Source organism: Nansenia antarctica, assembly GCF_963989245.1.
Source record: "Nansenia antarctica genome assembly, chromosome: 7".
Lineage (NCBI taxonomy): Eukaryota > Metazoa > Chordata > Actinopteri > Argentiniformes > Microstomatidae > Nansenia > Nansenia antarctica.
The window spans coordinates 33,375,166-33,447,254 of record NC_137677.1 but is presented as its reverse complement, the minus strand read 5'-3'; the positions used below and the strand labels follow the sequence as shown (position 1 = coordinate 33,447,254).

The 72,089-nt window shown below is 45.1% G+C and overlaps 2 protein-coding genes across 2 annotated transcripts in view; one reads left to right on the top strand and one right to left on the bottom strand.

Moving 5' to 3' along the window:
* The window catches only part of insig2 (insulin induced gene 2), an 18,829-nt gene extending 11,090 nt beyond the window's left edge, over positions 1 to 7,739 (bottom strand). The window contains exons 1-2 of the mRNA XM_080535758.1: positions 7,614 to 7,739; positions 6,694 to 7,092 (exon numbers count right to left, since the gene is read on the bottom strand). Of these exons, the coding sequence (XP_080391884.1) occupies positions 6,694 to 6,985 (292 nt within the window). The 5' untranslated portion in view covers positions 6,986 to 7,092; positions 7,614 to 7,739. The remainder of the gene's footprint in view (positions 1 to 6,693; positions 7,093 to 7,613) is intronic.
* A 10,236-nt stretch (positions 7,740 to 17,975) lies between these two features.
* Positions 17,976 to 55,123, top strand: ccdc93 (CCC complex scaffolding subunit CCDC93). The gene is made up of 25 exons (XM_080535851.1): positions 17,976 to 18,083; positions 21,897 to 22,010; positions 23,015 to 23,109; positions 30,012 to 30,123; positions 30,648 to 30,746; positions 31,987 to 32,043; positions 32,180 to 32,280; positions 34,468 to 34,504; positions 36,439 to 36,537; positions 40,411 to 40,461; positions 40,827 to 40,913; positions 41,327 to 41,440; positions 41,917 to 41,979; positions 42,125 to 42,198; positions 44,322 to 44,403; positions 45,017 to 45,091; positions 45,537 to 45,717; positions 46,479 to 46,561; positions 48,124 to 48,161; positions 49,189 to 49,273; positions 49,699 to 49,812; positions 51,045 to 52,913; positions 53,062 to 53,151; positions 54,622 to 54,702; positions 55,102 to 55,123. Exons 1-22 carry the CDS (start codon positions 18,003 to 18,005, stop codon positions 51,099 to 51,101), a joined length of 1,899 nt encoding a protein of 632 aa, XP_080391977.1. The 5' UTR covers positions 17,976 to 18,002; the 3' UTR covers positions 51,102 to 52,913; positions 53,062 to 53,151; positions 54,622 to 54,702; positions 55,102 to 55,123.
* Positions 55,124 to 72,089: the final 16,966 nt, after the last annotated feature.

The following is a 72,089-nucleotide window of genomic DNA, read 5'->3' as shown; positions in this document are numbered from 1 at the left end:
GTTAGGGGTGGTAATGTAGGGTGTTAGTGGTGGTAATGTAGGGTGTTAGGGGTGGTAATGTAGGGTGTTAGGGGTGGTAATGTAGGGTGTTAGGGGTGGTAATGTAGGGTGTTAGAGGTGGTAATGTAGGATGTTAGGGGTGGTAATGTAGGGTGTTAGGGGTGGTAATGTAGGGTGTTAGGGGTGGTAATGTAGGGTGTTAGGGGGTGGTAATGTAGGGTGTTAGGGGTGGTAATGTAGGGTGTTAGTGGTGGTAATGTAGGGTGTTAGGGGTGGTAATGTAGGGTGTTAGGGGGTGGTAATGTAGGGTGTTAGGGGGTGGTAATGTAGGGTGTTAGGGATGGTAATGTAGGGTGTTAGGGGTGGTAATGTAGGGTGTTAGGGGTGGTAATGTAGGGTGTTAGGGGTGGTAATGTAGGGTGTTAGGGGTGGTAATGTAGGGTGTTAGGGGTGGTAATGTAGGGTGTTAGAGGTGGTAATGTAGGGTGTTAGGTAGGGATGCTCCGATCTGGATTTTTGGGGCCGATACCGATCACCGATTTTTTTCCTCAAGATCAACCGATACCGATACCGATTTTTTTTAAAATACATAACTGTAGGCCTACTGACTGGACAGCCTACATATTTTTTGCTTTTTAGACAAAAGTTTTGATCCATTAGGCACCAAGCAAACGCAGACCCATTTTTATGGCATAGTAAAGGTCTGGCCTATCACCCAGTTAGGGCCTGAAGCCCAAGTCAGTCGATATGGCTGTATAAAAGACATCATAAACGTGGCCTTCATGGTTTACATACTGTTATGTCCTCCTATGTTTTCTGTTCAGTTATCTGTCTTCCCCAGGAAAAAAAAAAAAAAAAAAAAGATCGGTTTTTGCGATCGGCCATTTTTGCCGATCACCGATCGAGTCATTTGGAGTGAAATCGGCCGATTTAAATCGGTGGCCGATAAATCGGAGCATCCCTAGTGTTAGGGGTGGTAATGTAGGGTGTTAGTGGTGGTAATGTAGGGTGTTAGGGGTGGTAATGTAGGGTGTTAGGGGTGGTAATGTAGGGTGTTAGAGGTGGTAATGTAGGGTGTTAGAGGGTGGTAATGTAGGGTGTTAGTGGTGGTAACGTAGGGTGTTAGAGGTGGTAATGTAGGGTGTTAGTGGTGGTAATGTAGGGTGTTAGGGGTGGTAATGTAGGGTGTTAGAGGTGGTAATGTAGGGTGTTAGTGGTGGTAATGTAGGGTGTTAGGGGTGGTAATGTAGGGTGTTAGGGGTGGTAATGTAGGGTGTTAGAGGTGGTAATGTAGGGTGTTAGGGGGTGGTAATGTAGGGTGTTAGGGGGTGGTAATGTAGGGTGTTATGGGTGGTAATGTAGGGTGTTAGGGGTGGTAATGTAGGGTGTTAGGGGTGGTAATGTAGGGTGTTAGGGGGTGGTAATGTAGGGTGTTAGGGGTGGTAATGTAGGGTGTTATGGGTGGTAATGTAGGGTGTTAGGGGTGGTAATGTAGGGTGTTAGTGGTGGTAATGTAGGGTGTTAGGGGGTGGTAATGTAGGGTGTTAGAGGTGGTAATGTAGGGTGTTAGGGGTGGTAATGTAGGGTGTTAGGGGTGGTAATGTAGGGTGTTAGGGGGTGGTAATGTAGGGTGTTAGGGGGTGGTAATGTAGGGTGTTATGGGTGGTAATGTAGGGTGTTAGGGGTGGTAATGTAGGGTGTTAGTGGTGGTAATGTAGGGTGTTAGGGGGTGGTAATGTAGGGTGTTAGAGGTGGTAATGTAGGGTGTTAGGGGTGGTAATGTAGGGTGTTAGAGGTGGTAATGTAGGGTGTTAGGGGTGGTAATGTAGGGTGTTAGGGGTGGTAATGTAGGGTGTTAGGGGTGGTAATGTAGGGTGTTAGGGGTGGTAATGTAGGGTGTTAGTGGTGGTAATGTAGGGTGTTAGGGGTGGTAATGTAGGGTGTTAGGGGTGGTAATGTAGGGTGTTAGGGGTGGTAATGTAGGGTGTTAGGGGTGGTAATGTAGGGTGTTAGGGGTGGTAATGTAGGGTGTTAGAGGTGGTAATGTAGGATGTTAGGGGTGGTAATGTAGGGTGTTAGGGGTGGTAATGTAGGGTGTTAGAGGTGGTAATGTAGGATGTTAGGGGTGGTAATGTAGGGTGTTAGGGGTGGTAATGTAGGGTGTTAGGGGTGGTAATGTAGGGTGTTAGGGGTGGTAATGTAGGGTGTTAGAGGTGGTAATGTAGGGTGTTAGGGGTGGTAATGTAGGGTGTTAGGGGTGGTAATGTAGGGTGTTAGGGGGTGGTAATGTAGGGTGTTAGGGGTGGTAATGTAGGGTGTTAGGGGTGGTAATGTAGGGTGTTAGAGGTGGTAATGTAGGGTGTTAGGGGTGGTAATGTAGGGTGTTAGGGGGTGGTAATGTAGGGTGTTAGGGGTGGTAATGTAGGGTGTTAGTGGTGGTAATGTAGGGTGTTAGGGGTGGTAATGTAGGGTGTTAGGGGGTGGTAATGTAGGGTGTTAGGGGGTGGTAATGTAGGGTGTTAGGGATGGTAATGTAGGGTGTTAGGGGTGGTAATGTAGGGTGTTAGGGGTGGTAATGTAGGGTGTTAGGGGTGGTAATGTAGGGTGTTAGGGGTGGTAATGTAGGGTGTTATGGGTGGTAATGTAGGGTGTTAGAGGTGGTAATGTAGGGTGTTAGGGGGTGGTAATGTAGGGTGTTAGTGGTGGTAATGTAGGGTGTTAGGGGTGGTAATGTAGGGTGTTAGAGGTGGTAATGTAGGGTGTTAGTGGTGGTAATCTAGGGTGTTAGTGGTGGTAATGTAGGGTGTTAGTGGGTGGTAATGTAGGGTGTTAGGGGTGGTAATGTAGGGTGTTAGGGGTGGTAATGTAGGGTGTTAGGGGGTAGAGAGGTCTGAGGAGGAGGAGCCCAGAGACAGGTCTTTAGTCTATGGAGGGAGACAGGCGGTGGCTCTGCCGTCCTGACAGTGGTGGAACACTTCTACATGCAGAGGAACTGCACTAGAAAAAGTGAATCTAAAAATAAAATGAAATATTATTATTTAAAAATATTATTTTAAGTAATATTTCCCCCATTTTATTGCTCTTTTGTTTTGTTTTTGAGAGCTGTTTTGTTGCAGTGCGAGCCTTCCCTTGAGGAGTCTAAAGAAGCAGGAAATAACGCTGCCTATAGCTTTACGCTACAAGGTACAGACACAGTTTATTATCTATTCGGTTGTTAAGTCGTGACGTGTTTCCGGGTTCAACGTTGGCTGAGGCACTCTCTTCGAAATGCCGCAGTGCTGTGTAGGGTTGGGTACCGAAAACCGGTACCGGTTACTTTACATTCGGTACCTACCGAACCGAATTGCAACAAAGATTTCGGTGCCTCGTTTCGGTTCCTCTCTCGCCCCCTGGTGTCCGAAACGGACGTTACATGCAACCGCATTCCACTCAGTGCATGTAATCCGAGACTGAATCGCTCTCAACAAGTGCGAGGCAACGCGCTTGCAAAACAGTTTTGTGATTGGTCTGAATTTAGCGGGAAATATGGATTTCAGGAAATCCCTCTCCTTTGCGTCTCTCCATCACTTTAACAACGTTTTATTGGCAGGGGGAAAGAATTGGAGTCGAATTTTTATTGACAACGGATTTACATGCTGGAAAAACATGCAGCTAAAATTCAGGGAACATTTGGACAATAAGAGACACACGGAAGCTGTGGTCGCATGGTCTAATTACAGGGCAATATGCGCGGTGCAAAAATAATCTAAAATCATCACGAACAGAACGGCGGAGGTATGGGAAAACAGGGCTCATGTCGGTGTCCTCAAAGGTAAAAGTTGGTTTTCTTTAACTCAGCTGATGCATTACCTTGCTGTTGGTTGTTTACCGAATGCTTCATCTGACTGTCACACTGTGATTTTACTTGTGTAAACAGTTAATTAGCCCGTTTTGTGCCTGTACTCTCATGTAGGCCTACTTCATATTGATGAGCTGATAACCTTTCAGTGTGTGTGTGTGTGTGTGTGTGTGTGTGTGTGTGTGTGTGTGTGTGTGTGTGTGTGTGTGTGTGTGTGACTGTCAGTCACAAGTTTATATTCTACGGATGTTGTTCAGTGCTGTATGCACGTTCCCGGTTCTGTGTGTACTCTTGTGTGCTTCATATTCAATGAGCTGATTATCTTTCACTGTGTGTGTGTGTGTGTGTGTGTGTGTGTGTCTTGGGCGGATCTGTCAGTCACATGTATATTATATGGTAACCTATGTTCAGTGCTGTAGTTCCCCATGTTCTGCTGCAGCTGTAGCATCAGGATATGTTGGTATTTGATCACCTTATATAAAACATCGCCGCTCTGCATTAATGGCGTGCACTCGGAAAATCGCGTCAGTGACCACTGATGTGAAAAATCCTGGATTTCTATCTAGATTTTTTTTTTAAATCAAAAGTACCGATTTAAGTACCGTTTCGGTACCGGTACCGTTTTTAAAGTACCGATTTGGCACCGGTATCGAATAAAACCAAACGGTACCCAACCCTAGTGCTGTGTCCCTTGTTGTATGAATAGATCCGAGTCTAAAAAACTATTGAACTGTCATTCTACCGCTTTAGTACACTGGTACGGGTTATTTTTTATTTGGACCCGGAAATTGCTAAACGCCATGCGTGACGTCAGACTTACAACCGAATAGGGCCGGTTTCAAAGATAAGGCTTAAGCCTAGTCCTGGACTAAATCACACTTATGTAATATCTCCATTGAAGATGCTTTTTAGTCTGGGACTAGTCTTACGCCTTGTCTGTGAAACCTTGTCTGTGAAACCTTGTCTGTGAAACCGGCCCATTGTGTTATAGGCTAGTACAAGGTAAGGACATGGTTTATTATATATAGGGCCGGTTTCAGAGACAAGGCTTAAGCCTAGTCCTGGACTAAATCACACTTTCAATGTAAAATCTCCATTGAAGATGTTTTTTAGTCTAGGATTAGGCTTAAGCCTTGTCTGTGAAACCGGCCCATAGTGTTATGTATAGGGTTTATTATCTATAGTGTTATGTATAGGGTTTATTATCTATAGGGTTGTGGTACAAGTTAAAGACAGTGTAGTCCTCTGTGGCTCAGTTGGTAGAGCATGGTGCTAACAACGCTTAGGTTGTGGGTTCGATTTACGCTGGGACCGTATAAAGGCAAGGCAAGGCAAGTTTATTTGTATAGGCCTAGCACATTTCATACAACAGGGGCAATTCAAAGTGCTTTACATACATTATTTAAAAATACAGCAAGAGGAGCATAGTAAGAAAATAGAAATGACAATGAATAAAAGCAAATATAAGAAGTAAATAGATATACTGAAATGTATGCACTCATTGCAATGTAAGTCGCTATGAATAAAAGTGTCATCTAAATGGCGTAAAATATCTATACATGGTTTATTATCTATGACCAGGGTTCCTACAAGTTTCAACAAGTCAAATTTAAGACCTTTTTAGGCCTTTTTTAGACCTTTTTGAATATAGTTTTAGACCTACTTGTGACACCATATGATAGCTTTTTGTCATCCTCGAGGTGATGAAATTAGGGATTTCACTGCCATACAGACAAAAAAGGAAGTGAATTGGTATTTTTGGGGTTCCAGCTTGATTAATTTCCGCGTAAATAGATCTAATTTTTAAGATCTAGCACCTCATTTTTAGACCGAATATCTGAAATTTGGGACCTTTTTAGGCCTTATGAGTAGGATTGCTGGATTTTAGACTTTAAGACTTTTTAAGACCAGCGCGGGAACCCTGTACAAATAATAAACTTGCTTTTGCCTCGTCAACAAAACCGCAATACCCAGGAGGCCGAGGGAGAGAGAGTCTAGTGTGCACTAACAACCAGAGGAAATCACTGCCGCCTGGAGGAAGAGGACAACAAGTCCCAGGGGCCGGGCGCCCGGGTCTGCTGTACTCTGGTCTGAACCCCTGAGACCAGCCCCTGCACCGCGCTCACACTCAGACAGGAGAGGAGACCCAGGGGCAAACTATTCAATAACGCTATTCAAGCCTGCCAGGCACAAACCCTCTGTGTGTGTGTCTGTGCGTGTGTGTGTGTGTGTGTGTGTGTGTGTGTGTGTGGTGTGTGTGTGTGTGTGTGTGTGTGTGGTGTGTGTGTGTGCGTGCGTGTGTATGTATGTGTGTGTAAGTAAGTAAGTAAGTAACATTTATTTATACAGCACCTTTCCCAGACCAAGGGTCTCAAAGTGCTTTACATAACAAGGAAGAAACACAATAAAACACAATACAAGAGTGAAAGCCACAGCAGGTTAAAACAGGCAAACAAGTGAAAATAAAAACAAGTAACAGACAACAGGTGTAACAACATCAACAGGACACAGAAAGACAGGCCCTTGGGGCTATCCAAAAGCCTGTCTATACAAGACAGTCTTTAGCTGTTTTTTAAAAACCTTGACCGAGCCAGCTGATCTAAGATCCAAGGGCAGAGCATTCCAAAGCCTGGGTGTGTGTGTGTGTGTGTGTATGTGCATGTGCATAGCCTATACAGTTGGTGTGAGTGAGTGTGCGTTCCTTTGTATAGCCCTAGTCTGTGTCATGAATGTATGTGTGTGTATGTGTGTGTGTGTGTGTGTGTGTGTGTGTGTGTGTGTGGTGTGTGTGGTGTGTGTGGTGTGTGTGTGTGTGTGTGTGTGTGTGACACATGACCTTGCGGCAGCACCCGTACCTGAAGCCGTCCCACAGCAGGGGGGCACCCACCAGGCGGAGGAGAGGATGCTGCTGATGACGTCGGGGGGGAAGAGGGTCACATTCCTCTGCACCTGCAGCAGGTTGAGCACCAGGGACAGGAACACCCCCACGGAGAACAGCATCGCCCCCCGGATCACCAGGTTGGTGGTCCTGTTGGTGATGACCGCGATGTACGGCCCTCGGGAGGGAGAGGGGGAGGGGGAGGGGGGGGTCGGACCAGACCCGGACCCAGACCCTAACTGCTGTTGGGAGGCTGTGGGGTCGGCCATAGCTGCCAGAGCTGGGGGGGCAATCGTGGTCGCCACACTGGAGGTAAATGAGGGGATCCTAGACTATCCTCCGGTGGTCTCACTGCCAGCTGACATCCCCAAATATCCTGAAATCGAGGCGTATTTTAAACATATTTGTACATATTCAAAACCGGCGACTTGCTACGTGGCTATAATTGTGCTGTACAGCTCAGATGTGTATGGTACATACAGACTACACGACCAGTCATTATACCCCACAGACAACAAGATGAATAGTTCTACCCGGAAATATAGGTTGCCAGCCAGTGGCAGAAGAGCTCATTGAAGCCTATGTTTAACCTCAGGCTGTTGAGGTTGTACATGTCAGTGTTACCTGAGGTCATTCATGTCCAGCCACGTCATCACAACAAACCAGCCTAGAGAACTTACGTCATAGGTGGCCTTCACTAACACAACTAACGCTGCTAGCTAACTAAACCAACGAGATGATCTACTCGAACATAACAGAGTGAGACAGGTCAGTTGACCCACAGTCACGATGATCACAACACAACAGCATTATGTTGATGCTAGCTGAGTTAGCCTAGCTAGCTTATGCAAACGTTAGCCACTAGCCATTTGCAATAAAAGAAATACAAAATCTTACCTCTCAAGCGTTAAAAGGGCTCTTTATACGAAGTGAATGACACAGTTGACGATGTGTGTTGTTTAAATCGTAACATATATTCAGCTAACGGCAGACAGTTGGCAGGAGGATGGGACCTTAGCGGGTAGCTTTGAAATTAGCCTTCTCGTTCACTGGTGTGTCGCATACTTCCGGGTCGGACAACCAATCAGCTTCGAGAGTCATGACGTAACCTCGGTTCACAGCAGCCGTGACGTAGGATAACACCAGGTAGAGCGGGTTTCTCTCGATAACAACGTGTATTATATAATATAATATAATCATCATCATAATCATAATAACCATAATCATAATATAATGTAATATAATATAATAATATATCATAATAATATAATAATAATAATAATATATCATAATAATATAATATAATAATGTATCATATATTACTAATATATATATATATATATATGATATATTATAATATAATAATATATCATATATTACTATATATATACATATATAGGGGAGCCCCCCCTCCCAAATTTCGTTGTTTGGTACCTGTACTATATCAATGACAATAAAGACCATTCATTCATTCATTCATTCATTCATTCATTCATTCATTCATTCATTCATTCATTCATTCATTCATTCATTCATTCATTCATTCATATGTAATCGACTCACCGCAATGATAGTAGCACACTTATGTAATTTATGAACAACATTAATCAACTAATGGTGAATTCAGTTCAATCTAATCAGTAGTAGTAGTAATTCTAACCAGATGGTGTATTTATTGTATTATAAAGCACAGTTGATGATAATAAATGGCTTTTTAATATAGGCCCCTGAATTATGGTATAAAAGCCATTACATTAAACCCAGTGCGCCACACTTGACAATCACAACAGAGAAGAGACAGCCTGAACAGCCAACATGTTGATCCTGAACCATCACCAGAGCTGTAAATAATCCCTGAGTCCATCACCAGTCTGTGTACCGTCGGCTCTGAATACTGAATACAGAATCAAGTGTAAATGTGACAGAAGATTAACTATGATGCACTGACTGCCTTCTCCGTGGCTTATAAAGCTTATTGGGCCAGCGTAGTGGATCAATGTGTTGGTGACTGAACAGAGCAGTGATGATGAGAAAACCCAGAGGAGACTGAATGAAAGATAACAAGAGAGAGAGGAGAGAATTGCCTTGCTTACTGTGAACGTAAGCTATACTTCAGAGGGATATATATATATATATATATATATATATATATATATATATATATATATATACAGTACAAGCTTGCTGCAATAGATTAGATTCAACTTTATTGTCATCGCAGAGTACTAGTACTATACAACGATATGCAGTTTAGCATCTAACCAAAGTATAGTGATGTAAGAACATGATATAAATAAAACATGACAGTGACAGTGATAGGTACGTGTGCAATATACAGTATGTGCAGAGGTAGTATTGTAAACATCAGTTTAGTTTAGAGGTATATTCAGTTATGAGCTGTGTACGACAGTACCCTTTAACCTGTCTACTACTGAACTCTTCCTATCGGGGGTATTTACATAACAGTCATGCTATCTGGAGTCCACTGTGCACTTCTGGGAAACTGGTAGCATTCATTTAAGTTTCAAGTTTATTGTTTATTGTTACATTTCGTTACACAAGTATAAGAGAGTAAAGTAAAATTATTTGACGCTGCAGCAAGAAGAGAGAAATAAAGAGAAATAAAGTGGTAGTAGTTATATAAAAGAAACAAATATGGCAGATAAGGCAAGATAAAAAATAAAATGTAAATAATAAACTGGCTACAGTTAGACAAGTGGGAGAAATAAGCCAAGTGACAATAGTTGTAAGAGACAAAAAAGGACAAGAGACAAATTGAGCAATACAATAGTGAAGTAATACAGATAATAGAAATAGCATAAGTATTGCACTTGGTGGCAGTGGATGGTAGAGGTAGTATTGAATAAAATGTGTGTTTAAGGGTAGGTATGACATGACAGCATGTTGACTATCATTTGAACTGCATGCCTCCACATCATGTCAAATCAGGTTTGTGACTCACCACCAAAACAGATTAAAAATTACTCTCCATAGGATTTTGTATACGCTGACTGTCACATAAAAGTATTATTTTCTGAGATGTAACACTTTCGGAGGAAAAAATACTTTCTTGACTGGGTCTCATTTGGGGATTTAAAAATTCTGATTTACAGTACATACTGTATAGGTCACAATGAGTGAAAGAACCGTAGGTTCTAGGTAGCTTTATTATGAATTAATTCAGAATCACTGTTGTCATGAGTTTTCTAAATTTACCATGGTGACTCGGCAAAGAACTGTCTGCTGCGCTACCCACAGCCCCTTGGGAGATGTTCTTAACCATAATAATTAGAGCGATAGAGGGAGTCTGGACTGGGGGTTTCAATTAGCTGTCAAGGGCTCTTAGGAGGCCCTCTGGCACTGAGGGAAAATGGCCGGGGACCCAATTCATCATCCTGCCTGGTCCGATGTGTGTGTGCCATTATCAGCTCTGTGTGTGTGTGTGTGTGTGTGTGTGTGTGTGTGAGTGTGTGTGTGTTTGTGTGAGTGTGTGTGTGTTTGTGTGTGTGAGTGCGCGCGCACGTGTGTGTGTGTGTGTGTGTGTGAGTGCGCGTGCATGTGCATGTGTGTGTGTGTGTGTGTGTGTGTGTGTGTCACAGTGTCAGAGCCCTGGTATAACTGTGACTGATGGGGAGGGGAGGTGGTAGATGGAGGAAGGGGCGGGTCACTCGTTGCAGTAATCCCGATTGGTGCATTACAGGTCTCTGCTCCCCCCTAATAGGCCCCCTGACCTTTCTGTTGTCTCTAATTAACCTCTAACCCCCGCCCTCCTTGCCTTATCCTCCAATCCCCAGACAGAGATAACAAGACAGGGAAACAGCTAATGGTGTAATAATTCACATTCTTTGTGTGGCAGCAAACACAGTACATGCAGGTTGCTTGGGTATTATTAGTGCTTGTCTGCTATCATACATTACACTCATAATATAAACAAAATTACAACATTTGTGACACTATGGTGAAAAGGTCCAGATGTCTGCAATTCTCAAGTCGTGCAAATGACCCAAAAAATATTATTTTGTATATACTATATTAGTAATGTAATAATGTAATCTATATTAGTTTTACATTACTCTGACTTACAGCCAGCCTACATAATTATTGTTCTACTGCCCCTTTTGTCATTGTCTTTTTAAACAATTTTTGCTTACCACACCAAGTCAATTTCCTGTTTGTGCAAATATACTTGGCAATAAAAAAAAAAAAATCTGATTCTGAAAGCTTTAAAGAAAAAAAAAGCGTTCTTCCGGTTTTTTTGCATATTACAAAAAAGTGTTGAAGAGCCTACTCGATATAACAAACCGTTTTAGGATCACAAAATACTTATAATTAGTGAATTGGATTCACTGTATCGTCTGCCGTAGGCTACTGGGTTAGTGTTACGTGGCTTGTAAACAAACGTATGTTTTAGGGACGTGTTCAAAAGCTGTGTGATCATCTAATTATGTGTAGTTATGTGTTTTTAGGATGTTGATGTTCTATCAGCATGTTGTGATGTGCTAAACATGCAGTTAGATGTTCATAGCCATGTTGTTTCTTAGCTCCAAGGACCCCAATTGAAATAAGCCAGTGGCTTTCTTGGGTTTTTATCCTTTTAGTTGACCTTGTATGTAATATGTACTTTCATGTACCTACTTCTGCAAATCTTCTAATAAAGTTTTCAATCAATCAATCAATCCTACCTAGCTACCGATGCGATGGTAGCAGACGCCATTCAGAGCGTTTTTCTCTGGTATTTGGTTTGAGGGCTACCAACGTCCCAATAAGCATATCTGCTTCAACTATATTCTCAGATTTCAATGTATAACACATCATTTGAAAGCTTACAATCTGCACTTTTATACGCTGGAAAAAGAAAAATGACATTGCCCTACTTGGGGACTTTTTCACCAGACCCTGTCACATTTTTTGTCACGCATGTGCAAAGGCCATACAGAACGGAGCATGCACTGTAATCAATTGAACATGAAGTGAAAATGTGTAAAACACATTACCGTATTTTAAATTCTTGTTCAACACACAGTAGTTTGGCTGCATGCATGTTGTAGCACGTCCCCACATCTGTCACATCTGTGTGTGTGTGTGTGTGTGTGTGTCTGTGTCTGTGTCCCTGTCTGTGTGTGTCTCTGTGTGAGTGTGTGCGTGTGTGTGTGTGTCCCTGTGTGTGTGTCTCTGTGTGTGTCTCTCTTTCTCTCTGTGTCCCTGTCTGTGTGTGTCTCTGTGTGAGTGTGTGCGTCTGTGTGTGTCCCTGTGTGTGTGTCTCTCTCTCTCACTCTCTGTGTCTCTGTGTGTGTGTGTGTGTGTGTGTGTCTGCACAGGCCAGATCAGGAAATCACTCATCAGGGTTTGACATGACATGCCCTCTGTCTGTGTGCCGGAGCCTGACATGCTGTGAATCTGCATTAACATCTGTAGCCCTGCTCCTCACTGAGGCCCAGACGCCTGGGCAGTATGAATGAATGAATGAATGAATGAATGAATGAATGAATGAATGAATGAATGAATGAATGAATGAATGAATGAATGAATGAATGAATGAATGAATGAATGAATGAATGAATGAATGAATGAATGAATGAATGAATGGTCTTTATTGTCATTGCTATAGTACAGGTACCAAACAACGAAATTTGGGAGGGGTGGCTCCCCTGGTGCTAGGAAAGAAAAAAAAAACTAAAAAAACAAGAAGGGAAAGGAGCTGGTTTACATAAATAAAGGCTATGTACACCAGGGACGTGCCGTCCATATAAGCAGGGTAAGCAGTGCTTACCCAACGAAAAAAGAAAAAAGGACCGTGAAAATATTAAAATAAAAGTGCATGTAACCGTTTGTTTGTTTTCATTAAAAGAGTCGTATTTTAGGTCCCAGCGCAGCAGGAGTCATTCATTTTGACGTTGCATTTTTAGCGCCACCTGTAGGAGTAAAGCACTTCCTACTCTGCTGTGCATATAAGCACTCCTCTCTCTGCTTTCCCTCGTGTACATTCGAATGCGTGAAAATGTCTTTTTTATTTTTTTACGATGCCTCAGCCAGCTGTTTAATGTGGCCAGGGTAAGCATGCTTTCAGCCAATCAGAGTAGTTCTTTCATTCCGATAAGAGCTACTGATTGGCTATCATTTTCAAGTTCACAAGTTAACAAGTTCACACTACTTTCTCTCGCCCGGCAGAATAGTTTATGCTAGCTCAAACGATCTAATCAATAAGGATAATGATGAGGAGAGTGTTTCTGAACAGAACTACGGCCCAGGTGTGTATAATATACATTATTGTGTTATATACACAATATATATATTGTGTTTGTATAATAGTTATTGTAATAGTGTGTGTGTGTGCGTGTGGGCGCGCATTTGTGTGTGTGTGAATGCTTAGTTGGTGGATGGTTTGTTATTTGCTCGTGTGTGCTTGGGGGGGTGGGGGAGGATGTGTGTGTGTGTGTCCGTGACATTGGTTCTGAACCAAAAGTGTTTGAGAGAGATAGAGAGGGAGGGTTTGTGATGTGATGTCAAGTGCCTGTGTGACAAAGTGTGAAAAGAAAGTGTGTTGTGACTCGTGAGTTTAGTATGGAGGTTGGAAACGGTGTGTGTCTGTGTTGTGCGTGTGTGTGTTAACTGCGTTTGCGATGTTGAAACTGGACTTGTAGATTTCAGCAGGCTGGCTACTTGAAAAGATCTTGGTTCAAAAAAGATTGAACAATGAGCACCCCTGATATAGTCGAAACTGGCAACTGTTTTTTTTGTTTTTGGTAATCTGATCACAAAGTGACCCTACAGTTTATTAGCGGGTTCTAGGGCATCAAAATTGCATTTCCTTGAAACTGCGTTCACTGATAGCGTGTATGTGTAATTACGTGTATTTCTATATTTTATGCTTACCCAATCTAAAAGCTCACGGCACGTGCCTGATGTACACTATCCACTATACTATACTGTACAGATAAAACGACTAGGGTTGTCATATTGCACATAGTGTTATTGCACATTCATTTAAAGTGTCGCAGTTTGCAGGCTTGAAATGTACACATTTGTGCCTCAGCACTACACCTGATTTTTCAATCCAGCAGCTGCCATCAATCCGTCCAGACTGTCCAGGGCCCAGAACCTAGGTCTTTGCTGTGTTTAGGGCCTGGATGGCCCTGGGGTAGAAGCTGAGCTTCAGTCTGTTTGTCCTTGCGGCCATGGTCCTGTACTGCCTTTTCGAGGGCAGCCGGGCAAAGTGTTCGTACCCAGGGTGGGATGGGTCTCTGGAGATCTTGGAGGCCTTCCTGAGGCAGCGTGTGTTGTACAGCTCTTCCAGAGAGGGGAGGGGGGCGCCGGTGATCTTCTGGGCCGTTCTCACGACTCTCTGTAGCGCATTTCTCTCTGCGGCTGTGCAGCTGGAGAACCAGTTGCAGATGCAGTAGCCCTCCTCACTGAGGCCCAGACGTCTGACATATAGACACAGCCCAGGAACAACCAGAGGAGCTGGGAAACATGCTGACGCTCCCTCCCTCGCAAGGCACACTGACATTTATGGCAACAATAAAAAATAAAAAATAATAATGAAAACAATGAAATACAGACGGTGACATTGTGTTAATGCTTAATGACCCAGAGTCACATTACCTGTAATTACTTACTCGCTACATGACATTTGCTGGAACCTGAGTGCGCCCACACGGACACACATACACACATGCACGCATGCACGCACACACACACGCAAACACACACACACGCACACATACACACACACGCACGCATGCACACATACACACACACACGCACGCACGCACACACACGCACACACACACACACACACACACACACACACACACACACACACCACTTTCTTTAGCACCAATCTATCAGCCACACAGGAGAGAAAGCAGCTCATCTTTGTGAGCTGTGGACACAGAGGGTGGTTCTGTGTGATTCACAGTCTCCTAGTTCATCATTGTCTATGAATATTCTGGTGACTGGGAGGGAGAAAATGCTAATGTCTCCTAGCTGGCAGCACAGCGGCTACAATACCAGCGTGTGTGTGGCATATTGAACGATAATGACAAAGCAGCCTATATCCCTTGTGAGCAGGCCTGCGGAACGATGATTACAGATTGGCTAGTGTATCCCCCCTCCCGCCCTCCCTCCCTCCCCACAAGGGAGGGTAATTCTAATGCTAATCACAGTTTGCCCATTGAAATGTATCTGTCTTGCAAGACAAGCAGAGGAAGTCGAACTGAATAAACCAGTTAAGCCGTACAATTGTGTATTAACTACAGTAGCCTTACTGTGTTTATTTGGCGCCCCCCGAAAAAACATTGGAATTCTTAAGCCTCCGCTAACCTCTTGCACCATCTGCTGGTTCCAGAACACTACACGCCTTGGGGTTTTGTGAGGAACAACACATTCTTTGGGTACAGTAAGTCTTCCCTGGTTCACCACAGCACTGGACCCATAACCCAGTGTTTGTACAGAAAGGAGCTGATGTAGAGGTTGAAATTGTTCCATCAGGATATTCATCCACACCTATGTACAGTACAATGCACCAATCATCACACCACAGGCACCACCACTCTCTCTCTCCCTCCCTCTCTCTCTCTATTTATCTCTCTTTCTTTCTCTCTCTTCCTCTCTCTCTCTCTCCCTCTCTCTCTCTCTCTCTCTCTCTCTCTCTCTCTCTCTCTCTCTCTCTCTCTCAGTCAGTATGAAATGCACTGCTGCTAAACGGGGATTCATCATGATCCAATCCATTACTAACCATGAGACAGACAGACTACTCCTACAGTAGTGCAGCTCGCCAGTAAATATCACTCATTTTCTAAGCTGCTTTGTTTTCATTCCGAGGAGCGAAACAAGAAGGGGGCCTCACCACCACACCACCTCACCACCACACCACCTCACCACCACACCACCTCGGCCTCGGAGCCGAGCGCAGCGATGCTCAGCTGCACACTCAATCTAGGTTAATGGAGGGGAGGCGGGCCGCGGGAGGGCGACTCTGGCCGTACAGCCGCTCCGATTGGCCGGCTCCCTGCGTCTAGCGCGGCGGCGGCGCTGACTGTCAGAGTTAATCAGGGAGCGTCTCTTTAACGTCGGCCCGGGCTATCAGCGAGGTGAGCCCATTTGCTATTCAGGACGAAACAGATGATAAATCATTTGTACATAATTAGTGCTCAGCAAGGTTACAACTGACACGTATTTTCATCTTAATTAGGGAGGAAATTTGTTCCATTAATTTAATTTGGTACACATGAGCGCGCTAGCACCTAACTAAGTTAATTCTACACCTGTCAGGGTGGGGGGGCGGGGATGGAGGATGGAGTTGGGCCTTGGATGAGGAGAGAGAGGGAGAGAGACTCTCCTCTATCTGGCTGGATTATTCCATATGTAGGCCATGATAGCAATGGGGACCGTTGAAAGAGAGTAAGTGCATCTAAAAGCTGTGGGTTTTGGGCACTGGAAAAACTATTATTGCCCTGTAATCCCAACCCAGTATTAACAGTGTAATAATCCATTACGTGAAGGAAGAAAATGTTTATTGAAATGATTAGATCCAGCATCCTCTGTAGATCAGCTATCTTGAGTGCACATAGGCACAATGTGGCACGATTCACCATAGAACAAACATGTAACACTATCATCACACTTTTGCGCATTACAGAGGGCAGAGCAGTACTACTATGAGATGGCTATGGTCCGTAGACCCTCTGTTCAGTGGTTCAGTGGAGGACAGCTATTGAGGGAGAACCACTGTCTGTAATCGTTTCAGCCGGATGGACTCAGCCTCGTCCAAGGACTGGGTCTCTGTTCATAGTCGAGGAGGCTGAGGAGGGGAGAGGGTATGAAGCTGTAGTAATAGCCTGAGAGAGAGAAAGAGAGAGAGGGACAGAGAGAGAGAGAAAGAGAGAGAGAGATAAATAGAGAGAGAGAGAGAGCAGAGAGAGATAGCAGAGAGAGAGGGCAGATAGAGAGAGCAGAAAGAGAGATAAATAGAGAGAGAGATAGCAGAGAAAGAGAGACAGAGAGGGCAGAGAGAGAGAGAGAGAGACAGAGAGGGCAGATAGAGAGAGGGAGAGCAGATAGAGAGAGAGCAGAGAGAGAGAGAGACAGACAGAGAGAGAGACAGAGAGGAGCAGATAGAGAGAGGGACAGAGAGAGAGAGATAGCAGATAGAGAGAGCAGAGAGAGAGAGAGAGATAGCAGATAGAGAGAGAGAGACAGAGAGAGCAGATAGAGAGAGAGCAGAGAGAGAGAGAGATAGCAGATAGAGAGAGAGAGAGAGAGAGAGAGAGAGAGAGAGAGAGAGAGAGAGAGAGAGAGAGACAGAGAGAGAGAGACAGAGAGGGCAGATAGAGAGAGTGAATGACTGATTTAGGAACTATGGGTTTGTTTCTAATGGAATTCTCCGGAGCCTCCTGGGCACTCAAGCTGACAACTATTACCTGCACTGATGCATAGTCCATAATGGGCTCCCCCTCTTTAATGGAGTGTCTAACACGTGAAATACAGAGATGTCAGGTGCCAGAGCCTGCACCCTCTCACCAAAGTGAAGGTCTAACACACTCTCTAATAGCTTTTCTTTTGGACAGTGCCGCAATGTGCAGCATTGCGCAACAAATACTGTTTATTGTTACTGTGAATGTGCTACAGGCATGCACGCACGCACACACACACACGCGCGCACACACTCACGCACGCACGCACGCACACACACACACACACACACACACACACACACACACACACACACACACACACACACACACACACACACACACACACACACACACACGCACACACACACACACGCAGGTCTTGATGTTAATTTGCACATTCACAACTAAGGGTAATTAATCAGGAATTGTATTCCTCTCACTCTTCAATGATGAAGATCAATGACCAATGAAGACACCGATGGTGACTATGAGATAAAAAAAAAAGATTTGCTTGAATCAGACGTCACCTACACCTCCTGAGTCAACATTCTTTTAATCAACCAATCAGAGCTGTGAAGACTGTCGTCAGTGGCGTTACACCCCCATCTACCGGACAGAAGCAGAACTGCAACACGAAGAACCGCTGCAGGAGGATGTTCTCAAACAACGCAGACAGTAATTGTGTAAACTCATAGATTGTGGTTCTTTGACTGTAAGCATGCATTCGTACGACAAAACAAAAGCGGTTGCGTATCTTGCATGTCTCGTTTTTTTGTTTTGTTATTGTTGTTAATTGTTAACGTGATTGTCAGACGAGTGGTGGTCACTGGTCATACGCCTCTCGTCACGTGACACAGCTCAGCAGTCCAACATGGCGGCCAGTGTGTTCCAGAGAGTCAGAACGGGCTCGAGGATAGGCGCTCAGTACGACCAGGAGGGCCACGTCATCCAGGTAACGACACCTCTACACTTTAACCAACTCTTAGGGCTTACACACCGGCAGTTCCGAACGTTGGCGCTGTCTGGCGAACGATACACTGGTATGAACGCGGGCTCGTTCGCCAGACAGCGCCAACGTTCGGAACTGCCGGTGTGTAAGCCCTAAGAGTAGCCTGGCTCTCTCCAAACACGGTGCTGTTCAGTGTCACTGCAACGACTCATGTTGGAAGGTGAACATGGGTGGGTGGTGTAGCTGTCAGGCTAGCAGGCTAACTGTCAGGCTAACTGTCAGGCTCACTGTCAGGCTCACTGTCAGGCTCACTGTCAGGCTCACTGTCAGGCTCACTGTCAGGCTCACTGTCAGGCTCACTATCAGGCTCACTGTCAGGCTCACTATCAGGCTCACTGTCAGGCTCACTGTCAGGCTCACTGTCAGGCTCACTGTCAGGCTAACTGTCAGGCTCACTGTCAGGCTCACTGTCAGGCTCACTGTCAGGCTAACTGTCAGGCTAACTGTCAGGCTCACTGTCAGGCTCACTGTCAGGCTCACTATCAGGCTCACTGTCAGGCTCACTGTCAGGCTCACTGTCAGGCTAACTGTCAGGCTCACTATCAGGCTCACTATCAGGCTCACTGTCAGGCTCACTGTCAGGCTCACTGTCAGGCTAACTGTCAGGCTAACTGTCAGGCTAACTGTCAGGCTCACTGTCAGGCTCACTATCAGGCTCACTATCAGGCTCACTGTCAGGCTCACTGTCAGGCTCACTATCAGGCTCACTATCAGGCTCACTGTCAGGCTAACTGTCAGGCTAACTGTCAGGCTAACTGTCAGGCTCACTGTCAGGCTAACTGTCAGGCTCACTGTCAGGCTAACTGTCAGGCTCACTATCAGGCTCACTGTCAGGCTAACTGTCAGGCTCACTATCAGGCTCACTATCAGGCTCACTGTCAGGCTCACTGTCAGGCTAACTGTCAGGCTCACTGTCAGGCTAACTGTCAGGCTCACTGTCAGGCTAACTGTCAGGCTCACTATCAGGCTCACTATCAGGCTCACTGTCAGGCTAACTGTCAGGCTCACTGTCAGGCTAACTGTCAGGCTCACTGTCAGGCTAACTGTCAGGCTAACTGTCAGGCTCACTGTCAGGCTCACTGTCAGGCTCACTGTCAGGCTCACTGTCAGGCTAACTGTCAGGCTCACTGTCAGGCTCACTGTCAGGCTAACTGTCAGGCTCACTATCAGGCTCACTGTCAGGCTAACTGTCAGGCTCACTGTCAGTCTAACTGTCAGGCTAACTGTCAGGCTAACTGTCAGGCTAACTGTCAGGCTAACTGTCAGGCTAACTGTCAGGCTAACTGTCAGGTTAACTGTCAGGCTAACTGTCAGGCTAACTGTCAGGTTAACTGTCAGGCTCACTGTCAGGCTCACTGTCAGGCTCACTGTCAGGCTAACTGTCAGGCTAACTGTCAGGCTAACTGTCAGGTTAACTGTCAGGCTCACTGTCAGGCTAACTGTCAGGCTAACTGTCAGGCTAACTGTCAGGTTAACTGTCAGGTTAACTGTCAGGCTCACTGTCAGGCTCACTGTCAGGCTAACTGTCAGGCTCACTGTCAGGCTAACTGTCAGGCTAACTGTCAGGCTAACTGTCAGGTTAACTGTCAGGCTAACTGTCAGGCTAACTGTCAGGCTAACTGTCAGGCTAACTGTCAGGCTAACTGTCAGGCTCACTGTCAGGTTAACTGTCAGGCTAACTGTCAGGCTAACTGTCAGGCTCACTGTCAGGCTCACTGTCAGGCTCACTGTCAGGCTAACTGTCAGGCTAACTGTCAGGCTAACTGTCAGGCTAACTGTCAGGCTAACTGTCAGGCTCACTGTCAGGCTAACTGTCAGGCTCACTGTCAGGCTAACTGTCAGGCTCACTGTCAGGCTAACTGTCAGGCTCACTGTCAGGCTCACTGTCAGGCTAACTATCAGGCTAACTATCAGGCTAACTGTCAGGCTAGCAGGCTAACTGTCAGGCTAACTGTCAGGCTAACTATCAGGCTAACTGTCAGGCTAGCAGGCTAACTGTCAGGCTCACTGTCAGGCTAGCAGGCTAACTGTCAGGCTAACTGTCAGGCTAACTATCAGGCTCACTGTCAGGCTAACTGTCAGACTAACTGTCAGGCTAACTGTCAGGCTCACTGTCAGGCTAACTGTCAGGCTAACTGTCAGGCTAACTGTCAGGCTAACTGTCAGGCTCACTGTCAGGCTAACTGTCAGGCTAACTGTCAGGCTAACTGTCAGGCTAACTGTCAGGCTCACTGTCAGGCTAACTGTCAGGCTCACTGTCAGGCTCACTATCAGGCTCACTGTCAGGCTCACTGTCAGGCTCACTGTCAGGTTAACTGTCAGGCTCACTGTCAGGCTAACTGTCAGGCTAACTGTCAGGCTAACTGTCAGGCTAACTGTCAGGCTAACTGTCAGGCTCACTGTCAGGCTAACTGTCAGGCTCACTGTCAGGCTAACTGTCAGGCTAACTGTCAGGCTCACTGTCAGGCTCACTGTCAGGCTAACTGTCAGGCTAACTGTCAGGCTAACTGTCAGGCTAACTGTCAGGCTCACTGTCAGGCTCACTGTCAGGCTAACTGTCAGGCTAACTGTCAGGCTAACTGTCAGGCTATCAGGCTAACTGTCAGGCTAACTGTCAGGCTCACTGTCAGGCTAACTGTCAGGCTATCAGGCTAACTGTCAGGCTAACTAGCAGGCTCACTGTCAGGCTCACTGTCAGGCTAACTGTCAGGCTAACTAGCAGGCTCACTGTCAGGCTAACTGTCGGGCTAACTGTCAGGCTCACTGTCAGGCTAACTGTCAGGCTATCAGGCTAACTGTCAGGCTAACTGTCAGGCTAACTGTCAGGCTAACTGTCAGGCTCACTGTCAGGCTAACTGTCAGGCTAACTGTCAGGCTAACTGTCAGGCTAACTGTCAGGCTAACTGTCAGGCTAACTGTCAGGCTAACTGTTGGTTTGTTGACATTTCAAAAAGGAAACAGGGGAACTTCAGCATGTCTACATCATGTTTCTGTGTAACGGGGTTTCGGGGTTTAGCTAGTCTAGTGCCTAACGTCTTGGTAACAGCTGGTGGCTAGCTTACCTCCAGACCTCTCATGAATGATGTGTTGAGTTTACAGTTTGATAGATTAACACCGGATTGAATGATGTGTTGAGTTTACAGTTTGATAGATTAACACCGGATTGAATGATGTGTTGAGTTTACAGTTTGATAGATTAACACCGGATTGAATGATGTGTTGAGTTTACAGTTTGATAGATTAACACCGGATTGAATGATGTGTTGAGTTTACAGTTTGATAGATTAACACCGGATTGAAGAAGAAGAAGAGTGTAAACTCAACACATCATTCAATCAGGTGTTAATCTATCAAACTGTAGCTGGATGTCAACTAGATTAATACCTGATTGAATGATGTGTTAAGTTTACACCCAGCTACAGTTTGATAATAACAATAATAATAAGTTGGATTTGTATAGCGCCTTTCATTGAACCCAAGGACGCTTAATAGATAGATTAACACCTGATTGAATGGTGTGTTAAGTTTACATCTAGCTACAGTTTGATAGATAGATAGATAGATAGGTAGGTAGGTAGACAGACAGACAGACAGACAGACAGACAGGCAGACAGGCAGACAGGCAGACAGGCAGACAGACAGGCAGACAGACAGGCAGACAGGCAGACAGGCAGACAGACAGACAGGCAGACAGACAGACAGGCAGACAGGCAGACAGACAGACAGACAGATGTAACACCTCACTGTGGCTGACAGGTGGAGACCAGAGAGGATGAGGAGCAGAGCATCAAGTTGGCAGAGATCCTGGACCTGCTGCTGGCTGCGGGATACTTCAGAGCCAGGATCAAGGGACTGTCACCTTTTGACAAGGTAGGTACAGTAAACTGGCAGGTTTCCTCTAATATACGCCATTTATCTGACACTTACATCCCAGTGAGTGCATACATTTCAGTATATATGGTCCCGGCGGGAATCGAACCCACAACCTAAGCGCTGTTAGCGCCATGCTGCACCAACTGAGCCACAGAGGACTGTACATCTAGATCAGTGACGACTCTCAGTCCTGCTCCTTGAGAGTTGCCACAGTGTGTCCTGGTTTTTAATCACCCTTTATTGAACTGATCCAATTGCTCTTCAAAAAAGATGGTGGTGATTTTAGGGTTAACCATTCTCCCTTTAGATCAGTTAGTTACCCTCACAGGGTTCCCACGCTGGTCTTAAAAAGCCTTAAAGGCTAAAATCCATCAAGCCACAAATCAAGACCAAAAAAGGTCTTGAATTTCAGTTATTCGGTCTAAAAATGAGGTGCCAGGTCTTAGAAATGAGATCCTGCAAGGAAATCAGTCCGACCACATCTATTTAAGTGGAAATGAATCAAGCTGGAACCAAAAAAAAATCCTTTTTAGTCTGTGTGGCAGATTCTGGCTGATTTTAAGTCGTCTAGGGAGAAAATCAGCCAGCTGGATCTGACCCTGGAGAGCAACACAAAGACTCAGATCATCAGATCATTCTGATCCAGATTACAGGTTCTGAACAACTGGACAAATTATATTGTTCATGTACCCCTGGAGAGAAGAGCAATGCTCTGGGTGGACGTTCACTCTGCCCCCCCTGACATTTACATTTTTGGCATTTAGCAGACGCCTTATTCCAAAGCGACTTACAATCAATACATTTGACTAAGGAAGTGAATCATCAATCCACCAGTCGTAGCAGGAAGAGTAATCCAGCTCAGGCCCGGGGGCCATTGGCAGTCTCTGTGATAGAAGGAAACATCTACTTCTATCACCATCTTTTTTTAATATTTTTTTTTTAACTAGATGAATACCTGATTGAATGATGTGTTGAGTTGACATCCAGCGTGTGTCTCTCAGGTGGTGGGGGGGATGACCTGGTGCATCACCACCTGTAACTTTGACATCGACGTGGACCTGCTGTTCCAGGAGAACTCCACCATCGGACAGAAGATGTGAGTCCCTTTCTAAATCTCATTGGTTATTTGTTTGTATGTGTGTGCATGTAGGTGGGCCAATCTATATATGTATGCAGACATGTTCGGGAGGGAGGGAGGGGTGGGTGGAGGGGAGGGAGAAAAACAGAAAATATTCATTTTCAATGTACATGACATCTTCTATATATCAATAAAAAATATTATTAAAAAAGAAGATGTAAGTCAGCTCTCCTCTCCCGCAGAGCTGTACACACGTACTAGTGGATGTCATTTATGAGATCCACTAGTAGATCTTAAAAATTAACACTGGGAGCGCAGCGGATCGCGACCTTATTCAAGCGCGATGAGGTGTGCTTCAGCACTATGATAGTTTAACATAGAGAAGAGTGTACTGACGCACAAAGATCGCTGGAGGGCGATGTCACGCAAGAAGCGTGAACACCCAACACACCCGGGGGAAACCCGATCTCTGTTCATTGATCAGAGCGCATGTCTTATCACTGGAACAAGACTGACTGATACACACCACACCTCTGCCATCATACATCGGTCCCACATGTATTTATTTACCATCATATTTTTCAATATAAAACGGTATGATATGGTAGCCTACATTGCAGTCGTCCCGCAGTTCTAGTAGATCGCCGACATCATGTTATTTGATGTACACATTTCACGGCAAGAGAATTCCGATTTGTGGCAAACACCCAACAATTGTTCGTTCACTAAACATTATAACATGAACACAGTTATAGCACCAGTTCCTAGCACCTAGTTTCCTAGCACCAGGGGAGCCCCCCCTCCCAAATTTCGTCGTTTGGTACCTGTACTATATCAATGACAAATAAAGACCATTCATTCATTCATTCAAACAATGACAGTTACAGTCTCGCTCAAACTGTAGCGAGATTAGGAGACTACTAATTGAGAAAAGGAAAAGAAAATACATGAAAGAAAGGAGAGAAAGAGTACAAAATGATAAATCATTCAGAATGTTATTGGTTTTAATATTTCACAATCTGCCAGAATAAGCACGCTCCCTCGCACGCCCAGCCCATCATTTTTGATGCCGCTAATGTGTGTAATGAAAAGTGTGACAATGTTGAAAGACATGATGTCATAATCAAAATATAAAACCTGGTTGGATAAAATAAGATTCTGTTGTGATTGTGTTGACATTGTTGTGATGTCAAAAGAGATGTTGGTTATGTAATGTGTAAAGTGGAGAGGAGATTGATCGGAACTGCAGGAGTTTTCATTACTAACGAATGATGGTTGATTATTATTATACAAAAATAATAGTAATAAATATTGCAATATTGTGTTATCATAGTTATGAGCTTCACAGTGATAAAGTCTGTTTATCGTGAACTTCACGCCGGCCGTGCCCGTAACATCAGCAGACAATCGACTGCTGTAAGCGTGTAAGCGTTGAAACCTGCTTGGCAGCTTTGAAACCCGCTTGGCTCGCTCATGAATTGGCAGCTATTGTTTGCTAATGGAAAACGATCAATAAGATTACCCTCCCCGGTGCATCAAGTCATTGTATGAAGTCAAGTGGTAGCTACATTGCAGTCGTCCCGCAGTTCTAGTAGATCGTCGACATCATGTTATTTGATGTACACATTTCACGGCAAGAGAATTCCGATTTGTGGCAAACACCCAACAATTGTTCGTTCACTAAACATTATAACATGAACACAGTTATAGCACCAGTTCCTAGCACCTAGTTTCCTAGCACCAGGGGAGCCCCCCCTCCCAAATTTCGTTGTTTGGTACCTGTACTATATCAATGACAAATAAAGACCATTCATTCATTCAAACAATGACAGTTACAGTCTCGCTCAAACTGTAGCGAGATTAGGAGACTACTAATTGAGAAAAGGAAAAGAAAATACATGAAAGAAAGGAGAGAAAGAGTACAGAATGATAAATCATTCAGAATGTTATTGGTTTTAATATTTCACAATCTGCCAGAATAAGCACGCTCCCTCGCACGCCCAGCCCATCATTTTTGATGCCGCTAATGTGTGTAATGAAAAGTGTGACAATGTTGAAAGACATGATGTCATAATCAAAATATAAAACCTGGTTGGATAAAATAAGATTATGTTGTGATTGTGTTGACATTGTTGTGATGTCAAAAGAGATGTTGGTTATGTAATGTGTAAAGTGGAGAGGAGATTGATCGGAACTGCAGGAGTTTTCATTACTAACGAATGATGGTTGATTATTATTATACAAAAATAATAGTAATAAATATTGCAATATTGTGTTATCATAGTTATGAGCTTCACAGTGATAAAGTCTGTTTATCGTGAACTTCACGCCGGCCGTGCCCGTAACATCAGCAGACAATCGACTGCTGTAAGCGTGTAAGCGTTGAAACCTGCTTGGCAGCTTTGAAACCCGCTTGGCTCGCTCATGAATTGGCAGCTATTGTTTGCTAATGGAAAACGATCAATAAGATTACCCTCCCCCGTGCATCAAGTGATTGTATGAAGTCAAGTGGTAGCTACATTGCAGTCGTCCCGCAGTTCTAGTAGATCGTCGACATCATGTTATTTGATGTACACATTTCACGGCAAGAGAATTCCGATTTGTGGCAAACACCCAACAATTGTTCGTTCACTAAACATTATAACATGAACACAGTTATAGCACCAGTTCCTAGCACCTAGTTTCCTAGCACCAGGGGAGCCCCCCCTCCCAAATTTCGTTGTTTGGTACCTGTACTATATCAATGACAAATAAAGACCATTCATTCATTCAAACAATGACAGTTACAGTCTCGCTCAAACTGTAGCGAGATTAGGAGACTACTAATTGAGAAAAGGAAAAGAAAATACATGAAAGAAAGGAGAGAAAGAGTACAGAATGATAAATCATTCAGAATGTTATTGGTTTTAATATTTCACAATCTGCCAGAATAAGCACGCTCCCTCGCACGCCCAGCCCATCATTTTTGATGCCGCTAATGTGTGTAATGAAAAGTGTGACAATGTTGAAAGACATGATGTCATAATCAAAATATAAAACCTGGTTGGATAAAATAAGATTATGTTGTGATTGTGTTGACATTGTTGTGATGTCAAAAGAGATGTTGGTTATGTAATGTGTAAAGTGGAGAGGAGATTGATCGGAACTGCAGGAGTTTTCATTACTAACGAATGATGGTTGATTATTATTATACAAAAATAATAGTAATAAATATTGCAATATTGTGTTATCATAGTTATGAGCTTCACAGTGATAAAGTCTGTTTATCGTGAACTTCACGCCGGCCGTGCCCGTAACATCAGCAGACAATCGACTGCTGTAAGCCTGTAAGCGTTGAAACCTGCTTGGCAGCTTTGAAACCCGCTTGGCTCGCTCATGAATTGGCAGCTATTGTTTGCTAATGGAAAACGATCAATAAGATTACCCTCCCCCGTGCATCAAGTGATTGTATGAAGTCAAGTGGTAGCTACATTGCAGTCGTCCCGCAGTTCTAGTAGATCGTCGACATCATGTTATTTGATGTACACATTTCACGGCAAGAGAATTCCGATTGGTGGCAAACACCCAACAATTGTTCGTTCACTAAACATTATAACATGAACACAGTTATAGCACCAGTTCCTAGCACCTAGTTTCCTAGCACCAGGGGAGCCCCCCCTCCCAAATTTCGTTGTTTGGTACCTGTACTATATCAATGACAAATAAAGACCATTCATTCATTCAAACAATGACAGTTACAGTCTCGCTCAAACTGTAGCGAGATTAGGAGACTACTAATTACTAATTATTACTACTAATACAGCCAGTGCATGGGCGTCAGGATAAGCAGGAAGAAATTCCTTTTTAAGTTGGCAGGGGAGCTGTGTGAGCCACTGGTAATGACAAGGCTTCCTTCTACACCAGCAGCGAGAAGGCGACTGCAGCTCGAAAATCTTCGCACACCTCCGTCCCCACAGGTGAAAAGAAAAAAGTGTCAAGGCACCATATGTCGAGGGAACAAAGCAATTAACATCTGCCAGTCATGTGGACGATTTGTCTGTGGCACATGCACCAAGCCAGCAACGGTGTGCTGGGGATGCTGACTGTCCCATGGCCAGGCCTGATGCCTCTCCTGCCCTGTCTACCTGACAGCGCCCACGCTGAGCGCTCCGGCGACCTCCTATTCACTTTCTACTTTTTTAAAATATATATTGGTGTTCATATTAATTACCATACTTTTTACTTGGAAGAATTGACGTGAACATTGCAAGTAAATAAAAATGTTACTTGAATTATCTGTCTCTCTGTGTTCGTTTGTAGTAGAAATATCACATCTGATATATCTATGTAAATAGATTTCACTGCAACATGAACACACTATATTTTCACTTTTCACAACAGCTATTTTCATTTCATTTATAATGTGCAGTAAACAAACAAAATAATGTATACTCTCTGCAATTGGCTACTATACAATGGTGCCAAAATCAACTATCCAAATATGAATCTGCGTATATCTATGTACAACCCTGTTGTAGCCTATTATTATCATGGTCGACATGAGAATTGTTGGCTACTTCATATCACAACTGAACATTCATATCAGAATCAGAATCAGAAGACTTTTATTGCCATGACATGTAAACATGTTAGGAATTTGGTTTGGAACAATGGAGCACGGTTTACAGCAGGATAGGTGCAAGACAGGACAAGACAGTGCAAACCAACATCAAAGTGCAAGAGTCATAATTAATATAAATATAAAGTGCAGAGATCAAGTGTTCATATCCAGACAGTCCAAAGCTCTCTGGGTGGGGGTGGAGGGAGGGTAGATATATATATATATATAGCCTATAGCATTATTTGAAAATTGACAGCGCTGTACAGGCATAATCATCAAAAAAGACATTATATACAATATTATAAATATCCGTTTGTTATATAATATTTGTTGATGAACTACTTTGCTGTGGTACCTATGTAATACCACACAGCTTGATAGGTACATACTGTGCAGTGTATCATTCATAACTGTACATAGGCTACACATATCATAATATCTTATCACTATTGCATGGAACTTGGGTGAAAAAAAGCAACGGTGTGCTGGGGATGCTGACTGTCCCATGGCCAGGCCTGATGCCTCTCCTGCCCTGTCTACCTGACAGCGCCCACGCTGAGCGCTCCGGCGACCTCCTATTCACTTTCTACTTTTTAAAAATATATATTGGTGTTCATATTAATTACCATACTTTTTACTTGGAAGAATTGACGTGAACATTGCAAGTAAATAAAAATGTTACTTGAATTATCTGTCTCTCTGTGTTCGTTTGTAGTAGAAATATCACATCTGATATATCTATGTAAATAGATTTCACTGCAACATGAACACACTATATTTTCACTTTTCACAACAGCTATTTTCATTTCATTTATAATGTGCAGTAAACAAACAAAATAATGTATACTCTCTGCAATTGGCTACTATACAATGGTGCCAAAATCAACTATCCAAATATGAATCTGCGTATATCTATGTACAACCCTGTTGTAGCCTATTATTATCATGGTCGACATGAGAATTGTTGGCTACTTCATATCACAACTGAACATTCATATCAGAATCAGAATCAGAAGACTTTTATTGCCATGACATGTAAACATGTTAGGAATTTGGTTTGGAACAATGGAGCACGGTTTACAGCAGGATAGGTGCAAGACAGGACAAGACAGTGCAAACCAACATCAAAGTGCAAGAGTCATAATTAATATAAATATAAAGTGCAGAGATCAAGTGTTCATATCCAGACAGTCCAAAGCTCTCTGGGTGGGGGTGGAGGGAGGGTAGATATATATATATATATATATATATATATATATATAGCCTATAGCATTATTTGAAAATTGACAGCGCTGTACAGGCATAATCATCAAAAAAGACATTATATACAATATTATAAATATCCGTTTGTTATATAATATTTGTTGATGAACTACTTTGCTGTGGTACCTATGTAATACCACACAGCTTGATAGGTACATACTGTGCAGTGTATCATTCATAACTGTACATAGGCTACACATATCATAATATCTTATCACTATTGCATGGAACTTGGGTGAAAAAAAAACCTCAGCTCCAACAAATCTGAAGGGATTGTAAAAGTCATACTGTACAGTTTATCATTTTCATAACTGTCTGTACATATACATATCTTATGTATCACTATTGCTATATATAGCCTATATATAAACACATTATGTTACAAATATCAGTCTTATCCACTGTATCTAATTCAGCACTGAAGCCTGAAGGTTGAGCACAGTGTGTGCCCCCTTGCTACCTCTGCTGATATAAAAGAGAATTGCAGCCTTGGAGAAAAATATGGCAGCCGAATCCCAAGGCAAATACACAGACACACACAGAAATACTGCAAAATCGCTTTATACTAACTCGATTTTGAAAATGTAAAGATGCTGGGTGGTAGAACGCACATATCTAGGAAAAGTCATGAAAGGAGGGTCCTGAAATTTGATCGAGTGCAAAGGTAGATTTTTTTTTGTACTCACTGGTGCTGTTTAACACCTCACGGCTGTTCTAGTGTTAAATATCTTAAATCAAGGCAATAGGCCTATGCTTGCTTTTTTTCTGACTGCACTAGTTTTAAGATATCTCTTACTTGTTTTAAGTACGTAGCCTAATATTTCCCCCATGTGCCACTTTGCTGACACTGTTATCCATTGCAGTGAGTGTAGCAGCATACATGTGTCAGTATATACGGTCCCAGCGGGAATCAAACCCACAACCTGAGCACTGTTAGCTCCATACTCTACCAACTGAGCCACATGGGACCACTAGAGGACCGTGATGTGGGACTTCCTGACCTGTTGTGTGTGTGTGTGTGTGTGTGTGTGTGTGTGTGTGTGTGTGTCCTCTACAGAGCTCTCACAGAGAAGATCGTGTCGGTCCTTCCTAAGATGAAGTGTCCCCACCGCCTGGAGCCCCACCAGATCCAGGGCCTGGACTTCATCCACATCTTCCCCGTCATACAGGTGGGAGCACTGCTGTCTCCCAGGTAACCACAGGTGTTGCGTTGCCATGACACCTGTGATGTGGCGGGAAGCCTAGAGGTTAGAGAGGCCGCCGGCCAGCAATCAGAAGGTCGCTGGTTCGATCCCCGCCTCAGGAGGGAGCTGCATGTGAGCTGGTGACTGGAGCGTTGCTGGCAGCAGGGTTCCCGCACTGGGCTTGAAAAGCCTTGAAGTCTAAAATCCAGCAATCCGATTTACAAGGCCTAAAAAAGGTTTCAGTTATTAGGTCTAAAAAATGTGGTTAGCTTGTCCTGCAAGGAAATCAGTCCGACCACATCTATCGCACACATATGCCCATGTCGGCATGGGTTCGAATCCGGCCCTCTCTCCCTTCTTCTCCTTACTTTCCTGTCTGTCTTCACTGCATCTGTCCAATACAATGAGAACTGCCCTACTCAGAAAAGAAAAAAAACGTATAAAGAGGGAAAAAAAAGAGAAAAGTAAAGGAGTAATAACTTGATTAGCGGTGTTTGTCTGTGTCCCAGTGGCTGGTGAAGAGGGCCATAGAGACCAGGGAGGAGATGGGAGACTACATACGAGCCTACTCCGTGTCTCAGTTCCAGAAGACACACAGCTTCCCTGAGGTGAGGCTCCGCGCTCCACAGAGTGTGTGTTGTCTTTTCTCTCTCACCCATCCTTCCTGTCATCCCTCCTCTCTCTCTCTCTCTCTCTCTCTCTCTCTCTCTCTCTCTCTCTCTCTCTCTCTCTCTCTCTCTCTCTCTCTCTCACCCATCCTTCCTGTCATCCCTCCTCTCTCTCTCTCTCTCACCCATCTCTCTCACCCATCCTTCCTCCGCTGCTTTCCCCCCCGCCATCTCCCGCCTCTCACCGCCTCCACTGCCGGACTACAGTGTTCACCGCCTCCACTGCCGGACTACAGTACTCACCGCCTCCACTACCGGACTACAGTATTCACCGCCTCATCGTTCCTGTCCCCCGGCTCTGTGTTCCCGACCGACCCGCTGCGCGCCGCTCTCAGACATCGCTAGCCTGGCCGTGCTGTGCTACTACCCTCGTCCCGGGAGGTAGCCACCACTCCCTCCCCGGTTCGGGGGTTGCCATCTCCGTAGGTGAGTGTCAGTCCTTCCCAACCTTCACTCACTACTGCGGGATTTGGTCGCTGGCATGGCACGGCTAGGCTGGTCGGCCGCGCGGGTTCGGTCCCAGGCTGGCAATACAGATGACAACGGCAACGGCGGCACCACGCTGTCGCTCTGGTTCACTGCCATGCTTCGTTTTGCCCTGGACTCCCGGCCATCTCACCTGCCCCCCACCTCCCCCTGCCCTTCTCTCGTCTCACCTATACTGCCACTGACCTACACTCACTGAACCACAACCATCGCCTCACTGCTGCTGCTGCCACCACCGCCACCAAGGCAGGCATTCTCCGCCGCCGCCGCTACATCCATCGAGGCTCCCAGCAACATCGACACCGGACTCTACACCAACCCCCCCCCCTCCCCGTTCGCTGACTCTGTGTTCCATGTTACTTGTTGTTTTTGTGTTCCCATATCCCCTATTGTCAGCGTCTTTGAGCCTCGGAAAAGCGCTATATAAATTCAATAAATTATTATTATTATTATTATCCCTTCTCTCTCTCTCTCTCTCTCTCACCCATCCTTCCTGTCATCCCTCCTGTCTCTCTCTCACCCATCCTTCCTGTCATCCCTTCTTCTTCTTCTTCTTCTTCTTCTTCTTCTCCTCCTCCTCCTCCTCCTCCTCCTCCTCCTCCTCCTCCTCCTCCTCCTCCTCCTCCTCCTTCTCCTTCTCCTTCTCCTTCTCCTTCTTCTTCTTCTTCATGTTTTCTCCCTCCATCCATCCTAGGACGAAGATTTCAAAGACAGGAGGAGCAGTGCAGTGAAAGCAGTCCTGGACGTGTTGGTGAGTTACTAGATATATTGGTATTGTTGACGACATAAACATGATAAGCATGTTGCTCTAAGTCCCCTAGCCTTATGGTCTGTGTCCTGTACTAGGTCTCTGATTTCTTCTTCTTCTTCTTCTGTGGTGTTGACAGGAAGTGTATAAACCCCAGAGGAAGTACAAGAGGCAGGTGGAGGCAGGTGAGCTGCTGGACGAGGAGTCCAGGGTTCACTCCACTCTGCTGGAGTACGGCAGGTAAGACCCAGCGCTCTACGTTCAACTCTCTGTCTCTCTGTCTTCCCAACACCCCCCCCCCCCCCCCCCCGATTTCTGTTTCTCTCTGTCCCTGTCTGCCTCTCCCACTCTCTGTCTGTTTCTCTCTCTCTTTTTTTCTCTCTTTTGCCCCACACTCTCTGTCCCTCTCTGCCTTTCCCACTCTCTGTTTCTCTCTCTCTCTCTCTCTCTCTCTCTCTCTGTCTCTCTCCTCCAATTGTTCCTTTCTTTCCTTCTCTCTCTCACCAACGCTGATATCACACAGTGTTACATTTGACCATTGTTCTGGCGTGACCTTCTCTCTCATCACACTGTTCTTGTCCCTGTCTTAGAATGTCACATTACCTTCTGTAAGTACTATGTGTGTGTGTGGACTTTGCTGTTTGCTGCAAGGTGTGCTTTCGAACAAGTGTGTGTGAGTGTGTGAGTGTGTGAGTGTGTGTGTGCGTGTGTGCGTGTGTGTGTGTGTGTGTGTGTGGTGTGCGGTGTGCGGTGTGCGCGCGCGCGTGTGTGTGTGTGTGTGTGTGTGTGTGTGTCAGGGTTTCCGTTAACCGGTAATTACCGGTCTTTGTCCGGTAAAATCTGTTGAAGTCCGACAAATTTAAACCTCTTCGGTCATAATGTCCGGTGAAAATAATTCCCTACAATAAATCAGCTCGCATGATTATACTACTATCTAGTATACTAGTATACATACTATCGCATGTGCGGAGTCCATACTCCACCCACTTTACAGCACAGTCGGAGTTCGGCCATTCCGTGTTCCGTGTGAATGTTCGCCAATGTGAGACGTTAATTTTTTATGACGCGATCAAACAGTGCAAGCAAACCATGCTGTTCTGTAAATGACACGAGCATTGAGTGATGACTACCTACTGCCAAGTAATATAATTATAGCAAACATGCCGGCAGTTTGGTATCTGTTCTCTGACTCTGAAAGACAACAAGAGGCACATTCTGATATTATAGACTTTCGGTTTCGTTTTCGCGTCTTCAAAATAAAAGCGCAAGTTAAGCGTTGTTGAAAATCAATGATACATCGCTCGTAACTGGTCGCAGCCATGTTGTTTATTTGCGACGCACATTACGCAAGTCGACGTATTGATGTAGTCGACGTGGCGCGTCGTCCCAGCCCTAATATGATGACCGGAATATCTCACGTTTGTCCGGTAAATTGAAATCTTCCCGGACACGTTGACCGGCGCCAATTTTTTCTAACGGAAACCCTGGTGTGTGTGTGTGTGTGTGTGTGTGTGTGCGCGAGCAGTTAATTACAGCAGAGATTGCAAAACTGCTCGACTGAACAATCGCCTCTATTTCCTCGCAACCTACTGCTCGGCTGTCCTGTCTATTGTTTTGGGCCATGGCAGCGACTAATAGACGTTAGTGGATGCAGCCTAATCTGTCTGTCTAAACAAACCTGCGTGTGTATTTTCTATGATGTGTTTGTTCATTTGGTCTGAGTGTATCCACTCTTATGTCTATGGCATGGTGTAGTTATTATATTTTGATGAAGACCAAGCTTAATGGCAGGTGCGTGGACTGCAGTGTGTGTGTCATATGGGTGTAAAAGGAGTGTGTTTGTTTCCTGAGTGTACCAGGTGCCTCCTGTTCACATGACCCCTCTTCTCTGTTACGACTGTTACTTACAGGGGTGCAAACTTGTCACCTTTCTGCTAAATTAGCCGTTTTTATCTCAAAATATGTCATCCATGTGAATTGTGTAGATCTGAAAACAAATATTTTGGGTGGGGAGTGGGGGGGGGGGGTGTCTAAGTCTCATCCAAGTCATGCGCGAGCTAACTAATCTTCCTGTCTGCTAAACTCCGCTGCTGTTGAAATAACTTTTAGCTTCAGGCAGCTAGGTACAATTCCAGACAGCATAGAGAACACAGTCACAGTAAACTGTTTTCGAAGTAATTCTGCAGGTGTTAAGGTCAGGGCTGCCGCTACTTACACATGCATCATTGTTAGACCAACGTTAGTGCTAGTGATATCTATTTAACACCATTAGTGCTAGCGCTAAGGTTATCCGCAAACAAACAAAAAATAAAAACGTTTTGGGCCATCACCAGTTTGCAACCCTGCCTGTTATTAATCACATGACCCCACTTCTCTGTTACAACTGTTACTAAGCGACTGTTACTAAGCGCCTGTCTTCTCTTTCAGGCGCTACGGATTCAGCAAGCAGTCAAAACAGGACAAGGTTGGTGGAGACGGAAGGATAGAAAGGAAGAATTGGGAGAGAGAGAGAGAGAGAGAGAGAGAGAGAGAGAGAGAGAGAGAGAGAGAGAGAGAGAGAGAGAGAGAGAGAGAGAGAGAGAGAGAGAGAGAGAGAGAGAGAGAGAGAGAGAGAGAGAGAGACAGAGAGACAGAGAGAGAGACAGAGTGGGAAAGGCGGAGAGAGAGAGAGAGGGAGGCAGAGAGAGGCAGGCAGACAGAGTGGGAAAGAGGGAGAGCGAGAGCGAGAGGGAAAGGCACTTTCTTATTTATAATTTTTAAAATATGTTTTTATGATATTTCTGTTTTATTGGGATAGAGACAGTAGAGACTGACAGGAAGGATGGGTGAGAGAGAGAGAGGAGGCATGACATGAAGGATGTGTCGCGGCCGGAATCGAACCGGCGACGCCTGTGATTACATGGCTGACGCCTTAGCGTGTGTACGCCACCCAGAGCCCCCAGAAGCCTCCCTTCTAATCCCCGTGGTTACGGGACGTTAATGACAGTGTTAACTAGAAGCCCATGAACACAGACTCACACCCACACTGAGATCCTCTACAAGTCCTTTAATCCTGTAATCGCTCTGAGGTCTGTTTCATCCCTTATTACAAGGCTGGCTGGGGGATCACACATCAAGTTCCAGGGTTCGACAGTAACGCTTGCCTGCTTGCCCGGAGCAAGTAAAAAATTCACCGGGTTTGTTTGCGTGAGCCCAACGACGCTGCTGGATCCTGGATCTGTTTACCTGTGTGCAGGAAGAACAACAGACGGCGCAGGCGCCAGACCAGACTAGATGATCGTGGAGTGAAGATATTATCAAAGCGTACGCGCCTGTCCATCACCCGTCGCATCGCGTACGTTTTGATAATATCTTCACTCCACGATCATCTAGTCTGGTCTGGCGCCTGCGCCGTCTGTTGTTCTTCCTGCACACAGGTAAACAGGTCCAGGATCCAGCAGCGTTGTCGGGCTCGCGCAAACAAACCCGGTGAATTTTATACTTGCTCCGGGCAAGCGTTACTGTCAAACCCTGAGTTCACTCATCTCACACACACACACACACACACACACACACACACACACACACACGATATAACGGGTGTAAATTAGTGCAATGAGTTCACAGGTGTACTGTTACTGTTACTAGATGACATCACGCATCCTTGTTCCCTTGCCTCCTTGTCTCCTTGTTCCCTTGCCTCCTTGCCTCCTTGTCTCCTTGTCCCCTTGTCTCCTTGTCCCCTTGTCTCCTTGTCTCCTTGTCCCCTTGTCTCCTTGTCCCCTTGTCTCCTTGTCCCCTTGTCTCCTTGTCCCCTTGTCTCCTTGTCCCCTTGTCTCCTTGTCCCCTTGTCCCCTTGTCTCCTTGTCCCCTTGTCCCCTTGTCCCCTTGTCTCCTTGTCCCCTTGTCTCCTTGTCCCCTTGTCTCCTTGTCCCCTTGTCTCCTTGTCCCCTTGTCTCCTTGTCCCCTTGTCTCCTTGTCCCCTTGTCTCCTTGTCCCCTTGTCCCCTTGTCTCCTTGTCCCCTTGTCTCCTTGTCCCCTTGTCTCCTTGTCCCCTTGTCTCCTTGTCCCCTTGTCTCCTTGTCTCCTTGTCCCCTTGTCTCCTTGTCCCCTTGTCCCCTTGTCCCCTTGTCCCCTTGTCCCCTTGTCCCCTTGTCTCCTTGTCCCCTTGTCTCCTTGTCTCCTTGTCCCCTTGTCTCCTTGTCCCCTTGTCCCCTTGTCTCCTTGTCCCCTTGTATCCTTGTCCCCTTGTCTCCTTGTCCCCTTGTCTCCTTGTCCCCTTGTCTCCTTGTTTCCTTGTTTCCTTGTTCCCTTGTCTCCTTGTCCCCTTGTCCCCTTGTCTCCTTGTCTCCTAATGCACACTGATCTCCAACCGGAGACTCAGGCTGTCCTCTCTCTGTCCTCTCTCTCGTCCCGCAGGCTGAGGAGCGGAAGGCCTCATTGGCTCAGGGCTCTCAGGCCACGCCCTCAGGGATGACAGAGGTGTCCGAGGAGGAGGACCTGCAGGCGGCAGAAGAGGTGAGGTCACATGACACACCTGTGGTAGTTCAGGTCACATGACTCACCTGTGGTAGTTCAGGTCACATGACTCACTAGTTCAGGTCACATGGCTCACCTGTGGTAGTTCAGGTCACATGACTCATTAGTTCAGGTCACATGACTCACCTGTGGTAGTTCAGGTCACATGACACCTATGGTCGTTCAGGTCACATGACTCACTAGTTCAGGTCACATGGCTCACCTGTGGTAGTTCAGGTCACATGACTCATTAGTTCAGGTCACATGACTCACTAGTTCAGGTCACATGACTCACTAGTTCAGGTCACATGACTCACTAGTTCAGGTCACATGACTCACTAGTTCAGGTGGTCCCTCGCCCGTTCGACAGCCGGAGATTCTGCTCGCTTGCTGTGGTTTCAAGTTTATTGTTAAGTCACATTACACACAGGGGCGGCTGTGACGCAGGAGGTAGAGTCGCCGTCTAATGATCGCAAGGTTGGCAGATCGGCGGTTCGAGCCCCGGCCAGACACTGAACCCCAAATTGCAGCTTGCCGCCATTGGTGTGTGAATGTGTGAATGAGAGGCCGTTGTAAAGCGCTTCGGATAAAGGCGCTATATAAGTGCAGTCCATCTATATAAGTGCAGTCCATCTATATAAGTGCAGTCCATCTATATAAGTGCAGTCCATCTATATAAGTGCAGTCCATCTATATACACTACCGTTCAAAAGTTTGGGGTCACTTAGAAATGTCCTTATTTTTGAAAGAAAAGCACAGTTTTTTTCAATGAAGATAACATTAAATTAATCAGAAATACACTCTATACATTGTTAATGTGAAAAATTACTATTCTAGCTGCAAACATCTGGTTTTTAATGGAATATCTACATAGGTGTATAGAGGCCCATTTTCAGCAACCGTCACTCCAGTGTTCTAATGGTACATTGTGTTTGCTAGAGATGCTCCGATCAGGGTTTTTGGTGCCGATCACTGGAATCAGTGATCGGCCGATCCGATATCACCGATCACCGATCACAGCGTCGAAAATGGCAATTGAAGCATTCTATTTATTGTGTAGCATTATTTATGTTTTTAATTATTCTTAACACCATTGACATTAAGTATTCAAATGAAATTAGGAGATGAGAAAGTATCATGAATTAATATCATGAACCATCTGTTTTATTGAATTCACAACCACCTGTAGCTTACTTCAGGAAAAACAAATAAAATGTGAAAATAAAAATCATAATAAATAAAATGTACACTGTCACATCAAATGTGCAACATTCCACTCGAATGAGAGGAACTAGAGGCTCTTAGAGAACTTGGAGCTTATACTGTAGCTTTCCTGAGGAACAATAAACATACCCAAACTAAACTGCAACATAAACAGGCTACAGCCAAATATAAAATACTGTTTCAAGTCAGTCAGTTTCAAGTCATATTTAGGAGGAGATAAGACAGCAAGTCAGCAATAATCAATAAAACAAAAAAACAAAACATTGCACCTAAGGAGATTTCAGACTCAAACCTTACTTCTGATTAAGCAGCATCACTGGCAGATTAGCCTTGAGAAATACAAGCATCTCAGCGTTTTTGGCACTCAGCCTGTTCCTCTTATCATCTAAAATATGTCCTGCTATGCTGAAAAGTCGCTCGCTATCTACACTTGTGCAAGGTGCACAGAGGAAGACCTAAAACTCGCGCGCTAATAGTTGTTGTTGCTATGGGCCTTAGCCTAGCTTAGTGACTTCCTGCTCGCGGGGTCACATGACGTCGCTGAACACTACCTACACTACGCTCGTGAAGTCGCGCTGGAACTCTGACCAGCACTCGTGGAACGCCTCTCGTCCGATCAAAGCACTCGGTCCCTTTATGACGTCGAGCCCAGTGTGCGCTTCGGAGCGAATCGACGAACGCAGCAAATGCCGTATGATATTCGTGGTATTGAAAGACCTTGCGTGCGTTCCTCCGCGAGGAATTTCTTTTGAGCAGACATTACAAACTGCATATTTGTTGTCTCTTTCCGACACTGTGTAATATTGCCAGACTGGCGACGCCATTTCTCTATGTAAACTGATCGGCCGTGTTTGATCGGCCGTTTTGAGAACTCCGATCAAAACCGATCAAGGCCATATCGGCCGATATCGATCGGCGCCGATCAGATCGGAGCATCTCTAGTGTTTGCTAATCGCGTTAAAAAGCTAATGGATGATTAGAAAACCCTTGAAAACCGTTGTGCAATTACGTTAGCACAGCTGAAAATGGTTTTGCTGGTTAGAGAAGCTATACAAATGGCCTTCCTTTGAGCTAGTTGAGTATCTGGAGCATCACATTTGTGGGGTCGATTATACTCTCAAAATGGCCAGAAAAAGAGAACTTTCATATGAAACTCAACAGTCTATTCTTGTTCTTAGAAATGAAGGCTATTCCATGTGAGAAATTGCCAAGAAACTGAACATTTCCTACAACGGTGTGTACTACTCCCTTCAAAGAACAGCACAAACAGGCTCTAACCAGAGTAGAAAGAGAAGTGGGAGGCCCCGGTGCACAACTGAGCAAGAAGACAAGTACATTAGAGTCTCTAGTTTGAGAAATAGACGCCTCACAGGTCCTGAACTGGCAGCTTCATTAAATGGTACCCGCAAAACGCCAGTGTCAACATCTACAATGAAGAGGCGACTCCGGGATGCTGGCCTTCTAAGCAGAGTGGCAAAGAAAAAGCCATATCTGACACTGGCCAATAAAAGGAAAAGATTAATATGGGCAAAAGAACACAGACATTGGACAGAGGAAGATTGGAAAAAAGTTTTATGGACAGACAAATCGAAGTTTCAGGTGTTTGGATCACACGTGATTTTCTGGGGCTGCTTTGGTGCTGGTAACATGGGAGATTTGTACAAGGTAAAAGGGATTTTGAATAAGGAAGGCTATCACTCAATTTTGCAACGCCATGCCATACCCTGTGGACAGCGCTTGATTGGAGCCAATTTCCTCCTATAACAGGACAATGACCCAAAGCACACCTCCAAATTATGCAAGAACTATTTAGGGAAGAAGCCGGCAGCTAGTATTCTGTCTGTAATGGAGTGGCCAGCGGAGTCACCAGATCTCAACCCCATTGAGCTGTTGTGGGAGCAGCTTGACCGTATGGTACGCAAGAAGTGCCCATCAAGCCAATCCAACTTGCGGGAGGTGCTTCAGGAAGCGTGGGGTGAAATGTCTTCTTACCTCAACTTACCTCTACAAATTAACTACAGAATTATCTACAGAATGCCAAAGGTCTGCAATGCTGTAATTTGCTGCAAAGGGAGCATTCTTTGACGAAATTATTATTTCGTGGGCCTGCAGTCTGAGGAGATCAAGCAGATCGCTTCAGAGTACGCTGAGAAGGTAAGCTGCTGACACACCTAGCATAACGCTAGCCTCATAGCATAATGTTAGCCTCATAGCAGAATTGCCTAAGTCACATTAACATGTACTGGAGGAACGCTTTGATAGTGAAACAGTGAGATCTACCTCTTCATCCCCTCTACCCCCCCTGTAAATTATTATTTCAAATAAAAATCATTATTTTTTACCTTGTCAATGTCTTGACTATAAGTGTGAGTTTTCATGGAAAACATGAAATTGTCTGGGTGACCCCAAACTTTTGAACGGTAGTGTAAGTGCAGTCCATCTATATAAGTGCAGTCCATTACACAAGTGTAAGAGGGTAAAGTTATCAGGCTTCGGTTCCTGACATTGCAGCACAAGACAATAAGGCAACAGGCATAACTCAAGATAACAAACTAAAAAGTGCCAATAGTCACTTGATGTCACCGACATTGATTCAGATTTTCACTTTGATTGATTGATTTTCACAATGTCACTGGCATTTTCTCCCAGCTCCGCATTAAAACGCTGATGACCAGCATGGCTGCCATGGCGACCGAGGAGGTAAGTAGGAGGGATCTTCTCTGTGTGCTCGTCTCCTATTGGCCCTCGTCTTGGCGTCCTGGGGGTTAATTCCGTCAACGTCGCTAAACCAGGAGAAATCCAGGTTTATTTTTGATAAGTCTCGCAAAGACTTGGCGACCTTTTCCTTTAGCCACGTTGATGAAACACCCCCCAGGATCGTCAACATAACTAAAGTAGCTTGTTACGTTACAACCCATGACAACACGTTAGTGCTTTTATACAAGGTGTACATTTATGGATTTTCTGTGAATGAAGTCGCCCTTGGCTCTCTGGAGTGCTGACAATGTGTGTGTGTCTGTCTTGACTGTGTGCGTGTGCGTGTGCGTGTGTGTGTGTGTTTACAGGGGAGGCTAACAGCTAGCACGGTGGGTCAGATCGTGGGCCTGCAGTCTGAGGAGATCAAGCAGATCGCTTCAGAGTACGCTGAGAAGGTAAGCTGCTGACACACCTAGCATAACGCTAGCCTCATAGCATAATGTTAGCCTCATAGCAGAATTGCCTAAGTCACATTAACATGTACTGGAGGAACGCTTTGATAGTGAAACAGTGAGATCTACCTCTTCATCCCCTCTACCCCCCTGTACAGTTTATCTACTAGAAATAGATCAAAACTAAATATACAACATTTAAAAAAATCCTTCCTTCTTCTAGTATTGTGACTGAAGCTAGTATAAAGCTGTTTTGCAGTTTTTCTGTGTAGGAGGCAGGCTAAAAAGAGAAGCACCCTCTAGTGATCTCTGTGTGTAAATAGCAGATTTACATTCTAAAAAGGCTCTACTAGTAGGTAAACTAGGCACGGCTGTTGTAGTGTTAATGATGACCCTCTCCTCCCCGCGGGCCACAGCAGTCTCTGTCATCGGAGGAGCGTCCGGAGCGGTTTGGTCCGGTCCAGCAGCACCGCAGGATGGTGACGTCGCTCAACAAGCAGATCCAGCAGAAGACCAGGCAGCTGGAGGAGGTGACGCTCTGCTCCACCGCCCCCCGGTGGCCTGGTGGCCACATTACACATTACAAACACACTGCTCTCTAGTGGTCTGGTGGCCACATTACACATTACACATTACAAACACACTGCTCTCTAGTGGTGTAGTTTCTAAACAGTGGAGGGACACACAGTAGTATATAATAATAATATTAATAATAATAATAAGAGTAAGCTTTATTTATTAAGCTTAACTTTATTCATACATAAGAATGCAGCTCAAAGTGCAGTACAATACAGCGCAAAACAACAGATTAAAAACTAAAACGACTAAGACATCAGCAATACAGCGCAAAAGAAATAACTGTATATAGTATATGCTGACTAAAAGTGTGTGTGTGTGTGTGTGTGTACGTTTGTGTGTGTGCGTCCCTGTGCGTGCGTGTGTGCGTGCGTGTGTGCGTGCGTGTGTGTGTGTGTGTGTGTGTGTGTGTGTGTGTGTGTGTGTCTAGGTGCAAGCCAAGCATCTAGAGTTGAAGGCAGGATGTGAGGAGGCCAAAAGCAGGCTGATTGAGGTGAGGCGTGATGTCATCGTGATGTCATCACCCTGCAGAGTCCTCGGACCAGACAGACATGGAATCACATTTCTCTCAACAAAACAAATGTTTGAAACGGAACAGGATGTTTATTGTTGACGTGCGTGTGCGTGTGTGTCTCCAGGCCACGGAGCAGACAGAGAGACTGGAGAAGGAGCTGGGAGCTCTGGAGGAGGTAGAGACTCAGACTGACACCAGGTGAGTCTGGAGGAGGTAGAGACTCAGACTGACACCAGGTGAGTCTGGAGGAGGTAGAGACTCAGACTGACACCAGGTGAGTCTGGAGGAGGGAAAGGATGAAGAGGTGTGAACAGGGGCGGCTGTGGCACAGGAGGTAGAGGCTGTGTCTCAGGAGGTAGAGGCTGTGTCTCAGGAGGTAGAGGCTGTGTCTCAGGAGGTAGAGGCTGTGTCTCAGGAGGTAGAGGCTGTGTCTCAGGAGGTAGAGGCTGTGTATCAGGAGGTAGAGGCTGTGGCACAGGAGGTAGAGGCTGTGTCTCAGGAGGTAGAGGCTGTGTCTCAGGAGGTAGAGGCTGTGTATCAGGAGGTAGAGGCTGTGTATCAGGAGGTAGAGGCTGTGTCTCAGGAGGTAGAGGCTGTGTCTCAGGAGGTAGAGGCTGTGTCTCAGGAGGTAGAGGCTGTGTATCAGGAGGTAGAGGCTGTGGCACAGGAGGTAGAGGCTGTGTCTCAGGAGGTAGAGGCTGTGTCTCAGGAGGTAGAGGCTGTGTCTCAGGAGGTAGAGGCTGTGTCTCAGGAGGTAGAGGCTGTGTATCAGGAGGTAGAGGCTGTGGCACAGGAGGTAGAGGCTGTGTCTCAGGAGGTAGAGGCTGTGTATCAGGAGGTAGAGGCTGTGTCTCAGGAGGTAGAGGCTGTGTCTCAGGAGGTAGAGGCTGTGTCTCAGGAGGTAGAGGCTGTGTCTCAGGAGGTAGAGGCTGTGGCACAGGAGGTAGAGGCTGTGTCTCAGGAGGTAGTGGCTGTGTCTCAGGATGTAGAGGCTGTGTATCAGGAGGTAGAGGCTGTGTCTCAGGAGGTAGAGGCTGTGTCTCAGGAGGTAGAGGCTGCGTCTCAGGAGGTAGAGGCTGTGGCACAGGAGGTAGAGGCTGTGTCTCAGGAGGTAGAGGCTGTGTCTCAGGAGGTAGAGGCTGTGTATCAGGAGGTAGAGGCTGTGTATCAGGAGGTAGAGGCTGTGTCTCAGGAGGTAGAGGCTGTGTCTCAGGAGGTAGAGGCTGTGTCTCAGGAGGTAGAGGCTGTGTCTCAGGAGGTAGAGGCTGTGTATCAGGAGGTAGAGGCTGTGGCACAGGAGGTAGAGGCTGTGTATCAGGAGGTAGAGGCTGTGGCACAGGAGGTAGAGCCGCCGTCTATTGATTGCAAGGTTGGCAGATCGGCGGTTCGAGCCCCGGCTGGCCACATGTCGAAGTGTCCTTGGGCAAGACACTGAACCCCAAATTGCTCCCAGTGAGCGGCCCGGTAGCTTGCTGCCATTGGTGTGTGAATGTGTGTGTGAATGGGTGAATGAGAGGCCGTTGTAAAGTGCTTTAGATAAAGGCGCTGTATAAGTGCAGTCCATTTACCATTTACCATTGTAATGTGCAATGTGGCCACTAGACCACTAGAGGGCAGTGTGATTGTAATGTGGCCACTAGACCCAAAAAAACAAGGATACTTTCAAAAACTCTTCTCGATCAGTCTGACTTAACCACAGATCTGGGGGGGGTATTCCATAAACGTTGCTAAAGGAAAATCCATCCTTATTTATCTAATGATAAGATGATGATATCTAATTGTTTAGATTTAGCCTGGATTTAATTTTTATAAGTCTTGTGACTTATCAGAATAAGCCTGGGTTTTACTTGAGTGATGCTGATGGAATACCCCCCTGGCTTAGCCACAGGTCTGAGTTAGATGAGTCTGATTATGTCTGGTTTAGACACAGGTCTGGTTTAGACACAGGTCTGGTTTAGACACAGGTCTGGTTTAGACGCAGGTCTGGTTTAGACACAGGTCTGGTTTAGACCCAGGTCTGGTTTAGACGCAGGTCTGGTTTATCCGCAGGTCTGAGTCTGATAAGTCTCAGCATGTTGCCTCTGTGTCCCACCACCACATAGCCTCTTCAGACAGTCAAGTGTGCAATGTTGGTCATTGGCTGCGTTCGTAAGATTCCCTCTGGAAATCGGATCAACGCTCTGAACGGAATGCCTCTTGTCCGATCGAATTACTTTTGGTCCCTTTATGACGTTGCACCAAGTGTGCGTGCATTCCGGCGCTCTCGAAGCGAATTTACGAACGCAGCCGTGTGTGTGTCTCTGTGTGTCGCTCCACAACAGCCTGCTGGAGAAGCTGAAGGCCCTGGTGGCCATGAACGAGAACCTGAAGAACCAGGAGCTGGAGTTCAGGACACACTGCAGGGTGAGTTACTGTTCATACGCTAGGACACCTTTTCCTCGTACATTAGCACAACATCTCATAGAACTCTGGGGCAGAATGCAAAAATGCAAGAGTGCAAAATGCACCTACATCAGATTAATGTAGTAAGTGTGAAGTGTACAAGAGTCCACACATGTATTTAAATTATACAACTTAAGTTTTATTAGATCAAATAAGCAAAATAAACTAAATAACATATGTATATGAATGTGGATAAGAATCAGTGGTGTATTCCATGAGTGAATGGGTGTAGAATGTATGTTGTATGTGTGAGGGGTGTATGGATGGATGTATGTTGTGTCAAACTAAAAGGCCCCAAAACTTACCATGAGACCTTACCAACAACCATAAAGGAACCAAAGCAAAAGGAAGAAAGAGAGGGTGAGCTGAGGACACACCCACCTTATATACACCTCCTCAGCTCCCCAACCCAGGTGACCCCACTTATCCTGACGACCTACCCACTCTGCCAAGGCTCCTACATGAACCAGCAACAGCCAATAGGCAGGCAGAGTGGGAGGTGTCAAGTGTGTGAGAGGGTCCATCTGAATGTGTGTGTGTGTGTGTGTGTGTGTGTGTGTGTGTGTGTGTCCAGGAGGAGATGGTGCGCCTGCAGCAGAACATTGAGGACCTGAAGATGGAGTCAGGAGACGACACTGAGGATGAGAAGGTAGCCCCGCCTCTCTGTAGCCCCGCCTCTGAGACGTCCAGCTGGTGAACTCGACAGGCTACTGACCCCCCCCCCCTCCTCTTCCTTACTCCATCTCTACTTCTGCCCCGCTTCTCCTTCTCACTTTCTCTTTCTCCCTCTCCCTCTCCCCCTCTCTCTATCTCTGTTTCTCCTTCTCCCTCTCCCCCTCTCTCTCTATTTCTGTCTGTCTCTCTCTTTCTCTTTCTCTTCTCTCTCTCTCTTTCTTCTTCTCTCTGTCCCTCTCTCTCTGTGTCTGTGTGTGTCTCTCTCTCTATCTCTGTCTGTCTATCTATCTATCTGTCTGTGTGTGTGTGTGTGTGTGTGTGTGTGTGTGTCTGGCTCTCTCTCTCCCTCTCTCTATCTCTGTCTGTCTGTGTGTCTGTCTCTCTCTCTCTCCCTCCCTCCCCTCCCCCCCCTCCCCTAGGAGAGGAGTCAGCTGATAGACAGGCAGTACACCAGCGACAGAGAGAAGCTGCAGAAGATCAGACTGCTGATGGCCCGGAGGAACCGGGAGATCGCCATCCTGCAGAGGAAGATGGACGAGGTCCCCAGCCGGGCCGAACTGACCCAGTACCAGAAGAGGTTCATCGAGCTCTACGGCCAAGGTCCACCGTCTCCACCGCATTCATTTACATTTCACCTTTGACCTTTCTTACATATCATATGTGACACAGTCACTGATCGTTCGGTCCGCATGTCGGCAACCAATCAAAATGTTCTGGACTTTTCTTTTGAAACACGGAAACTACGTTTTAACATTGTTGAGAATCACAACACAAACTCGCTAGTTTTAACGCAATGGATTGGGTGAGTAATCCCCACTACTACCTAGTTAACTATAACACTACTTTACATTGTTAGCAGGCTCACAAAACAAGCTGTGTTAGTTGACTAGCGATGTGTCGTTGATTTTCAACAACGCGAAAATGTGTTCACATTTTTCGAAAATAAAGTCCAATCATTACATTGGATCCCGACATGAGGACCTAAGCATTAGAACATGTCCCATATAGCAGACACTTTTATCCAAAGCGACTTACAATAAGTACATTCCGTCTAAAGTAAGTGAATCATCTATACATCAGTCATCATAGTAAAAATATATAAGTGTATGCTAGGACCAGGTGCCATTTTAATGGCTTGGTTAGTTTATCAATTAAATGAATTGTGGTCTGGGGTGGTCCAGTTGGAATCCGGCCCATACCCTGCTGACATACCCTCTATTTCTTATTGTCCTGTTATTATTCACTATCTCTGTCCAATAAAGAAAGAAATAAGAGTGGGACTGCCCTTTCTTATAATAATAAAAAGTAAGAACTTCATGAAATGAATGGTGGATGTTAATATGTTGCTCTTCTCTTAACAGTTTCTGCGACACATAAAGAGACCAAGCAGTTCTTCACCCTGTACAACACACTGGACGACAAGAAGGTGTACCTGGAGAAGGAGGTGAGAGGAGACAGACTGTGCATATCTCAGTGACAGAAATCAGCTAGTCCAGATAAACAATCAGCGCTCACCTACCATCATGTCTTGCACCGGGGTACCACAAGGCTCCATACTTGGCCCACTCTTGTTTAGCCTATATATCAACGACCTACCATCTGTCTGCCCAGAAGTGCATGTACAAATGTACGCTGATGACACTATTTTATATGTACATGACAAGAACAAACACCTGGCAGCTGCCAAACTTAGCTCTGCTATGGAAAAGGTCACCAAATGGCTCAACAGCTCTTGCCTCCAGCTCAATGTTAATAAAACTGTAGGAATGTTCTTCTCCAAACAACACAATATGACCACGGCAAACATAACCATTTCAGGGCAAAACATTAGTATAGTTCCGTCGTTCAAATATTTAGGGATCATCATTGATTCAAACCTGACTTTCAAAGAGCACATCAAGAAAGTGTCTGGTAGGGTGAAGTTTGGCCTGGCAAACTTCAGGTACATCAGAAGCTCACTGACCATGAGTGCTGCCAGACTATACATGGACGCATCAATTATGTCGCACCTCACATATTGTTTGACAAGCTGGGGCCATGCATACAGCACTTCCCTAAAGCCATTAGCCACCCTATACAAGCGGACCCTTAAGGTCATGAACCAGAAGCCCAACAGCACACACTACTGTACCATCCTAGACAAATGTAAATACCTTAGCTGGGAAGACACCATCAAATACAAAAACATCTGTCTCATCCATAAAATTCTGCATAACAAAGCTCCTCCCCCGCTTAACTCTTTCATAAACCAGCGTGACCACAGCTTACGGCCCACCAGAAGCACCTCTCGTGGCGACCTTATAGTTCCATTCAGGAAAAGCACCTTCAGTAAGCAATCCTTCTCAGTGATAGCAATAGAAAACTGGAACTCACTACCCAACCAACTCAAAGACATACATACTTACTCCACCTTCACAACACACATGAAAGCCTGGCTGACACAGAACTATACTTGTCCTCATTAATCCCTCTCTGTGCTGCCTCCCCATAATGCCTTTTTTTTGTATGTTTTGTTTTGTTTAATGTATTGCTGTTTGTAAGTGCTTAATGTTGTGTGGCCTGTAATTGTCCTGTGGCTTATATGTGCTTGAAATGTCGCTGCCCCCATAAGTGTGTATGTGGTGTTTGTTGTAGCCCCTTCAATCACCTCAGCTTGCTTACGTGTGTTTTTTGTCAAGTGTGATGTTGGGGTACCTTGTCTCAGCCACGTGTTCTTAGAATATTTAAATGTTTTATTTTAACTAATGACGTTACTTTTCAGGATGCCATGTTGCAACTGGCCGGGGACTTCAGCTGAAAATTAGCCGACTAGGCTAACGCTGCCTTTTTTACTGTATTTTATATGGTTCATGTATTAGGATTGTCCTCGATATAATAAACTAATAAACTAAACTAAACTAAACTAAACTGCATCAGGTCTCTAGACTTCACAGAGCCTCTCTACCTGACAACATGATGTGGACTCATCCCATATTCATCCTCCTCTGTCTTGATACGTTTCTCCAGGTGAATCTACTGAACTCCATCCATGACAACTTCCAACAGTGAGTAGTATTCTCATTTCCATAGAATGTTCTGGTACAGCTTCTATTGGCCCTGTGTCCGCTGGTGGTGTGAAGGATATAATGCCCCTACGCTTGGTGTTATGGGTAGTGTAGTCCAGTGGGCTTGGTGTTATGGATAGTGTAGTCCAGTGGCCTTGGTGTTATGGGTAGTGTAGTCCAGTGGGGCTTGGTGTTATGGTTAGTGTAGTCCAGTGGCCTTAGTGTTATGGGTAGTGTAGTCCAGTGGGGCTTGGTGTTATGGTTAGTGTAGTCCAGTGGGGCTTGGTGTTATGGTTAGTGTAGTCCAGTGGGGCTTGGTGTTATGGTTAGTGTAGTCCAGTGGCCTTAGTGTTATGGGTAGTGTAGTCCAGTGGGGCTTGGTGTTATGGGTAGTGTAGTCCAGTGGGGCTTGGTGTTATGGGTAGTGTAGTCCAGTGGGGCTTGGTGTTATGGGTAGTGTAGTCCAGTGGGGCTTGGTGTTATGGGTAGTGTAGTCCAGTGGGGCTTGGTGTTATGGGTAGTGTAGTCCAGTGGGGCTTGGTGTTATGGGTAGTGTAGTCCAGTGGGGCTTGGTGTTATGGTTAGTGTAGTCCAGTGGGGCTTTGTGTTATGGGTAGTGTAGTCCAGTGGCCTTGGTGTTATGGGTAGTGTAGTCCAGTGGGGCTTGGTGTTATGGGTAGTGTAGTCCAGTGGGGCTTGGTGTTATGGGTAGTGTAGTCCAGTGGGGCTTGGTGTTATGGGTAGTGTAGTCCAGTGGGGCTTGGTGTTATGGGTAGTGTAGTCCAGTGGGGCTTGGTGTTATGGGTAGTGTAGTCCAGTGGGGCTTGGTGTTATGGGTAGTGTAGTCCAGTGGGCTTGGTGGTATGGGTAGTGTAGTCCAGTGGGCTTGGTGGTATGGGTAGTGTAGTCCAGTGGGCTTGGTGGTATGGGTAGTGTACTGTAGTCCAGTGGGCTTGGTGTTATGGGTAGTGTAGTCCAGTGGGCTTGGTGTTATGGGTACTGTAGTCCAGTGGCTTGTTCCCTGCAGGGCCATGGCGTCGTCGGGAGCTAAGGAGCAGTTCCTGAGGCAGATGGAGCAGATCGTGGAGGGCATCAAACAGAGCCGCCTCAAGGTAACTTCATCAGTCCTCTGTCATTACCTTGTACCTCACGACCACAGCTTGTTATCCAGCCATGTACCAGTGCTGCCAGCTCAGTTTAACAACACTTCACCCTGGTTAAGACATCAGGGTTGTACTGTTACACCTAACAACATAGAGAATAGATTAACAACATAGAGAATAGATTAACAGAACAGGAGGGTGGGGAAGTATCACGCTTTTAACTAGAATGTGTGTGTGTGTGTGTGTGTGTGTGTGTGTGTGTGTGTCGTACGCGTGTGTGTCGTGTACGTGTGTCGTACGCATGTGTGTGTGCGTCATACATGTGTGTGTGTGTGTCGTACATGTGCGTGCGTGTGCGTGTGTGTGTGTGTGTGTGTGTGTGCGTGTGCGTGCGTGTGTGCGTGTGTGTTTGTGTGTGGTCTGTCCATCCTCAGATGGAGAAGAAGAAGCAGGAGAATAAGATGAGGAGAGACCAGCTGAACGACGACTACCTGGAGCTGCTGGACAAACAGAGGCTCTACTTCAAGACCGTCAAGGACTTCAAAGAGGTACGTCCCCATGGAAACAACAGAGCCCCACAGAAACAGCACTGATCAATGAATGAATGAATGAATTTATTTGACACGTTTTTAAAATGGGGTATACAGTTATCAGCTCCAAGGGATCCTTATTAATTATTTCCATTGTGGTCCTTTGATGTTAAAAGATGTAGGGGTGCTTAGGTGGCGTAATGGTTAAAGCGTCGACCACGTAACCGCAGGGTTCCCGGTTCGATTCGGGCAGCGGACATGTCCTGCATGTCACCCCTCCTCTCTCTCTCACCCATCCTTCCTGTCATAATCTCTACTGTCTCTATCAATAAAAAGAAAAATATGAGTGGGACTGCCCCACTCAGAACAAAAAATAAATAAAAATTAAAAGATGTAGAAAGGTAGAGATAAAGGTGAGGAGGAATTACTTTTTTTTCATGTCTCAACTTAATGCGCTGTATCTAATGAGCTGTATTAATGCGCTGTATTTATATATACAACAGTATAGCATTAACATATATATATACAACAGCATAGCATTAACATATATATATATATATATATATACAACAGCATAGCATTAACATATATATATATATATATATATATATATATACAACAGCATAGCATTAACATATATATATATATATATATATATATATATATATATATATATATATATATATATGTTACGGTACATGTGAGAATACGGTACATGTGGGAAAACTACGGTTAGGGTTAGGTGCTACGTCGACTTGGTACATGCTGGCATGTCTAACCCTAACCCTACCCCTAACCCTAAACGTAGCACCCTAGCACCTAACCCTAACCCTAATTTTCCCACATGTACCGTGTTCCCACATGTACCGTAACATATATACAACAGCATAGCATTAACATATATATATACAACAGCATATCATTAACATATATATATACAACAGCAGTTTACTTGGAGTAAATCATTGAGATTCTGTATTTTTCTTCACCCATACAACAACAGTTTACTTGGTAGTGTGTGGGGAGCATGCAGAGTTTGGCCTGTAGAGGGAGCTACAGGACTGTGGTGGAATCGTGCGTGGTGGGATAATTAGCTCCATCAGGTGTCTGATTATCCCACCACCCACACTCCACCACAGTCCTGTAGCTCCCTCTACAGGCCACACGCTGCATGCTCCCCACAGAGTGAGTTATTGAGATTCTGTATGTTTTTTCTCATTGTATGTATGTATGTATCTTCTCATCCACAGGAGTGTCGCAAGAATGAAATGCTGCTATCCAAGCTGAGGGCGAAGGGAGCCTCTTAACCCGCCTCACGTCTCCTCCTATCTCACGTCTTATATTTGGATTCTTACAACAATCTCTTCAAATGTCTGTTTCATTTGTTACACGAAATCATGAACCATTCTCTGTAATCTCAATGATTTGGAGACAATTTCGTCACCTTCTTAAAAAATAATGGCTTAAAAGTAACTTCTGAGGAAAATTATGTTTTTGCCTAAATATATATACATATATATTCTAGATTTCCTTCAGTTTATTCTGTTTTTCGGAGAGACATTTTTTGAAAGTATGACGTAAGCCATTATTTTAAGAAGGTGACGATTTGCATTGCTTTTATTCTGCCTATTTTATTGTGCGTTTTGACATTCCATGTTGTTGTTTAAAGCATGCGTTGGTGTCACACGTATGAGGGCTGTAGACGCACGGACGGTTAGAGAGGACTGCTTCCGCGTTCCAGAGAAAATAATTGTTCCACTTGCGTGAGCACGTTTTACTGAGGTATTGGTTTGTAAATTCGCTCTGGAAATCTGATCAGTACTCACGGAATGCCATTCTTGTCCAATCAAATTACAGGGTTCCCGCGCTGGTCTTAAAAAGCCTTGAAGTCTAAAATCCAGCAATCCGGATAAGGCCTAAAAAGGTCTAGAATTTAAGTAATTCGGTCTAAAAATTAGGTGCTAGGTCTTGATTTGATTAGCTTATCCTGCAAGGAAATGGAAGAAAAAAAATCTCAAAACACTGTAGCCGTCCTCAACCATCGGTGCTTAACGTCCCTCCTGACGTTGACTCTCTTACAGAAAGGGTGCGTTCGTAAATTCCCCCTGAGATCGCCGCAGCGCACACTGGGTTCAACGTCATAAAGGGACCCAAGTAATTTGATTGGACGAGAGGCATTCCATGAGTGCTGATCAGATTCCCAGTGCGGAATTTACAAACGCAGCCAAAGACATCGGTCTGAATGTTCTGGTCTGAACATCGGCTCAGACAATCGGTCTGAATTATACTAATGTGCCATTCACCTGTACCCTGTCCCCAGTGGTTGGAACCAGAACTACAGCCCTTATCTTATACAGTACTTATATTACTGTACCCCCTGATATTATTCCATGTGTATAATTTGCTCTTAATCTGTACTCTATATAAGTGGAGGTAGAAATCGGAGGCTCATTGTGATGCTGGAACATTATTAGAGGAATAGTATGTGAGGCTGTCCTCTGATTTCTACCTCCACCAGCCTCTACTGACTTCTATGTTGTAGTTCAAACAGCTTTCTTCAGATGTGACCTTTCTGTTAACGACTGAGAGCCTTCAGACAAAGTATTGTTTCACCTGTATCAGTATTAATACAAATACATGTTGATAGTCAATGGGTGTGTTCGTAAATTCGCACTCTGAGAGCGCCGGAGCGCACACTGACTGGGTTCATCGTCATAAGGGGACCACGTCATTTGATCGGACGAGGCATTCCATGAGTGCTTATCAGATTTCCAGAGTGAATTTACCAACGCAGCCAATGACTACGTTGCACACTTGACTGTCCCAAGAGGCTATGCTAGAGGCTATGCTAGTGTTATATATGCTAGTGTTATATATGCTAGTGTTATATATGCTAGTGTTATATTCAATCATGAAACCCCCCAATAACTGTAACTGCTAACTGTTGCCTTTCAGAATTTGTATTGAATAAATACTGCACTGATTATCTCTGTTGTTATGGTGCTCTTTGTCCTCTTCACAACACTGGCTCCCCGCTGGTGGAATGAGCTTCCCATGGCTGTCAGAACTGCAGAGTCACTACCCATCTTCCGTCGGAGACTGAAGACCCATCTCTTCAGGTTACACCTTAACTGCTCCTCCTGAGACATCTACTACCCCCAAACTGTGTCTCCTGAGACACCTGCTTCCCCCTATACTGTGTCCCCTAAGACTTCTACTGCCCCCCCTTGTACTGACTTTTTTTTCTTTTTTCCCCTTCTATCACAGATAGACAGTGGCCCCGGGCCTGAGCTGGATTACTCTTCCTGATGCGACTGGTGGATTGATGATTCACTTGCTTAGTCAAATGTATTGATTGTAAGTCGCTTTGGAATAAGGTGTCTGCTAAATGCCAAAAATGTCAATGTAATGTCTTCACAGTGTTTTTACTCAGGCAGAATGTCAGCTCCATATGGCTTTTTCTTGTCTCTATCACCATTCTATCCTCTCAGTATCATCTTGATGTTCAATAAAAAGTTTCATTGCACTGCAGGAATGTAACTTGCCTATCTGGCAACACCGAAAGTGGCAGTCAATGTGTAATTGTGTGTGTAAATGAACTCACTTATAGCTCCTTATTCCAAACCGCTCTGCAACGGCCTCTCATTCACCCATTCACACACACATTCACACACCAATGGCGGCAAGCTGCCATGCAAGGCGCCGGCCCGCTCACTGGGAGCAATTTGGAGGTTCAGTGTCTTGCCCAAGGACACCTTGACATGTGGCCAGCCGGGGATCGAACCGCAGATCTGCCGACCTTGCGATCATTAGACGCCGGCTCAACCTCCTGTGCCTGTGTGTGTGTGTGTGTGTGTGTGTGTGTGTGTCTGTCTGGTGGGTTTATGAAAAAAACAGTTGCTCAGTATTTTCCATTGAGAAATTGTGAGTGGGGGGGGGGTCATGTACAATTGACTAAAATAGCTTTGATTGTTGGGTTATGATATTATAAATGATGTAAGTGGAACAGTCAAACATTGAAATGACCATTGAACAGCTGAATCGGATTGCTTAGAAAAACTATGCAGAAAATCTACTTCTTTTAGACATTAGACATCGGGACTGGGATCGGATTGTGGTTTACTGACAACTCGCCCCGAACCTGCGCAGGTTAAGACAAATACAGAGAGTCATCAATGACCCTAAAACTCGGAGGGAATAACAGCAATTTGAATGCACAATTCTGACTCACTCGTGATATTCTCATCTACTGTCTATGCAATCGAAGCTCATAATAAGACAGAAGCGTTTCAGAGAGATGCTTAATTGGCCGCACCTGTCGCCATAGGTGTGTACTTGCCCGGGAGCGCTGACGTGTACGTGACGTCAGTTTCAGAAGGGTATATATACCTGGGGTCAGGTTTCTATCGGACTTTACGCACGCGTCTGCACCTACCTACCTACATACACCTACACCTACCCCTACCCGCACCCACACCCACACCTACCCACACAAACACAAACACCAATACCAATAACTACCCGCACCTGCACCGACACCTGCACACGCACCCCATCATGGAGCGCTACGCCATTAGCGTCAAACTTGTCGGAGTGATGCACAAAGAGAAGAGAAAAGTAAGGACGTTTGGACTTTGGACGCAGAGAAAGGATATTATTTGTGGATATTATTATAAAGGATGTTATCTGTGCCAGCGGGAAAGAATACGGGACATTGACCGGCTATTAGGAAATAATTAGGAAGTAACCAATGATTTGTACTGTAGCCTAATTTATTTATTTGTTTTTAAAATGTATTTATTTGTTTTTTTTTCTTCAAATTTGCAGATGTACATCACATCGGTGCGCTGGTCGGACCAGAATGAGATCATAGTTTATAGAGGTTTCCGGGACTTCAAAGACCTCCATGTAAGATGTTGTGGTAAACCTATCTGGGTGAAGTTAGGCTGCCTGACAATCAGACTCGGCTGAAACACTGGGCTGATTGCAGCGGGCCTGGGGAGCTGCCTGTCTTTACCTCGCCTTGTCTTGTGCTTTTTATGAACACAACAAGGTTCATTGCTGTTTTCTGACCGTTGTGTGGTGGTGTGTTCTGACCTCTGTCGTAAGAACTTACCGTTTAAATTGAACCCAGTAATTTAACCCGCTAATTGAACCCAGTAATTGGTTCCCCCCTTTTCTGGGCAGTTCTGGTTTACTACAATATTCATCAAAGGCGCAATTCCGTCATATAGGCCTAGTGCAATCACTGCTTATATATATATATATATAATATATATACTGTTCCCAAACTATCTGTCGCAACAGAAACAACTGAAGAAGAAATTCCCAACCTCAATCAACCGGAAATCGAAGAGGATGATTCCCAAATTCAAAGGTAAGCCACGCATGATTATTATGATCTCCGTGTAATGTGTAGTAGCTATGCTATTCTGAACTATGATCGGAGCATATCCACGCAAAACTTCAAGGTGTTACCTAGCAAATGTAATCGCATCCTATACTTTTCCATCTGACAATAATATTACAAGCAGGGTCTGGGTTTCAGTTTAAGAGGGGTTTTATGTGTTATTAAACCGGCTCGTTCCTTAATCAGATAAGGAGATGGGTTTGCAGAAGAATGGCCCCAGCAAGTCGGTGGTTCGTCTGAAGTTTCTGGAGAACTATCTTACCTCCCTCCTGGCCTGCGAAGGGCGCGTCTCCCAGTGCTCCCTGCTCCTGCACTTCCTCCAGCCCAAGCCCCAGGATCTGCAGCCCGAGTTCGCTCAGAACAGGTAGGTTATGGTATAACATCACAGGTAGGTTATGGTATAATAATATCACTGTTCTGGGAAGTATAGTGTCATCAAGCCATATCCATATAGCATTAAGGTTGCATTACGCGCAGCTTTACGCATCAGGGCAACATGCGTCATGGTATGTTTTTGAAGGTTTTAACCTTTCTCTATTGTGTCTCTAATGCCCTAAATATGGAATCTGGTGGGTTTGGTCCTCAGCATCGTGGTCATGCCTTCTGACAGCGTCAGCGTCGGGGACGTGACGCAGCCGTTCGTGACTGAGACCTACCGGTGCGTGGCTCCCTACGAGACCAAGGACACCAAGAACCGAGCCTTCAGAGTGGCCGTGGACGAGAAGGTGGACGTCCTGATCAAAGACAAAGCCGGTGAGGGGACGTGTGTGGCATTGTGGCGCAAACTGTATTTATTTGATGTATTTATTAGCAAATGTATGCATGTGTTAGTTGATTCCTTACTGTGCAAGCTTTGTGTATTAGGATCTATCTACGTGTTTGGCAGCGCTGACAGTAGGCCTGCTATGTCCTGACCTGAGAACTGTTGTCGATCAGAATCGCTTTTATTACATCCCGATATACTCTATGTCGTAGACAAGAGTACAGTTCTTTGGTTCGGGTTCAACATTGGCATTGCAGCAAGACACAATCACAATAATAGAGTAACGTAGAGTAAGTAAAAAAAATAAAGTGATTAGGCTACTCACTAACCATCCCGCCACTGTACACCATGTCTACCCGTTACCAGCTGGGTCATTATTTTAATAGGGTGACTTTTCAATCCCCAGTACAAATCATGTTGTATTTTGTCTAAATTTGGACAAACTAATTCCATTAGTTTTTTCATGTATAGTCAATTGTTATTTATTATGAATACGATGATATGGGCTTCTACGTTTTTTTTTTTTTTACATTTTAAAAGCTTTGGTTAAAGATGTAAATGGGATTTTGCCATGTCCCCAGTGTTCATTCAACTTCAATCTAAAAAATAACTAATAAAAACATACATTTCCAAATATGTTATTATTATTTAATTTTTCTAAGCAATATCTATTGAATCAAATTTAATTTGGCACAAAAATTGAGGTGTTATGTTTGTCCCTGCGGTCACACTCCACCCTGTTGAGCTGTGTTAATGTCCCTTTAAAAAACAAAACCTATTTCTCTATCACATCACTCATGAGGTGACATCACATCAGTGGAGGGAAATTCAAATGTGGTAAGCTGTGTGATTTTCTATCTCTTACCATCTGATTTTGATGTTTTTATCAAGTGAGTTTAATGTGGTTGACTATAACGTGTCCACCCTGTTAGGCCTAAATATTGAGGAAATCAATCAAATTGAATAATTTCAAAAAGTGTTTAGTGCAAATTAGATTCCTCAAGTATTCATGGTCATGCTAGGCATTATGCTAACACAGGCTGGCTAAAGGCTAACTTTAACTCAAAATGTCCACCCTGTTAGTGTCCACCCTCTTAATGTCCACTCTGTTAGCCCTATTCAACTAACAGAGGGTATTCTAAATACAATACTATTTAGATGCCTGAGCTCGACCACTGTTTTTCAGCAAGTTAGATATGTCCTTTATATAATAGAACATTAAAATATAGGTAAATCAACTATTTATTTTTCAGAAGTTATGAAGTCCAAATGGCACCCTATTAAAAAAAGACCCAGCTGGGCCAGGACATGGACGGTTTTAGTTAGTACTGGGGTAGAAATCCAATTCTAGAAATTCTAATTGATTTCATTATAGTAATAAATACATGTTCTATATTCTAAGCCAGGCATTAGAACAAGGTGGTCCAGTCATCAGCAGACCCAGGGGTTGATTCCCCAGTTTGACCCTTGACCCCTGTAGGCTGGTGGCTGGTTGAGAATGAGGAGAAGCGCATGGCCTGGTTCCCTGCCCCCTACCTGGAGAAGGAGGAGGAGGAGGGTGATGATGATGAGGATGATGATGATGATGATGATGAAGAGGTCGGAGACTGTAAGAGATCGTTCTGTATCACGTCTACGTTACACGTTTTGCATCACACTACACTGCTTTGTGATATTCTGTGGCCTTAAAAGATGATATGAACAAATACTTTGCCATGAATACGTCTACATATATACTGTTGACGACATGCACTGCAAATTACATTAACTCTAAAATACGCACCACCACATCACAAAAAATATATTAAAAAATATTAAATAAATAACAATTCTTTAGAAATGTAAATCGCAGTATATTGATGCATGTCACTACTACTACTACTAATAATACATCAAATTTGTAGATTATGCTTTCTCATGGACTAACTCATTGTCGTGTTGTGTCCGCACACAGGTCAGTCATGTGACCTGTTGTCTAACCGGTCTCATGTTGCCTGTGTGTCATGTCACCTGTTTGACCTGTTTGTCATTTTTCCTTTCATTTTTTCCTTTCTGTATTTGTGTAATGTAAAGCACTTTGAACTGCCCCTGTTGTATGAAATGTGCTCTACAAATAACAGTTGCCTTGCCTCGCAGGTGTGATGTACTGCGCTGGGCGGAGCTACAAGGCCACCAACGAGGACGAGGTTTCCATGGAGATCGGCTCCCTGGTCGGCGTGGTGCAGAAGTCTGACAACGGCTGGTGGCTCGTTAGGTGAGGCCTCATATAACCGCTGTGTGCTAGCCGTACGAAGGACTGGTTTCTATTTATTTTTTAAACCTTTATTTCACGAGTCCCATTGGACCAAGGTCTCTGTTACACATTATAAAACTTATATCATAAAAAAACAACCAACTGAAACGTTCTCTGCAGATTGTCCCAGCAGCGAGGAGCATCACAACTGTAATATGATATTGTAGCCAACCTGTATAAGGCCTGTCGGCAGCAGGGAGTGAACTCTCTTGGGGGGTTGTGGTTAGCGTGGCCGGTTGGGGTTCGAGACACGCTTGGGGTGAGTTATTCTCCCGGTCCCGTTCGCTACAAGAGTAATAACCAAAATGCCGTAGCTGTAATGGAAATAAGTCCCTGTCAGAATCATGCAGAGTCCGTTAGTCTAAGGGAACTCATCCTAATTATAGTTTACGGGTAAGAATGACATTTCCTCTACATCACAGTACATATTATGAGATCAAATGCTGAAACGTAAACGGGTCGCGTAAAAAGTGCGTCTTAATTGTCGCTGTGAACGGAGGTTGAACCTGCCAAGTACTGTACTGCAGACACGTAGGCGCGCGCCTACTACTAGCTATCAACCAGTGGCGGGCGGTGCATTTCACACCTAGGCCTTCAGTGATGTCCGACACATTCCTACCTGAATTATTCTACCTCTTAATACCATCGTTATGACGCCATGGCTCTAGAAACTAGACAGAAACACAGTATAACCGGGCGTTGCATCACCTTAACATAGTCAGACAAGTACAACAGAGTTATATTAATATTTCCGAAGCATTTTTAATCAATAAATCCGCATTTACAATGAAGAGTGTTAAACTAACATCTTTAAGATCGCTACATTACCCACGTCTGTCGTCTCGTCCACCATAATAGCGACAAAGGGTGCCTTTTTAATCTCCATTTTGATCTCTTCAGCAATAGCAAAAATCAGGTCGTTTTGTATTTTGCCTGACGTCCCAGTAAACACTTTGTTTGTGGACAGGTGGTAATGTAAATCTGGGTTGTTTTCAGCCAGAAAAGAAAAGCTCAACGTAGTTTCCTCTGTTCGTGTCCCCTAAATGAAAGTTATTGTTTACCCAAAAACAGGACACAATCGATCAGTATTATCGATCAGTCAACGAAAGCTTTCGTTGTGGAACTCCGTTTCCCTGCGCACTTTCAAAAGTTTCACATCTACCGGCATAGTTACGCATCTCAATAGTGCGTATCAATAGTGCGTATCAATAGTGCGTATCAATAGTGCGTATCCAATCAAAAGACGTTCTGGGTGCTGACATCATTGAGCCTTACAGCAGGCGCCGTTGTTGCTTTTGCTCGCATCTACGTAGGTTTACTAGGTACGCCACAGGTTTTCTCGTTCCAACGTTAAGTTACAGGTCGAATTCGCGGCACCGTTTAATGTGCAGGCAGGCAGATTTTGGAGCCCCCTAGCAACACATTTTGATTGGATAAAAGCTCTAACATAAAGGCCAGCCCTCCAAATCTCAATCGGAGACTGGAAGCAGCGCAACCAAGAGGAAAGCTATGAAATGAAGAGAATAGACTATGGGGAATCATTAATACATATTTGTGGAAAAAATATATTAAAATAAAATGTATATTCTGATTATGTTTAGGCCAGCAGAGAAGGCCTTGCTGGCCCTGACGGCACACCACTGCTATCAACACTGCAGGGGGTGAGGAAGCGCGAGAGCAGTGGTACTGTCAATGTCGCAATGAGCGCTGTGTCTGTGCAGAACCAATACCACGCATAGCTGGGCTGTTGTGTGTTCCACGCTGTTTCGAGCAGAACCCACAGAATCTTTGGCACACGTGAGAACCGGTTCATTCATGTCATTGGGTGGTTTAGTTTAGGTTTGGTTCTGTCGGCATCTGTGATAATGGGGTGACTTGTGTAATCATGACAAGTAATGAAAAAAAAAAGTCTTTTTAAAATCTCTTCTTAAAACACATTTTTATAGACTTGCCTTTAACGCACGCTGCTCATATTATTCATGATGTTTTGTGTTTCACTGTGTCTACTTTTTATATTTTAGGTTTTACTTGCATATCTATAGAGCTTGCGCTTCTGACGTAACCAGCAAGCACGATGCAATGCATTGTGGGAAATATAGGCAGGAAGCGATTGTTTTGAAATGGATAGAATGACTATCTAATGGTACAACACAGCTACATTTGCGTGAACATCGAATGGAATGAACATAAAGATACACTGCAAACTATTTGGGTAAAGTGGCTTTGTAACTTCTCAAGTAATGTATTAAAACATTCAAGTAATGCATTCAAAGACTGAATCCAAGGCACTGGCGTTGACGGGGTCTGGTGAACTTGCGAACAACACACTCACTCGAAACGTATTTTGTCAACAGCATCTATTTTTAGTTTTTTTTCATAACACCAACTTTAAATGTTAAAGTACCCACTCGATATAATAAACAACAGTTTAACGATCACTAAATACTTATCATTTGTGGATTGGATTGATTCACTAGACTTGACAACAGTTTAGTTTTAGGTCGTGTTCAAAAGCAAGAACTGTGTTTATCTAGTTATGTATTTTTAGCATGTCGATATTCTCTCTGCATGTTATTAAAATACAGTTTAGTTCGTAGCGATGTGTTTTCTTAGCCGCTAGCTGTTAGCAGCGTTCGTAGCTGTGGCTGTGTTTAAAGCCCAATTTAGAGTCACCAGGGTTGCCAGATGGGGCGGGTTACCGATTTAGCAGTAAGTTATAAACTGGTTAGGCTGTAAATTGTCAATCCCAACTGGCAACCCTGAGAGTCAGGGGTGTACCAACATTAAAATATAATTTTTTCTCCGATTTCAATGTATGACACATCATTTGAAAGCTTACAATCTGTAGTTTAAGCACATGCAAAAAACAGAAAAATGACTTTGCCTTCTGGTTGCACATTTCACCAGACCGCATCACGTGTGTTACCTCATTGCTCGCCTTCGCTAGTTGCCTAATTTTCACAGCATGCAACGCGTTTTGATCATGTGTGCCAGCAAAGTCTATTGGTGAAGCACTTTGTAACACTGCTTTCAAAAGGTGCTCTGTAAAAAAAACTATTATATTATCTGACTCCTCCTCCCAGCTGCAACAACCAGGTGGGCTACATCCCCTCCATGTACCTGCAGCGCTACAACCCCCCCAGCGCGCGCCTGGCCACCCTGGAACAGAACCAGCGCCGCTCCAGCCTCGGCCTGGCCGGCCACCAGCTCAGCCGCTCCCAGGAAGACCTCCGCCAGCCTTCCGGCCTCCGCCGCCACCCCTCCTCGCCCAGCCAGCTGACGGCCCCTGACAGGCACAAGTCACGTTCTCTGACCACGCTAGCCAGCACAATGCCAGCCACAACCTGCTCCTCAATGCCAGCCCGACAGGCACGAGTCGCGTTCTCTGAACACGCCAGCCCCAATGCCAGCCCCCGCCCCCACCCCAGCCCCAGGCTCAGCCCCAGCCCCCTTCCCAATGCCAGCCCCCTCCCCAATGCCAGCCCCCGCCTCCTCTCCGCCACACGCGCCTTGTTCAGCGCCGCCACCCCCACCACGCCGCAGACCCCTACCACGCCGCAGACCCCTACCATCCTGGTGGAGGACCACGATGGCGTGGAGTGCCGCGGGCGGAGCGACAGCGTCTTCAGCTCCGACTCGGAAAGCGCCGACTCGGACAGCTCTGACAACTCGCCAAGCCCCTCCCCCGACTTGACTCGCCTCACCGACCCTGCGCCGACGACGGTGTGCCGCCGGGACAGTGCCGTGATGGTGGAGGAGGAGCAGCAGGAGGGCAAGATGGCGTCCAAACCCGGCAGTTCCAAGCCCAACTTTTTCAGGGTGCCCTCCTCGCCCAAGGTGCCCCCCAGGCCACGCCCACAGGAGCTGAGCCGCTGCACCACGGTGACCCGCAGGAACGCCCGGCTCTTGCCCGCCGCAGCTGCTGCCGCTGCTGCCGCTATGAAGACGAAGTGTTTCTTTTGAATCGTTTATTGACGTCCTTTAGCAGACGGGCTTCGTCTTCTGGGCGGCAGCGGTTCAAACAGACTGTAGTTGGGATCTTTGTTGTGTTGCTGACACACCGTGTGTGTGTGTATATATCCTGGAGGTTGGGAGGTTCACGTCCACTGAGGTGTTGTCGGCACACCACACCACGGCACTAGAACATTTTATTTCTACAAACTTTGAGCAAACCACTTAACCCCTAACTGCTCCTGACAGAACTTAACACCTAACTGGACGCTGGACTATGGCTGACCCTGAGGTCTGGGCTCTGTCCTCCATGGGGGGGGGGGGAGGGGTGCATGTGTGTTGTCTTGGGGTTGGGGGGGGGGGGTCAGTGCAGTGGTCAGACAAACATTTTTCCCTGAGGGATCAATTAAGTAGCTATATTCTTGTTACAAAGGTCTAGTCTTTCTGGGTGTTCTCAGATCAAGACACAGAATGTGTTATTTTTTTATTTTTACTTTTTTTATTTTTACTCTAATGGGTACTAGAGAGTTATGTGATCTCCCCCAGGGTACTAGAGAGTTATGTGATCTCCCCCAGGGTACTAGAGAGTTATGTCATCTCCCCCAGGGTACTAGAGAGTTATGTCATCTCCTCCAGGGTACTAGAGAGTTATGTGATCTCCCCCAGGGTACTAGAGAGTTATGTGATCTCCCCCAGGGTACTAGAGAGTTATGTGATCTCCCCCAGGGTACTAGAGAGTTATGTGATCTCCCCCAGGGTACTAGAGAGTTATGTGATCTCCCCCAGGGTACTAGAGAGTTATGTCATCTCCCCCGGGGTACTAGAGAGTTATGTGATCTCCCCCAGGGTACTAGAGAGTTATGTGATCTCCCCCAGGGTACTAGAGAGTTATGTGATCTCCCCCAGGGTACTAGAGAGTTATGTGATCTCCCCCGGGGTACTAGAGAGTTATGTGATCTCCCCCAGGGTACTAGAGAGTTATGTGATCTCCCCCGGGGTACTAGAGAGTTATGTGATCTCCCCCAGGGTACTAGAGAGTTATGTGATCTCCCCCAGGGTACTAGAGAGTTATGTGATCTCCCCCAGGGTACTAGAGAGTTATGTGATCTCCCCCAGGGTACTAGAGAGTTATGTGATCTCCCCCAGGGTACTAGAGAGTTATGTGATCTCCCCCAGGGTACTAGAGAGTTATGTGATCTCCCCCAGGGTACTAGAGAGACTGTGATCTCCCCCAGGGTACTAGAGAGACTGTGATCTCCCCCAGGGTACTAGAGAGACTGTGATCTCCCCCAGGGTACTAGAGAGACTGTGATCTCCCCCAGGGTACTAGAGAGACTGTGATCTCCCCCAGGGTACTAGAGAGTTATGTCATCTCCCCCAGGGTACTAGTGTTAGTCTCATTGTGTGTGTGTGTGGGGGGGGGGGGTGCAGTGTGCAGACAAATAGTTTCCCAAGAGATAAATTAAGTAGCTATGTTCTTGTTACAAAGGCCCAGTCTTTCTGGGTTCTCAGATCAAGACAGACAATGTGTTTTTTTAACTGTTATTTTTTTACTCTGTGTTCACGTCTCAATAGTGTTCTAGTCTCATTGCCAAGAACAGAGGGGGGGGGGGGGGGTGCAGTGTGCAGACAAATAGTTTCCCAAGAGATCAATTAAGTAGCTTTGTTGTTAAGAGTGGGATGTCCATTTACACACTGTTCTAGTCTCACTGTTCTACTAATCGCAATGTGTTCTAGTCTGTGTTCTAATCGCAACGTGTTCTAGTCTCAGTGTTCTCATCTCATAAATGTGTTCTCGTCTCAATATTGTGTTCTCGTCTCATTGTCAAGAATGTCTTCCTCACTCTTGCTTGTGTGTCAAGTTGAAAATTAGGGTCTTGACTTTATGTCGACTGGTGAGCTATTGCTCAAACCCTTCCTCAAGCTTTGGAGCTGCAGTGATATAGGGATTTGAATGGTATCGTTTAATTAACTAATTTATTCGTGCGTAATAATGAGTGCACCACAATGCCCAACATTTCACACAGTAGTAGTTAGAGAGCTTCCATCAATAAGGTAGATAAACCTCCTGTAGTTGCACTCTGAATAGTTTGTATATAAGATGGGTGTGTCCTCAGCTCACTTCCTTTTTGCTTTGGTTCCGTTAGGGTTGTTGGTAAGATCTCAGGGTACCAGGTTTTGGGGCCTTTTAGTTTTACACTACATACATACTTTCTACAACCACTCATGGCATACACCACTGACTCTTATCCATATACATGTTTAGTTTATTTTGGCTTATTTACTTACGTTTTATTTAAGTTGTGTCATTTAAACGCATGTGTGGACTCCCTTATTGGTCACTACCTTCGGGTGTGTGACAATACTAATATTATTACAGGCCAGGCAACAAACACATTATTGGCACATAGTGTTGTCATGTGTGAAACCCGGTGGCATAGCTACCATATGCAGGTAATGCAGCTGCATTAGGGCCCAGAGTCATTGGGGGCCCACAGCCCTCAAACTATCGTATCATATTCATAACATCTCAAGCACTGAGTCCATACCCGTCAACTCCCGTTTATCCCGGGATTCTCCCGTATTTTACCTTTCTTTCCTGCTGTGTTCCCGCTTAAATATTTTCCGGTAAATCTCCTGTACACCTATAATTTAACAAATTTTTGGAGTGTGTTAAGATGTGAATGGTAGGCACTTGTTAGACGTTGGCGCATGCGCACAATCGCGTTATCCATGTCGGAGTTGACTTGTCTCCTCTCGTTTCTTGGGCTGCGTTCGTAATTTTGCTCTGAGCGCCGGAACGCACACTAAAGCCCCTTTTCCACTATCGTGTCGGCCCGGGTCGACCCGGGCTGGCCTGCTTCTTTGGCGCTTTTCCATTTGTCGGCCCGGGTCGGTTCGGCTCGCTTCTTTAGCTACCCTTCTTAACCAGGGCCCAAATTTAGACCCGGAACCTTTTTGCCAGGCTGCGTGTGACGCTGCACACCGTTGATTGGTCAATGGAAATCGTCATCCCATGTTCATAGAGTTCTTCGCTAACCGCCATCTTTAAATACCACATTCGCTCTTGGAAAATGTCACTACAGTTTCTGTAATAGCTTATTAATAAAGATTCGAAAAATTATGCTGACCATCGTATTATCTTAGTTTAATGTCATTTCAATGCATCATATAACTTTTATTTACAAGCATAACACAAAAATCGCTATTATGCACCGTCTTTGCCCGTGAATAACATCGGCTATGGAGGTGGTACAAACACAATACTCCTTTGCTAAGTTTACCATCGGTATACGGTCATTTTGAGCCCTTAACCACCGCGCTGACACCCCGTGAAGTTATGCTTTTAACCGTAAACTCAATGAACCGGGAGTTCACTCGCTGCTGCTCGCAGCACCGCGCCTGCTGGTTCAAACTCCCTTTGACAGCGGGGGGGAGAAACGTTTTACCAGGGAATTCGCTCCGCGCTGTGTCGACGGAGATAGGAGTGTAGGATCGACACCATTCAAATGGTTTTGGATTCCCTGTCCTCTCCCCTATCTGGACACGTTTGAATTGTTATCCTAACCCACGGTAAACCGAAGTTATTAACCCGCAAAGGGTGCCTCCGTTTACCGGGAGTTCACCGCTGCTCTAAGCAGCAGCACGTCATGGAGGATATCAGCGGGGGGACAGACAATTTCTACCAGGGAATTCGCTCCGCGCTGTGTCATAGACCGTGATAACAGTGTCGTATCGACACCATTCAAATGGTTTCAGATTCCCTGTCCTCTCCCCTATCCGGACACGTTTGAATTGTTATCCTAACCCACGGTAAACCGAAGTTATTAACCCGCAAATGGTGCCTCCGTTTACCGTCTTTGCCCGTGAATAACACCGGAGGTGTTACAAACACAATACTCCTTTGCTAACTTCACCATCGGTGTCAACCGTGATAACAGTGTCGTATCGACACCATTCAAATGGTTTCAGATTCCCTGTCCTCTCCCCTATCCGGACACGTTGGAATTGTTATCCTAACCCAGGTAAACCGAAGTTATTAACCCGCAAAGGGTGCCTCCGTTTACCGTCTTTGCCCGTGAATAACACCGGAGGTGTTACAAACACAATACTCCTTTGCTAACTTCACCATCGGTGTCAACCGTGATAACAGTGTCGTATCGACACCATTCAAATGGTTTCAGATTCCCTGTCCTCTCCCCTATCCGGACACGTTTGAATTGTTATCCTAACCCACGGTAAACCGAAGTTATTAACCTGCAAAGGGTGCCTCCGGGCACCGTGTTTGTCCGTGAATAACACGGCACACAATGATACTACAGTTCATAAAGCAGACAAGTGAAGGCAGTGGTTTTAAGGCTTCAAAAAACATGACTTTATTATGTGTACATAGCTTCCTCTCTCTCTTTCTCTTTCTCTCCAAAAAACCACGGTTAATAATATACCACATGCCAAGGAAAAAGTATACGATAGCTTCAAGTTCCTCCATGTCACTGTTGTTGTGGCTGTGTTGTGTCTCGTGAAAATATACGTCACCACCATGGCGCGCTTTTATGACGCGTAACTCCGCCTACTATCGCCTACTCCTCCTACTCGTTCCTGGTCTGTTGTGTACAGTGGAAAACCAGAACTGTTCAAAAGCGACCCGAGCCGAAGCGACCCGGGCCGCTGATGGAAAAGCGCCATAACTTCATAAAGGGACCAAGTAATTTGATTGGACAAGGCATTCCACGAGTGCTGATCAGATTTCCAGAGCGTATTTACGAACACAGCCTCGATTATCTTCGTTTTGAAATGATGTCTGGTAGCATTGCGCCGCTCTTTTCCCATTGACATCATGGTGTCAAGTAATGTATAAATAAATGTGCTGAATTTATATGCCCTTTTGTGTTTTCATGTATATAATGCAGGGATGTTCAAAGTATTTCACTTTCAACCAGGTATCTGATTCTGACCACCTGTAGTCACTTAAAGTATACATTCTTTTTTTGTGTACATATTGGTTTGACCATTTACACTATTTCAGGGCATCAATAGAAATGAACACTTACTGAAAGCACTGTATACTGTAGGGTGTTCACACATATAATTTTGCTTTCACTTTAGATTAAAATATATCCATCTCACAGAGAATTTCATGAGAAAAACAATGGTCCAAACCCCATGGTTCTATCATGTACGGTTCAAAAGTTATCAAGGTTTACCTCTTTACATACACATGTGAATTCCAGGAATTTATCTCAATAGAATCTAGACCTAACAAGTGGTCACTGCTGTGCAGTGCACACAAATTATGAAATTCAACTTTATCTTTTAAACTATTCATTTTTATTACACAAAGCTATATATCATTCTTTTCAGAATTTTAAGACCAATATTAATAGCAGATGACATTTTTTATCGCACAATTAATATCCAAGATGGCGGATTAAATCCAATATGGCTGTCGTTAAGACACTGGATACACCAATTATGAAATTCAAATGTATCTTTTAAACTGTTCATTTTTATTAAATAAACCTATATATCATGTTTTTGAGAATTTTAAGACCAATATTAATAGCAAATATAAACATTTATCACACAATTCATATCCAAGAGGGCAGACTAAATCTAACATGGCCACCATGGCCAAATGTTTTTGTTGTCTTTTGTAAATGCTGTGTTAGGTTTTTGTGTATAAATGCTATGCATACAACTATGCATAATTCAAAAAGAGAGGAATAGTTATGACCAAGAAATTGCATAAATAATCCAGGTCCAGGCACTAAAGGTAGGTAACAAAACATTTATTCAATGGGACGGGGTGTTGGAGGGTGGGGAGTGATCAGAGAAAGTACAAATCGTGGTTTTTAATATCCTTTAAAAGAGGAAAACACCAGTGTTCCTCACAAACATCATACTTGATGTTGAACAGAGTGTTAATGACTTCCTCTGCTTGAGGCTCTTTAAGTCCACAGACTGTTGCTGGAAACCACTCTACCTTCCCATCCTCCTTGCACAGGTGCATGACCCTCCTGCCAACCAACAGCTCAGGCCTTCTACCGAACTCCTCCAGCCATGACATAGCCTGCTGTATTTTCCCCTTCTGCTCTGCCTCTTTTAATTTAAAGAGCATTTTGGCTCTGCAGTCGCTAATTGTGATTTGCTGCTCTTCCCTGGACCTATATACAAGACCACCAGGCTGAATGATCTGAGGGACACTGACATTAGCCTCCAAGATGGACATGAGTTTTTTTTTTTTGTTCTTCCACAGAGTATTTCCTCTTCTCCCTTGTTTCCTGGAAGAGATGCCTCTCCCCCGCAGAGTTCAGGACGTTTTTTTGAAATCTTATCTGGGCCAGGAGCGCCTCCCTCCACTCACCAGAGCCTATCTCGTTGAGCCGCGACTGCACCTCCTCCTTGGACCATGGCCCCCCCAACTTGGTGACACCTTGTGTCAACTGAATTTTTGTGGTCCGAAGTGCGGCATCTTTAGCTTTTTTTGATTCTATCTTGCTCGCCATCTTCTCCTCCAGAGCCAATTGTAGTGTAGCCTTCTTTTCCTTCATTGACAAAATGAAGGAAGGAACTTGACGCCTTGCCTCATCAAGAACCTTTGTTCTCTCAGCAGGGCTCAGGCTCTCCAGATAATTGCTGGGCTTATTTTGCCACCACATGACCAGCGTCTCCAGGTTGTGATTGGAGATGGAGGGTTTGGAACGGAGCAGGTGGTCAAGCACAGCCAGGTCACACTCACCCAGCATGTTGGTCTTGGGGACTGTGCTTGCCATCTGCTGTACTGGAGTGCTGGGGTGCCAGTGTTTCCCCCCTGGCAGCTGGATGGAAGCCTGCCTCTGTAGCACAACCAGCATCTCCGCACTAATGAGCTCAATGGCGAGCTGGGTGAAGGCGCTCTCCTCCGCATTCTCCACCTCTCTGAATATCTTTGCCGTCAGCTCATTGTCAAGGGGCTGCACGGCGAACACTGAACCCCTCTTCATCGCCATGGAGCCATCGATGGACCACACCTGGAGGGAGGAGAGCATCCTTTCAAGATCACTGTTCAGATCTAGGATGTTACCAGGCATCTTCAGGATCCTTTCGAAAGGTTCCATGAGGAGAGCATAGACCAGGCCCATGGCCCTGCACCCGGCCCTGTACAGAGGCTCCTTAATGTCATACCTCACTGACTTTACCAGGTCGTTGTCAGCAGGCCAGTCAGTGAGGAACATAGCAGCATCTTCCCAGTGGAAGTACAGGGCCAGGGCATTTTGAAATGAAATGTTCATTCGGTGGCCATGGTAGGTCACAAGATAGTTTTTTGTCTGCCCTTTGCCTCTCAAAAAAACCTCCCACATGTCGGGTGCCCCAGCAACTGCAGACCCACGCCGTGTGAATAGGGCTGCAGCGGTTCTGATCACTCGTTGTGTCCCTGCCTCCTTACTGTGCAGACTGTGGGGATTGGTGCCCTCAGAGAGTGTGATATCCAGAGCATGGAGAGCACGGGCTGCTGCAGGCTCCATATTCACCAGCAGGTGCATTCGGCACGCAAAGGTCCCCATCTCCACGAGCTGCTGTTGCTGGTCTGTTGAAAGACTAAAAAATATTTTAAAAGCTTTAGATTAGATTAAAGTGTGTAAAATGTGTGTAAAATGTGTTTGCACAAAATAAAACACTACTCACAAGAATCAGAGTTAACAGTTAACTAACTATAATTCTTCTTGTCCTTTTCTAATTTCTTATCAATACTCATTTATTGTTTCTATTAACACACAAAACAAATTGAAGCCTCCTGGTCTTATTTAAATAACTAGCCTAATGCACTGCTATCAAACTCTGGGATTATCTAAAATCACTGCATTATACCTATCAAACGCTGGGATTATTGTTGGCAGTAGCTCTTCCCGAAACTGGGCCAGAAGTCGATTGAAGACCCCGTTGACTGCTGCCTGGTCTGACATCAAGCACTTGATGCTCGACACAAGTGATGCCACGATTACTGACTTCTCCTCCTCAGCTGATGTGATTGCTGCTGCTAGACTGTCTATGCTCTCCTTGAAAGCGGTCAGATAGGTCTCAGCATCTCCTCCTGCTACCTGCCTCAGCCCTAAGGTCAGGTGTTTCCCTGACTTCAGTGACACCTAAAACATACACCGTAACCGCTTTTAAACCTCAATCATGTTTGCCTTAAAGCAAATTCACAATAACAATAAATGCATTTTGTATACTTAAATATATTATATATGTTATGTAAATCCAGAATTGTAATCAATGTATAAATTAGTATAATAATTTACTGCCTGATTTAATTGGAAACAAGTACATGTTGTTTACACACACACACACACACACACACACACACACACACACACACACACACACACACACACACACACACACACACACACACACACACACACACACACTTTAGAGGATTATGGTTATTGTTAGAGGGCTCAATGGCAGTACATACCTGCATGCCTTGGTAATGGCTGTGATTAAATGTGGTGGCATCCTGGTGTAGTGTTGTGCCTGCACCACTCTCCGGATCAAAGTCCTTCAGCATTTCCTCAGCAACCTTACCAATGGACACAATTGATTTTATTATGAATTTGCCATAAACATAATTGTGTTTAAATGGGCAAAACATTTTCAAGAAGTTGAGCAATAGACCAATATCATGTTCAGATATATTTTTACCTGCTTACTCGCCACTATTCTGGCCTCCATCATAATACGACTGCTGAGAAGTGTCTTGCTGGGAAGCCCCTGTGGTACCTTGCCCGTCAGGTTTTTAATTACTGTAGTGAGGACCTTTGGCAGCTTTCGGATGCTCACATTCCCCTCTGTCAGTAGTGTCATGCAGACCTCCCGGATTTCATTTGTGTATCTGCCATTTTCAAATGTGGCAACCTCCTCCCTCTCAGTGCAGTCTATCACAGACTGAAGCTCTCGCTCTCTCCTTTCCAGCTGCTTTACCTCAGCTTCCAGGTGTTGAATGGAGGCCTCTGCCATATATTCAGCCTCATCCCTCTCCCGCCTGGCTTTCGCCACATTCCCTCTCATCACACTCAGCCTCTTCTGAAGGGCCACCTTCTCCTGCTTCCACTTGTCCTGGAGGCTCAACTTCTCAGTGAGCACCTGTATTACTCCCTCTTTCTCCTCAAGATCCTCCTTGGATAGCTTAATGGTAGTTTTTAGCCGTAATTGTTTTGTCTTTCATGTCCAATGCTCTTTTTCTTGGTAAAGTTGCTTTTACTCTAATTAATTGTTGTAGGCAGAGGTCATACTGTTTGGTCAGATTAGAGTTCTCAAGTTCAAATTGTTCCAATTGTAATTTCAATGATTGTCTGTCCAATGTGGCATCTATGCTGGCCTGCTGATACTGTAATATACTGGTCTGGAATTTGGTCTGACTATCAGCTGCGTTTTCCTCCATGGCTGTGAGCTGCCCCTCCTCTATGTCCAGGTAAACCCCAATCTTACTGAGGGCCTCTGGCTCCTGGATGTCAACAGCAGGAACTGTAAGAGCCTTAAGCCCAGTCACCTGCCTCCGCAACGTCCAGTAACCTGTTCTGGTGTCCAGGTCTATGAAGCCTTTCCTGGGAGCAGACTCCCTAACTACCCCTACTCTCCAATCCCCTTTCCTCTCCACCCCCACCTCCCAGTAATGCCTGCCTGAGGTGAAGCCCTCTGTTCCCAATGCACACCACCACCCATCATACGTGTGTGGCGTCCTGAGACCAACGCTGGGGTCATGCTGACTCTCTATGACCACGCCCACCCTCACACGTTTCTGATCGTTGGACATAATGAACGCTGTATGGGCTGATTCGGGTTCGGTGATATCAACTGAAAAAAAAAATGAAAAAAAAATAATGATTTGTACAGTCTGA

Excerpts from the sequence above, each read along its gene's own strand:
- ccdc93 (XM_080535851.1), top strand. The coding sequence starts at position 18,003 with ATGGCGGCCAGTGTGTTCCAGAGAGTCAGAACGGGCTCGAGGATAGGC. Across the intron at positions 30,747-31,986 it reads AGACACACAGCTTCCCTGAG|GACGAAGATTTCAAAGACAG; the intron begins GTGAGGCTCCGC and ends CATCCATCCTAG. Across the intron at positions 48,162-49,188 it reads ATCCATGACAACTTCCAACA|GGCCATGGCGTCGTCGGGAG; the intron begins GTGAGTAGTATT and ends TGTTCCCTGCAG.